At 55.5% G+C, this 69,657-nt stretch overlaps 2 protein-coding genes across 2 annotated transcripts; one reads left to right on the top strand and one right to left on the bottom strand.

Moving 5' to 3' along the window:
* The first annotated feature begins 13,046 nt into the window (after positions 1-13,046).
* RTN4RL2 (reticulon 4 receptor like 2) lies at positions 13,047-28,594 on the top strand. The gene is made up of 3 exons (XM_075548114.1): positions 13,047-13,077; positions 18,297-18,784; positions 27,845-28,594. Exons 1-3 carry the CDS (start codon positions 13,047-13,049, stop codon positions 28,592-28,594), a joined length of 1,269 nt encoding a protein of 422 aa, XP_075404229.1.
* Positions 28,595-36,750: 8,156 nt separating this feature from the next.
* SLC43A1 (solute carrier family 43 member 1) lies at positions 36,751-66,924 on the bottom strand. Its single transcript, XM_075548113.1, has 15 exons — positions 66,771-66,924; positions 65,694-65,702; positions 59,075-59,243; positions 58,928-58,983; positions 58,718-58,794; positions 55,564-55,656; positions 51,810-51,943; positions 51,098-51,276; positions 48,239-48,385; positions 48,123-48,158; positions 47,824-47,950; positions 45,875-46,016; positions 45,402-45,475; positions 40,476-40,599; positions 36,751-37,050 (listed from the first exon to the last, which is right to left on the bottom strand). Exons 1-15 carry the CDS (start codon positions 66,922-66,924, stop codon positions 36,901-36,903), a joined length of 1,671 nt encoding a protein of 556 aa, XP_075404228.1. The 3' UTR covers positions 36,751-36,900.
* Between the last annotated feature and the right edge of the window lie 2,733 nt (positions 66,925-69,657).

The following is a 69,657-nucleotide window of genomic DNA, read 5'->3' as shown; positions in this document are numbered from 1 at the left end:
ACATTGGCACAGACTGGGCAAAAATTCAAGCTGGGTTTAAAAGAGGATGTGGAATGAGGAATATTCATTCCTGACATCAGATAGATTTGGGCTAAAAACAGAATACCAGAAAGATGTGAACTTATGTTTTATAGATGATGCCAAGGCATTTGACTGTGAGGATTACAATAAACTATGGATAGTGTGGCAGTTACATAATCCCCTGTCAACTTGAGCAAAGGGGTGGAGTCTAGCCTCCCAATCAGATCATAGCCAATCATGACTCTTGTGGGCATGGCCTTCTCCTGAGGATTCTGGGAACTCCTGTCTTCCTCCCTGGAGGTGGGGGACACACTCCCTTTGCTTTGTCTTCCTGCTGACAAGCCAGATGGAGCTATGTTGATGGCAGCCAGATCCCTGAGGCTGGAGGAGACACGGGGAGACTCAAGCCAGTGCTGAGATGCTTCCACCACCACTGGATCCACAAGACTTTCCATCTACTGACCTGTGATCTTCCTGCATTCAGCATCATTGCATGTGTTGTGTGAGGCTGGAGAGGAATTTTTAGACTGGTATCAGACATATGGGCTAATATCGGACTTATGGACTTGATCTGGACTGGGCTGGGGTGTTTTCTTAATATATAATTATTCTTTGATATAAAGTTATCTCTTACATATATATGAATATAAATGAATTTGTTTCTCTTGTCTACCCAGACTAACACAGAGAGCATTATGAAAAATGGGAATTCCAAAACACTTCATTGTGCTCGTGGGGAACATACACATACATAAATTAGGCTGAGTTTTCTAGAGAAACAAAGCCAGTGAGACTCAGATATGTATAAGAAAGAATTTTATATCAAGAAATCCGCCAAGCCCAGTCCAACTCAAGTCCATGGACGAGATGCTAGTTGGAGGCTCTCAGATTCATGCAGCTGCCGGCAGATGAAGCAGGAAGGCAAAGTGGGAAGCTGGGAGATCACAGGCTGGTGAGTGCCTCGTCACTGGAACCAAGGTGAGCAGGAGCACGGCAGGGTGCCACAGCTCCCATGCAGTCTGCCAGCCCAGCCCAAGCCAGTTGTGCACCCCAGGCAAGCAGGAAGGCGAAAGGGGCAAAGGAGAGAGGAGTCCTCGGTGTTTCCCATCTAAAAAGGCCATCCTCCCAAGCTTTGACCCAACTGATAGGTTGGCCTCCACCCCTCCCTCCACACAGGTGCCTTCAAGTTGACATAAAATTTAACCATAACACTAGACCAACAGGCATTTGTTTGCCCAGAACAAGCGGGTAATGCATGGTTTCAAATGGAGAAAGTTGTGTGTCAGCGCACAACCATTTCTTTCTTACACTTATTCAATCCGTATGCGGAGCAAATGTTTGGAGACTGGACTCTATGGAGACAAGTGCAACATCAGGATTGGAAGAAGCCTCATTAACCACCTGCATATGCAGATGACACCACCTTGCGTGCTGAGAGCGAGGAGGACTTGAAACACTTGTTGAAAATCCATGCCTGCAGCCTTCGGTAGGAATTCCAACTCAATGTAAAGTAGCCCCAAATTCACACAACTGGACCAACCAGCAACCTCATGATAAACAGAGAAAACTGAAGTTGTCAAGGGTTTCATTTTACTTGAATCCACAATCAACTCTCATAGAAGCAGCAGTCAGGAAATCAAATTATTCACTGCGTTGTGCAGCGTTGTTCTGCACGAGACCTCTCCTACCCGTTAAAAGCCAAAGATGTCACTTTAAGGACCAACTGCGCCTGACTCGGCCATGGACTTTTCATCACCTCATATGCATGCAAAAGCTGGGGATGGATTTGTAAGGCTGCAGGAGAATGTATGCATTGGAATTGTGCATCCAAGTACCATGAAACGCCAGAAAAACAGCCAAATCTGTCCTGGAAGACGTGCGACCAGAACAATCCTTAGAAGTGAAGATGGCAAGACTTCATCTCCTGTACCAGGAGGACCTAGTCCCTGGGAAAGGACGTCATGCTGGGTAAACTAGAAGGTCCGTGACAAAGAGGACGCTCTCAATGAGATGAAATGACACCGTGACTGCAACCACGGGTTCGAACACAACAGCTGTGCGGATGGTGCAGGGTAAGTATGAATCAGAACCCACTCTACGGTACCTTTACGTCAACAGCAGCATCTTCAGGCTTGGTAATGGTTCTGCGATTCTCTGGACGTCCTGTGATTTGTTATCATCACTTTGGGTGCTATGTAGGCTGCATTCAAACATATGACACTACAACAGTGCTGCACCGACTATCAATCCACAGACCTCCTTGTGCACAGGCCAAGAAGTACTGCAGGAAAACTTGCTAAAACTTGAATTACTAGGCCAAAGAGTATGGATTCCTTTTCAAGTTTAATAGCTATTGCTTTTTCCCAAAAAGAGAAGTATCTACCCAAGGACAAGGTTCAGAAGATTAACAAAGAAGGAGGAATAGGAACAGGAAACACAGGAAGGGATTGAAATAAATTAGTCCAATCATTTATTGTTACATTGGTAGGGGAGCAATCGATGAGGCATGACAAAATGTATGTGAATGGTTGAATGGAAAATGGATCTACTTTGTAAACTTTCACCAATTCGGAATAAAAAACTGTCATTGTTTTTTAAAGTCAACCCAAGTGATCATAGGGATGAACTGCCACACCCACAATGAAGAGCTACTCTTTACTTCACTCCCTATAGACTATCCTGGGTCTATCTTGGAGAGCAGGAGGAGGGAGCTGTTGGCTCGTTAAAGTAACCCTCATCATTAAGAAGACCTCAGACCAGAGTGGTAAAGGTCAGACTTCGCTTTGGGCACAAACAATACTTGGACGCCAACTCTGTTCTTGGGCTGCTGTGTACTGGGAAAGACCTTAACCTCTCTGAGCCTCAGTTACCTAACAGATACAACAGAAACAAAACACTCACTCTACACAGTCATTTTGAATTGACAAAACCAAGCCCAACTCCCTGCCATCGAGTCAGTGCTGACTCGTGGCAACACCCTTATGGATTTCTGAGATGGTAACTGTTTATGACGGGGCTAGAAAGCCCAGTCTTTCTCCCAAGGAACTGCTGGTAGTGGTTTTGAACTGCCGGCCATGTGGGTCACAGCCCAACCCTTAACCACTTACGCAGCCACGAGGGGGTCCTTAAAAGTTGATTGAGGTCATTGGGCACCTAGCACAGAGAATGCTGGTGGTGTATCAATTATGAGCTGGGCTGCTAACCAAGAGGTCAGCAGTTCAAAACCCCAGCAGTTCCAAGTGAGTTTGCTTTTTAGTTTTTGTGCATAGTATAGTGCCTGGCACTCAGTAAACCCCCAAACCAAACACACTGCCATTTCAACATCTAGTGACCCAACCAAACCATTTCAACATATAGTGACCCAACAAGACAGTCCCATAGGCTGTCCATCTCTATGGAAGCGGACTACCTCATCTCTCTCCTGTGAAGCCACTGGCAAGCTCCAAATACCAATCTTTCATTTAGCAGCTGAAAGCCCTTAACCACCTTGCCCCCAGATCTACTGGCATACCAAAACCAAACCAAACCCACTGCCACGGGGTCGAATCTGACTCATGGGGCAGAGAGAGCTGCCTCTGTGGGGTCTGAGGCTGTAACTCTTTACAGGCGTGAAAAGCTTCATCTTTCTCCGGAGAAGCAGTTGGTTGTTTTCGAATTGCTCTCCTCACAGTTAGCCACCCAGCTTGTCAACACGAGGCCACCAGGGCTCCTTCTTGGCATACAGTAAGAGCTTAATAAATGCAAAGGGAGTATCCTAGTGGTCTGGCTTCTGAATCTAATTGCCGCAATATCAGCCTCTTTGTCCATTAATGGCTTTGGTCCGATTGAGGAAGACCTGGGCGGAGGGTGCCATCTGAGTGCGTCTAATCAGGCAACGATTAAAGGATGGGGATGTGGAGGAAGCGAGACAGGAGTGGGAACTTAGGGCAGATTGTATCCATTTGTCCCAAAGAGATGTGTACAGGATGACCTTAGCTTGTTCTGGGTACTGTTAACGTCTCCTTTTGGGGGGCACTGCAATATATAACCAGCACACTCCATGGATGATTCCAAGGGGACTCTTGCTGAGGATAAGGCTATGGGAAGCATTTCAATGTTTAAAACATGAGTTACTATAAAAATAATTAAGTAAATCATATCCACGATGTGTGAGCCAGTTATTTTCAACCGCCCCGATAGTAATACATTAAGGACGGAAGTGTTTGGTACATTAGCATGCAATGAAAGCGGAACATTCTGGAATCCAACTGCCCTGGGAGGGGAAGGAGAGTCGGGATGAATCCCAGCAGCTCTGTTCCTTTCTTTGTCGAGTGAGGCGTGGGTTAACACCTTGCTGAGTGTCTACTTCCGAATCTGTGAAATGGGGAAGATGATAGTTTGTTGGCGCCCCGCAGGGCTGTGGTGAACTGAATTGGCTCAGTCCTGTGACGTGTTCACCGTACTGCCTGGACCGTAGCCAACACCCAGGCAGTGTAGTCACTGCCATTAGAAGAAGAAGAAGAAGAAGAAGAAGAAGAAGAAGAAGAAGAAGAAGAAGAAGAAGAAGAAGAAGAAGAAGAAGAAGAAGAAGAAGAAGAAGAAGAAGAAGAAGAAGCTGCTCCTTCTGTTGTGAAAATATCTTAACCACAAAGAACATTCTTCCCCCAAAAGCCAGGCCTCCCACACTTCTCCTGATCTTTCACAACTTTTCATTTCACATCTCTCAGCCGTAGACTAGGTCCGTGTGAACCCTTCTTTGGCACGGTGGCAATCACATTACCCATGTACATTGGGCCTCTAGCAATTTTGCCACAAACACAATGGTATAGTCTCCAGGCTTCTGTATATCCTTTGTCGTCATCGTCCTGGCGTTTTTTGTTTGCTTGTTTTGTTTTCTGCGGCTGCAATCATATTACTTGGGTCATCAGTTTCCTTAACCGACTTACTGGAGGAGGTTCAATTGATGTATCCCTGGTGTGCCTGGGGCTGTCTGCATTTGTTGAATTCTTTCTCTCTTTGTTTATATTATTTCTTTAAGATCCATTCCCAGAAGTGAGATGAATAGGTCAGAAGGTGATGAGACTTTCAAGAATCTGGTTCCAATGGACTAGATGGTTTCCTGGCGTCCTGTGATAGTGGGGGGAAGGAAGCACCAAAGAACTAGAGGAAAGTTGTGTGTTTCATCGGTACTATACTGCACCCTGACTGGCTCATTTCTTCCCCGTGACCCCTCTGCAGGGGGACGTCCAGTGTCTACAGATGGGCACTGGGTCTCTATTCCATGACCCCCCCATCTCCATTCACCTCGGGTATGATTTTGTTCTGGGTCTTAGATGCCTGGTACCTGATCCCATCGACACCTCATGATCACACAGACTGGTGTGCTTCTTCCATGTGGGCTTTGCTGCTTCTCAGCTAGGTGGTCACTTGTTTATCTTCAAACCTTTAATAACCCAGATGCTATATCTTTCTAGAGCTGGGCACTATCAGCTTTCTTGATCACATTTACTTATGCACCCATTTTGTCTTCAGTGATCGTGTGTCAGGTAGGTGAGCATCACAGAATGCCAGATTGTTAGAACAAAGTGTTCTTTGGTTGAAGGAGTACTTGAATCAAGGCCCAATGTCCATCTGCAACATATAGATATGAGTGCATAGTTCTAGTCCCCTCTCGTAATATGTATTTACATATGTACATGTCTGTATTTTGACTTCTATAAATGTCCTTTGCCTCCTGGTCCTTTCCTCTATTTCCTTTTACTTTCCTCTTGTCCCACCATCATGTTCAGTCTTCATTTTGGTTTAGTAATTCCTCGCTGCTACATTGCCCTTGATTAAGCCCCACGAGGCATCCTACGCCCTTCTCTCCATTGATTTTAGTTCACTTGTTGTTCCCTTGTCCCTGGGTTGGTTCCCCACTCCACCCCTTCTTTTCCTTTCTTCCACCTCCTCTTCTCCCCTATCCTCCTGGAACCATTGGTTCTGTTCTTTTCATCTCTGAATTGTTTATCCTGCCTATTTTATCTAGATCGACATGCAGATACAGTAATAAGTGCAAAATCCAGCAAAGTCAAATAAAACAACAAAGGAAGTCAAGACCAACAAAAAAGCCACTGACAAAAATGGAAAAGCCTATAAATAGTTCAAGGTCTGTTTGTTGGCCTTTACCCGTGTTTTCCTGTCGAGTCTGATGGGGTGCCACACCCTGTTTCCAAAGTTTATTTTTTGTATTCCCCGGGGATTTCGCTTTACTCCCCTTGCTGCTCTGTTGCACGCCCTTAGTGTTTCGCCCCCAGTGTGATGGGGTCAGATGGTGCACAATTCCCGTACTGTGTCTCCAGTGTTGTCTCCCACGGTGCTATGGTTTAGTGAGGGACATTGTGTCTGGTGGTGGAGCGAGCCCTATGGTCCTCTCTGTGCCTTGTCTGCTCTAAGCAGGAATATCATCCTTGGAGCTTGGAGGGCCAGGATGTCCTCCCTCCCTCTCCATCCCTTTTTATTTCTCTCGTGTGCTCTAATCAGACATGCCCCTCTCCCCAAGCTGTAGTCCCAGTGCTGTCCTCTGAAGTGCCTTCTTCTGGGGTGGGGGGTGTCCACATAGTTAGGATTGGAGCTGGCCCTGAGTTCAGGGATTTACTGTGGTTACCACCCACCTTGTGACCTATGTAACTACTGAATATGCATGTCTTATGGCTACCTATAAATACCCCAAGATAGTAAAGACTCTCTCTGTGTGTGGACCTGGCTGTTAAGATCATGGTTGTCCTGGAGATGAGCATGCTACAATGAAATGTGTCGGACTCTTTTTTTTATTCTCTCTCCTATCTTCTATGACTTGACTGTGATCTTTATATATTAAAACCATACAATTGTGCCTACGAACCACTCGGTGGTTAAAGGCTGGTTTACTCTGACAGGCATCATGGTGGGAAAAGACAGGAGGCCTCTCCAGACCCACTGCCAGTGAGATGACTCTGACTCCCAGCAGTCCTATAAGACCAAGCACAACTGCTCAGTGGGGTTTCCATGACTATTAACTCTTTATAGGGAGCCCTGGTGGCGTAGTGGTTTCCCTTTGAGCTGCTAACCACAAGATCAGTAGGTCGAAACCACCAGCTACCCCCAAGGAGAAAGATGGGCTTTGAAGGGTCAAGAATCACGGGCTTGGAAACCCACCTCCACCAGGAGTCCATGTCTCCACCATGCAGCTTCTGGCCCTCCTCTTTGCCTTCCCTCTCTGATGTACAGAAACCAAAATGCCATCAAATAGACTCTGACTCACAGTGACCCTGCGTAGGGTTTCCAAGACTAAATCTTTACATCTCTCGTGGAGCAGTTGATAGGTTTGAGCCACTGACCTGTCCATTCATGGTTGAAATGTCACTGAGTTTCACATGGGGAGCGGGGGTGTGATACCAGACACACCCACTTTCCCTTGGTGTCCACAAGGAGGGGAGCGGTATGCAGCTAGGGTGAGGGAGTACTCAGTCAGTGATTAGCACATCAGTTCCCAGACTCATAAAGCTAAGGTACCCCATCTTCAGCTACCCCCAGGTGGGGCTCCCCAACACTACCCCCAGCTCCTCCATCCCAGACTTCATTCTCTCTGCTGGACACCAATATGATCCATAGCACCTTGCACCTGATCATTTGATTTAGTGTCTCCCCCATCAGACCCGTTGTCCCTGGGCCAGCACCATTTTCCCAGGGCCGACTCTGAACCAGGGCTGGGTCAGCTGCTCAGAATAAAGAAAGGCAAAAGGAAGCATGGAACCTGCACCCAGCAAGGGCCCCGGTCTATACAGCAGAGGCTCTCCCCACCCCTGACAGAGGGACATCCAACACACACGATTGGTTCTAACCAATGACATGCAAAACTCACTGCCAGCAAACCTATTCCGACTCAGAGTGACCCTACAACACAGGGTGGAACTTCCCCTGTAGGTTTCTGAGGCTAGACATGTTAACAGTAGACACTCCTCCCCTCAAGCCCACTGTCATGGAGTCCGTGCTGGTGTATAGAGTCCTATAGGACAGAGCAGTACTGTCCCCTGAAGGTTTCTGGAGTGATACACCTTTATGGGAGCATAAAGTCTTATCTTCCTCCTGAGGAGAGGCTGGTGGATTTGAACCACTGGCCCTGTGGTTGGGCATTGCACCACCAGAACACCTTGGCATCAGGCTCAGGCTCCATTTCTAGCCACTTTCAGTTTGGGGTCTACAGGGGAGCCACAAATGCAGGCAGGACGCTCATGGCCAAAAGGTCCTTTGTGATGACGTTTTTTAATGGCCTGGAGCCCTGAGAAGAGAGGGGTCTCTTCCAGTCACACAGCCGTTTGAAGGAGAGTTCAGGCTCTTGGACCTGAGCCCAGTTGGCCTCTCAACCTATAGGATGGCTCCGGAATGTTCCAGGAGGAGGCTGCCGATGATGCTGAAGCCAGCAAATCGCTTGGGTGCAGAGGGTAGGAAGTCATAAGTACAAACTGACACCTAGACCCGGGAGTCTGTCACTCAGTCCTTATGAGACCCAGGGCCGTGGCTTTGCTGCCTGCCACTAGACGGTAACACCTATTTCTCTGGATCATTGATACAGAGAACATTTTTTAACAATCGCATCATTAAAATCTATTGGAAAGACCAACCCATAAGCCCTCAATTACCCACTGCCGAGAGGTTGGTGATTCAAAACCCCCCAGCAGCACCTCAGGAGACAGGCTGCTGGTCTGTTTCTGAGAGGTCACAGCCTGGGGAACCCTGCAGAGCATGAGCTGGAATCAAACAGCAGTGTTGATTAAGCACGGGGTCAGGTTCTTGCATGTTATATCTCATTTAATCTGCAAACGCTGCATGATTTTGCTCCCATTTTCTGGATGAGAAAGCGGAGGCCAGGAAAAGTTCAAACTTGCCTGAGGTTTTAGAGCTAGTGAGTTGCCAAGCCAGGGTGTGAACAGCAAAGTCTACGCTGTCACCATTGAGCCATCTCACCTCATACACTCACCGACAAGTGTGCTTCACAGCAAAGATGCCAACGATGGGGGAAGGAAGCCAGGAGTTTCCAGGACTTGCACCAAATGGGATCTCCGCGAGAGAGCAAGCAAGGCCGTTGAGTGTCATACTGCAGGTAGAGATGCAGGTGATACCTGGGGACGCATAGAGGAAGGAGACACTTAGCTAGGTTTGCTCCACATTCGGCTGCTTCTGTGGAACTTCCTTTCCAAAGTCCACATTTCTCCAGACAACAGATCCACCCGCTTCGCTTCCCTGGAAAAACCTCATTTCCAGGGGACCTTGGTGTCTCAGAGGCCTGCAAACCTTCCTAAAGCCACCAGAGGGCAGGCCAGACCTGTGGCCAAGGTCTGCATCCCAAGTACCCCAGGATCTTGTCCGGTGTCCAGCTAGACATGGGCCTAGATGCCCTGCCACACAGTCCTTCTAGATGCCCTGCCACACACTCTTCCATCAATCTGCTCCTTCGGATCTCAAGCCTCATGGACTCCTGGCGCCTGCTTGTACTTGGAGAAAATCCTAAGAATCGCCACCCAAACAGTCTTGACAATGGCCACTGCCACAGGCATGGGCAGGGTCGTCCCTTGAAGCACTTTCTCTTGCCTAAAGTGTCTGGAGATTTACTGTGACCTCATCAGGGAGCTGTAGCTACACGTTGGGCAGCGGACTGCAAGGCCAGCAGTTCTAAACCACTAGCTGCTCCACGGGAGAAAGAGGAGGGTTTCTACTCCCATAAAAAGTTAGTCTCAGAAACCCACAGGGGCAGTTCTAACCTGTCCTGTCGGGTCGCCATCGACTTGATGGCAATGCATTTGTTGTTGGTTGGTTGGTTAGTTTTGGTGAGGAGTAAGGAAGTGGTCTCGAAACTGAGGCTCGGAGCAGAGTTCATCGTGTGGGATCACCAAAGAACAACAGCCATCAGGCTCCAAGGCCAGTTCTGTGTCCAATTCCCTGTGCTGGGCGGGGAGGGGCTGCAAGGGTGGGTGGGAAGGAAAAAAAGGCCAGAATAATCCCTAGGCGCGAGCAAATTGTGGTATTTCCTGTCAATTGAGCCCAGCCAGCCTCCATCCACTCATCCCTTCATTCACCAGTGTTCGCTGAGCACCCTCTGGGGACACAGAGAGGGCAGGAGTTCCCTGCCCTGGAAAAGGTGGCAGTCTATAGGGGATGGGGGCAGTCTACGGATAAGTATAGGAAGCAGAGCCATTCTCCTGGTGGGATGAGCAGAGAGGTGTGACCATGGGGGGTGGAGGGGGATACACAAATTAAGGGTGTCCTCTGCAGCTCCCGGGCTTTGAGGAGAGTCCTGGAGTCAGGGATTATTGGCAGGGGCACCCTTTTCCTAAAGCTCACCCCAGGATGGGGGCTCCTCTCCCAGTTGGGATGCCTGCCTGTGTTGCGGGGGGGGGGGGAACGGGGGCACCCCCACCCCCCTCTGAGGAGCGGGGCCCTGGGAGCCGATGACAGCACACCTGAGTCAGCCCGCCGCCCACCCGCCCCTCAGCGTCTGTCTCCGCATCTTGTGATATTTCACTCCCTGGGAGCCAGCCCCACTGCGCTCCGGAGGCAGCTCCGCAAACAAACCCAGCGACAGATTGTGCCGCGGCTCATTCCGGGGAAGGACGCCAAATCCCACCCTGCTACCCCCAACACTCCCTCCCCACCACCCCCTCCAGGCCCTCTCCCCAGGCGCAGCCCAGCAGGGTGGGTCTCGGAAACGCACGCAGGCGAGATGGAGGGGGGCGGGGGCAGGAGCCCCTGGAACGCCCCTGTCCGCCCCAGCCTGACCTGGAAAAGAAAACTAGGTGCCGAGAAAGAAAGGCCTGGAATCCCCAAGGTCAGAGGATAGAACCAACAGCGGGTGCCCGAGCTCGGAGGTGCCAGTGGCCCGAAACCAAAACGCACGTGCCTCATGAAATCCTAACTCGGAGAGACCCCTATAGGGCAGGGTACAGCTGTCCTTTTGGGTTTGAGTCTGTGCATCTTCATGGGAGGAGAGAGCCTGGTCTTTCTCCGGCAGAACGGTTGGTGGGTTTGAACTGCTGACCTTGTGGGGAGCAGTTCAAGGAGTAACCCACCACGGCCACCAGGGCTCCCAGCAGGAGGGCCCTGCCTGTTAATGACCTTAGGGGCAACGAGGTGGAAAACAGGGTGCCAGAGACACAGAGACAGTGACAGACAGAAGGACAGATGCATAGCAGGAGAAAGAGATTGGGAAAGAGAAAAGGAAGAGATAGAGAGATGAGAGGGAGAACAAAGGGGGTGGGGGTGGCGGGGAATGGGAGACGGGGACCATATCGTTTGAATAAGAGCGGGGGTGGGGGGGGAGAAAACGAGGGAGATGGAAGACAGACAACAAGCGCGAAGCCGAGAACTACCGAATGCGCCGAGAATGAGTGGGCAGGAAGGCGAGCATTTATAAAGTGCCGTCTGTTTGCCAGGCCCTGCGCTGGACCCGGGCACATGGGAAGGGAGGGGCAGAGGATGTGTGTGTGCTGGGGGTGGAGGGGGGGTTCCCTCGGGAGTGGTCGCGCCGGCTCGGCTACGCGCAGATGGCCCTGGCACCGGCTGTACGCGCACGCCGCTCCGGCAGCGCCCACCCCGCCCGCGCCGCTTGGCGACCATCCGTGAAGTGACTCCCCTTCGGGCTGCGCGCCTGCCCCACGTCCCGACGGCTCCAGAGAGCCAGGCGGCAGGCGCCTGGGGCCGGGGCAGGGCCAGGCGGAGCGGGATCCCGGCCTGCACGAGCGGGCACGCGGGCACTAGGGACCCCCGGGGTCCCGGTGGGACCAGTATTCACTTCCTTCTAAAGGAGTAAAGGACACCAGCGAGAAGCTTCGCCTAGCTTCTCCGGCGGGCCTCCCCCTCCCCCCTTTAGGGCTCTCCTCCGCCCCCCTCTTTCCAGCCTGCCTGCCCTCCCACCCCCCGGAGGGTGGACTGAGACACCCTCTCTCAGACACATCACGCGTCGGCGCAAAAACCCGCGCGCACGGGCGCACACACACACACGCGCGCCCAAACTTGCACCTGCTCCAAACTGCACGGAGGGGCGTCCACACCCGGGACTCACACACTCGCGCTTCCCCTGGCCCGGCTGGCGCGCCCAGGCCCCTTCTCCCGGCCCGGCCGCGCGCGACGGCGGCTGCGGGCCCCCGACACTCCCCGGTGCGCCGCTCCCGCGCCCCCGGCCCATATAAAAGGCAGCGCGCAAGCATTCCCAGTCCCACCTGCACACGCGTCCTCGAGCGCGTGCACGCCCGTCTACTCACTCGCGCGCTTGCACACACAACTCTCACATCTACGCGTATTCTAACAGTCACGCACTCTGGGCTTGGGGTCTGCGGAAGGAAGGGAAGGCGGCCTCTCGCTGGGCGGGGAGCTCCCAGAGACCCGGGAGCTGGCGCGGGGCGCCGAGGGCGGGAGCTGCGGACCCCGGTGGCCGGCTCCCACGAGGCAGTTGGGAGGTGAGAACAGGACAAGTCTACGGGATTCCCTTCCATTGCCGCTCCCCCTCGGAAAGGGATTTCTCTAGAAGCGTGGCGCCGCGCAGGCGATCGAAGACAATTCCCCAGGTCCCCCAAGGAGGAGAGGGGGCCAGGATGGAGGGGGCGAGCGAGCCGCTCCCGCCTCCTAGTGGCCAGGAAGGGGTTAAGGCGGCAGCCAGGAAGCGAGGGAGGAGCCAGCGAGTGCGAGAAGGAGGGGGTAGTTGAGAAGCGCTTCCCCGCGGTCCCCACTCTCCCTCGGCGAGCGACCGGGGCGCACGGAGCGTGCACGGACGGACCCGCGCGGGCCGAGCTGCTGGGGGGGCGCCGGGCACCCGCTATCGACGGCCGGCTCTCCCCGCCCCGTCGCGCCCGTCCCGTCTCGTCCGGGCCGATGGCTCCTCCCGAGCCCCGCAGCCCGGGGGGCGCAGGGTAGAGCGCCGCGGCCCGGCCACAGCGTCCTAGGACCCTCGGGCCGCCCGGAGTCCCCGCCGTCCGTCTGGCGGGCTCGGGGAGCGCCCTGCCCCCGCCGCCCCCTCCCCCGAGCGGCGAGACAAGATGCTGCCCGGGCTCCCGCGCCTGCTGCAAGGTAGGGACCTGGGGTGGCCGGAGGTGGGTGGACTGGGGTAGTGGAAACACCCCTCGGGGAGGGGAGCAGGGCAGCCCCTCCCCAACTCCGGCCTAGGGTGGGGCAGGCATGGGGGTTAGGGGAGCCCCACAGGGGGCCGGCTGAGCGCCCGGCCCCGCCCCCGCCCCTCCGCTGGCTGGTTGCGGCCGGGTTGGGAGCCTGCGGGAGTGCGCGGTGTGCTCGTGACCGTGACTGAGTGGGGAACACCAGGGGCCAGCGAGCCCGAGCCGGCCGGGGGTTGGGAAGCTCAGGTTCTGCCGTCCCGGCTCCACCTGCTCCCGGGAACGTGGAGGACTCGGGCCGGCTGGGGAAGCGCCGACTCAGCAACTCCTGGAGCCCCGTGCCTCAGCACTTTCTGTCACCTGGGAGGTGAAGGGTGTGGGTAGGTGACCGACTATGAGGGTCCGGGGTGTAGCCAGGGTTCCAAAGGGCCCTCCTCTGTAGAACAGATGGCAGGCTAGTTCCACCGATTGAGGGATTGAAGGACAAGTGTGGGCCCGCGACTGGGGGCAGGGTTGAGAGGAGAATGGGTCAGAGGAGGGGTGGTGGGAAGAGGGTGGTAAGGGGGGAGAAAGTGGTTGGGGCTGTGGGAGAAGCTACAAAGGAAAATGAGGTATAAAGGTGAGTGGAGGGGTGGGGGATGTACAGCCCAGGAAATGGAGCTGAAGTGGGGAGGGGAAAGGAGAGGAGATTATGGGAGGGCTGGAAAGACATCATGACAGGGATCCAGAATTGGGGGTGGGGGGGAGTTACTGAAGCAAAGATGAAGATGACGGCTGGGACCCCCACCCCGGCCCCTTACTGGATCAGAAAGCAGTGGAGATGGGCTGGGGTGGTGAATAGAAGAGATTGGACCAGGAGGAGGGGGGCCCCCCCGGGACCCACAGATGGAGATAGGCTGGTGGGGGGCGGGGAGCTGGCTGGAGATGAGGGAAGGGAAGAGAAGAAAAGGGTGGGAGAGAGGGACGGGGTGGGGGCTTCCCAGAGAGGAGACAAAGAAGCTTCTGGTAACCACTTCCACGTGTAAAGCCCTGCCTTCCCACCCTGCTCTTGCTCGTTTCTCCCACCCCTTCTCTGAGGAGGGGCTGGTGGGCCAGGCTGGGGGCTCTGGGCTCAGGGCCTTGGGGGCAGCTGCAAGGGGGAGAGGGTGGGTACTCTGGCTTCGTGCTGCCATTTATATCTCTGGGCCCCGTCGGAGCCTGCAGCCACCGCCACAGTAGCTGCTTATTTTGGGGTGTCACATTCTGGCAGAGTGAGAAGCTGTTTGCAGCAGCTCTAACCCTCGTCGCCCGCGTCAGTGCCTCCCCAGGCCCCTGCGTCACTGGCTTCACCACCTCCATCCCATCTCAACTCCCACCTCCTCAGCCCCGGCCCCCTCAGCATCTGCCCTGTAGGGCCTGGCCCTTCCTCGAAGCCTGCTGGACAAGGGCCCTGAGCTACCTCTTCCAGGACCGGAGGCCTGACCCCCATCAGCTTTCTGTCTAGGGCCCACCCTGGGCCAACCCCCCCTGTCCTGTGTGCTGGCACCCCAACTCCTGTCAGCCCTCCTCGAATGGATCCCCTTCCTTCCATGGGACTCCTGGGGTGAGAGCAGCTTCTGACCCCTGGTACTCCAGTTGGTCTAGGGTCCTTGACCATCATCCCTAGGGCAATGGATACTTTGGGGCTCTGGACCTCTCAGTTGTCCGAGTCGATACGTGTTCTGGCCTCTATTACATTTCCTGGCCAAACCTTCTGGACACTGGTCGTCTCTTCTAGGAAAGTTTCCAACAGTACCTGGGTCTCCTAACGGTGACTCCAAAAGGCCATCCTGCCACAGACTAGTGGCTGACCCAGCCCCAGGCACCTGGACTCTGTGTGTGCCCCCACTTCCTCTCTAGGCCATGCAGAGCTGGTCTCCAGAGGCCAGAGAGACCCCTCTCACCATCCCTACCTTTTAATGTGGGCTCCACTTTGAACTAGTTGATGGCCTGAGGCAGCCTACTGCCTGTTCCAGAGCCTCCCTTCCCTCTGGGGAAAAATGGGGACCATGATGGTGACCTTACAGTGGGATATGTGATGCATGCTCTAATCTCTGGATCAAGACGTTGATGTGTGAAAATAGGCTGCCTGGCACACAGTAGGTGCTTAATATGATGGGACCCTCCTTTACCCAATGTACCCAGCTGCCAAGTCAGGCCATCACCAGCAGATTTGGTGGGGAGACTGGGGAGAGGATGGGGTGGGAAGCGAGGGGGACGGATGAGATAAATGCTTCCGAGAAAGATACAGAAGGCAAGGCTGTCAGGGGTCAGGAAGGGCTGGGCTGCTCGCTCAGAAAATGGCCCTGCCCTTTTCCAGCCCCAGGGGACCCCCTGTCAGATGACATGTCACTTTAGAGGGTGCTGAGGGGTCCCCCTGCCACCTGCCATCCCTGACACCCTGTGCCTTTTTCCCCAGTCTCTACTGGGAATCACAGCCTGGGGACCGGAGTGGAGCAAGGAGGCTCTGAAGTGGTAGCCAAGAGACTAAGACATGGCTGGGTAAGGGAGCTGACTGAGGCCAGAAAGGGAAGGGCACCCAGCAGGCAGGAATGAGAGGAATGGAGGGAGGGGAAGGCACAGCTTGCCAGCCTCCGCTGCCCGCCTGCTGCCCAGGGCGCTGAAGAGCTGGGCCTGGGGGCCGAGAAGCCTGGAGCCCCCCACCTTCCCCTCCTCCTCGCCTCCAGTGAGAGCCGCAGCCTGAATTATGGATGAGGCTCCTTGGGTTACAGCTGCTTTGCGGCGAGGGCCAGAAATGGCAACAGAGTCGCTGGCTCTGGCTCGAAGCGGCTGCCATGGCAGGGGTCCCCCACTCAGGGTCCCTCCTCAGATAGCCTGCAGGGACCACTGACCTGGGCTGGGGAATGTAGGCTGCAGTGAGGTAGGGGGTTACTGGGCAAGAGAGGACGTGTCAGAGAGAGGGGAGCATTGGCCACATCAAGGACTTCGGAGGTAGGGGTTGTGGGTGAGGGATGCATGGGGGCCCTCACCAGCTCTGGGAGACCTCCAAGCTGGAGAAACTAGGGGACTGGCCCCTATCCTCGGGGCCTCTGGGCCTCCATGACCCTTTTTGCTGTCAGGTAGCAGGCAGCCTGGGAGCGTGGGGGAGCTCCTCTGTAATCCTCCAGAGGGAGGCTAGGATTAAGAGATCAGGGAAGGATTTGGCTTCCTCTGGTGTCAAGTCCTTGGGGAAGCAGATCTGAGAGGGTGACTCTGACAGGAAGGGAAGTGGCCTGGCTGGGTGTCAGAAGCCTCCTTTCTGGCCCTGGGCCCGCCACCACTTTGCTGTGTGACCTTGGGCAAGTCACTTGCCCTCTCTGGGCCCCCGTTTCCACCTCAGTGGAGCAGGAGGTTGAACCCGATGATCCTGGAGAATCTTTCCAGCTCTGCTATGACCATGTCTATGCCCCAGTCCCCAAGCATTGTGACACCCACCGGGCTGGGTTCCCCCACCATGCTCCCTCGCCCCACCCCTGCCTGGTTCGAATGAGGGGTGAGAGACAGGCTCCTCCACCCCACGTGGCTCCGAGCAACCAGGGAGGAGAAAGTAATCGTGAAACGCCGCCCGGGGGAGGGGTGAGAAGGGCCGAGAAAGGCAGAGGCGGTGTGAACGAATGGAACAGCAGTGGCTGTGTCACTGGGTATTATTACATCACACCCTGCCTACACACGCATGGGGCCCGGCGCTCACACACGCGGAGGACAGCCAGCACACGCTCTCGCACGCACACGCTCTCACGCGCACACACGCATCGTCCCCTACCCTGAGCCCACCCCTGTGGTGTGTGTTCCCACCAGAGGTGGCCACTGGAGCAGCTGGGAGAGCACGGCCACACCTGGCTCGGTGGCACTTCAGGTGGTGAGCAGCTGGCTCACAGTCCCCCAGAATCACATGCACACGAGGAGTTCTTACACTCTGACTTCGGGAGCGGGAGATGCTCGCAGCCCTGCACCCAGGAGCAGGCCGGCGGGTGCAAGGCACAGCCTCAGAATAGCCACACCAAAAAACACCCATTCAGTCCCTCCTGGGCCTAGGAGCCAGGGAGCCTGGGTCCTTGGGATCAAGGGCCAGGCTCCACCTTTCTGTCTTCTCATGTTGCCTCTAGGCAATAGAGGTGAATCCCTGCCTGGCTTTGGGGGCACAGGGCACCCTTTCCTCCAGAATTGTTATCAGCTGCAATCAGGGCGGGTGGCAAGGGTGATGAGGGGACTTGTACCCCCTGTGATGGCACAGGAACACCGGGGGTGATGGGAGACTCCTTAGCCCCCAGCCCTTTGCTCTCATAGGACCTGCCCCATCTGTATCAGGCGGGGCTTGACTGTGTCTAACCCTCAAAAGTTCCTTTGGGGGGGGCGGGGGCGGGGCGGGGCGGGGACAGTAGTAAACGAGAGTGACTGGGGGTGGCGGTGAAGGTTGCTGGGCTCACCCAGGGATGCTGACTCTGCAGTGGGGGCCTAGTAAACTGCATTCTCTCTGAGACTAGCTGGTTGCAAGTGGTGGGGAGAACCAATGAGCCCGGGACCCTCAGGACTCCCCATTTGAGGGACACGGCAGGAAGAGAAGAGAGGCAGGAGCGAGGCACCAAGCGAAGCCGGTCCATCCCCAGGCTGGCCAGGTGGCCTTACTCACAGAGGCTCTCGGGTCTGTCTGGGTGGCTCTCACCTGAGGCCATTAATATAGCCCAAGGGCCAGCTGGCAGGGTCTGGAGACAGCTGGCTTCCACCACTGTGTCTGCTGGCATCTGCTCAGACAGAGTTGCCACTGAGCCCTCTACCAACAGCAGCCCCCCCTCCCCCAGAAACAGTCGGGCCAGGTGTTCCTACTGAGGGAAAAGCCCGTCCCTAAAGCAGTCCAGGCACAGAGGGGAAAGACTGGGTGGAAAGTTCGGATGTGTGCCAGAAACGTGAAACACATCCCAGCGCCCTGAGAAATGTCCTCCTGGGACACCTCTACTTTTCCACATACCAGGACCCTCAAAAAGGAGACAGGGCCAGCACTTCTTCTTGGGACTCTGAAGTTGCACTCAGAACAGCCCCTTCCCCTCCTTGCCCCCCAACACACACAATTTAGCCCTGGCCTTTACAGAGTGGGCAGGCCCCAGGTGGCCCGCACGCCTGCCCTGGCAGCCTGCCCAGTAAAGCCCTCCCCTCTCTCCACAGGTCCTGCCTCGGCCTGCCTCCTGCTGACACTCCTGGCCCTGGCCCTGCCTCCTGCAGCCCCCAGCTGCCCTATGCTCTGTACCTGCTACTCGTCCCCGCCCACCGTCAGCTGCCAGGCCAACAACTTCTCCTCGGTGCCGCTGTCCCTGCCGCCCAGCACACAGCGACTGTTCCTGCAGAACAACCTCATCCGCACGCTGCGGCCTGGTACCTTCGGGCCCAACCTGCTCACCCTGTGGCTCTTCTCCAACAACCTCTCCACCATCTACCCGGGCACCTTCCGCCGCCTGCAGGCGCTCGAGGAGCTGGACCTGGGCGACAACCGCCACCTGCGCTCCCTGGAGCCCGACACCTTCCAGGGCCTGGACCGGCTGCAGTCCCTGCATCTGTACCGCTGCCAGCTCAGCAGCCTGCCCGGCAACATCTTCCGAGGCCTGGTCAGCCTGCAGTACCTCTACCTCCAGGAGAACAGCCTGCTCCACCTCCAGGTAAGCCTGCCCTGCCGCATCGCCCTCCTGCCTCAGTGGCTCCTTCTATTTCCCTGCTCCAATTCTAAATTTAAGGAGCGCTGGTGAACATCATGGTCAGCAGTTCAAAACCACCAGCAAGCACCTCCTTGAAGAAAGGCTGGACTTTCTACTCTTGTGAACCACTAGGAGTCAGCACTGACTCATTGGCAGTGAGTTTGGGTTTAGGCTTGGGTTTCTAAGTTTAAGGAGCCAGGCTGACATCGTGGTTACAAATTGGGCTGCTAACTGCAAGGTCAGGAGTTCGAAACCACCAGCCGCTCCATGGGAAAAAGATGAGTCTTTCTACTCCTGTAAAGAGTTACTATCTCAGAAACCCACAGGGGCAGTTCTACACTGTCTTATGGGGTGGTTGTGAGTCGGCATCGATTCGATGGCAGTTTGTTTTTTCCTCCAAAGTTTTAGAGGGTTCTAGTGGTACAGCAGGATAAGCATTGTTGGGCTGCTGACTGCATGGTCAGTGGTTCAAACCCAATGGCCACTCTTTGGGAGAAAGATGAGGCTGCCTGCTCCTGTAGAAGATTTAGTCACCGGGGTGGTGGTTTTTCTCAGTTCTATCTCCGTTTTCTTTACTCGGCTATTCTATCTGCCTTCCTTGGTCTACCCCAGGCGGTCTGCTCCCAACACATCTGTGTTTGATGAAAACAGAGATGTTGGTGGTGTCAACCCATCCAGAGCCCCACAGAAGTAAGGCCTGGCAATTCATTTCTGTAATGACCCCTGGCTTTCACTGCCGCTGAGAGCAGCTCCTATGTGTGCAGGGTACAGCTGTGTGTGCCCGACAGGGGCTCCAAGAGAGCCGCCAGGCCTGTCTTCTGAGCTGCCTCTGGGTGGCTTCCATCTGCCAACCTTTCAGCTTCCGGTTCAACTCCTGATCAGTTACACTGCCCAGAGAGCAGTAGCTGGAAGCCCCAGTTTGGGCAGTTCTGCTCTGTAACTGTGTCTCCATGAGTGAGAATCCATTTGAAGGCAATGGGTTTGGGTTCCACTTCTCTTGCGCCAACTTTCCTAGTCCCTCGCTTTCTCCCTCTGCCTGTCTGTTGGTCTACCCCTTTTGGTCCCTCTGCCGCTCTCCACTCTCCACTAACTTGCCTCCCCCGTCTGTCTGTCTCCCTTCACACACCCACTCTACACACACCCCCATGTCTGTCTGAGTGTATGTACGCATCTCTTTCTGTGGTTCCCCGCGCCCCCCCCCACCTGCCATTTGCCTTTAGGGGGCTCTGCCAAGAGGCCTGTGGCAGCTTTCTCACCCCACCCCCCACCTGGGTCCTCCCACAGCCCGGGAAAGTGGAGCGAGAGGGCAGAATCACCTGCCCCAGTGTGTTCCAGAAAGGTTCTGCCTCTCACCAGCCTCCTGGGCAATGGGGCAGAGGGAAACCCCACCTTCTAGAGCAGTGGTTCTCAACCTTCCTCATGCCGTGACCCTTTCATGAAGTTCCTCATGTGGTGATGACCCCCCCATCATAAAATTCTTTTCATTGCTCCATCATCACTGTCATTTTGCTACTGTGATGAATTGGGTGACCCCTGTGAAAGGGTCCTTCGACCCCCACAGGTTCAGAACCGCTGTTCTAGAGCCTTGTCCCTCAAACCTGTCCCCTCTGCTCGCTTGGGGGAAGACGATGACAGCAGCGATGACAGCAGCAGGGAGGCAGACTTGTCAAAGCAAGGGAACACGGATGCCCTGGAAACGGAAGGAATGGCAGTCACTTATTTATCTTGATTATTATCGATCTAATTATTGTTTATTGTTGTTGTTATGTTGACTGTTTGACAGTCAATTCCTGCCTTTTCATTTCCCCAGGAAGCAGCCACACCCCTCCAAACCACCCAAGGGGGAAAAAATTCCTCTTCTTTCTACACCACCTCTGACTTGGAGGGGGTGGGGGAATCTAAAACCTCTGCCCCACAGACCTGGGAGGCCAATCCTCATCCCCAGCTGGGGGGCGGGGGTGGGTGGTGACCCTGCTGGTCTCCAGATCTGGCAATGGTTGATAGTGCTGTTCGTGTGAGGACCCACCTCTGCTAGGCACTGAGGGACAGCCTTGCCAAACAGGCAACAGTCCCCTGCCTTCATAGAAATACCCTTACGGTGGGGACACAGAAATGGTTTGTGCTCAGTGGAACCCACCCAGCATGCCTTGGGAGGAAGGCCTGGCGAGCCACTTCTGGAAAGATCTCAGCCAAGAAAAGCCTTTGGAGCGCCTCTGCTCTGTGACCCACTGGGCGGAGAGGAGTCACCTCTGCTCTGTGACCCACTGGGCGGAGAGGAGTCGACATCCGCTTGACAGCTTTTTTGGGGGGTGGGGTGGAGGAAGGGAGGAGGCCAACTGGAAGTCAAATACATGGTAGGATGGGAAACTATGCTGTGTGTTATTATTGTATCCATCGTAATTCCATGCCCACACTGTGGGCTGTGCGAAGCACTTGGCGGGTCTCAACCCTGCCCTTTGCCAGAATGGTGACTTCCTTATAAACCTCTTGGGCCTCTGTTTTCCCATCTGGAAAAGGGGAGGTCGCAGTAGCCCCTATCTCCTAGGGATCTTACAAGGATGAAATGCATGAATAATTTATAAAGCCCTTAGAATAGTGCTTGGCATACGGTAAGCACTATGTAAATGCTTGTTAAGAGGCTATTAAGAACAACCAACCAAAGAAACGTCATCCAGCAGCTACGGGGATGGCTTGAGAACATGCTTGTCTATGAACTTAGAGATTGGAGTCAACTTCAAAGATTTCCCTGAGGTCCTGGGGGTCCCTAGAACCCTGCACCCTTAACGTGCCTTAACTTACTTACTCAGCACGTCACAGCCTCCCTGGGATCCTGCTGGTGTGGCAGGTTGAGCACTGACCTGCCAACCCAAAGGTCTTAACCAGGCACTCCTGCCCAGGAGAATGATGAGGCTGTCTGTTTCTATAGAGATTGACAGCTGTGAAAACCCCAGGGAGCCGTTCTATTCTGCCCCCACAGGGACACTATCAGTTGGAATCAACTCAACAGAGGTGGATTTGGGCCACCCTTTGCAAAATGCACCCATGCACCCCATCTCATTCGCAAATCTCGTCAGGAGATGGGGGTGCCAACGTGGTGCACGAGGTTAACATGCTCACTGCTCACCAAAAGGTTGGAAATCTGACTCCACCCAGAGGCACCTCACAAGAAAGGACAGACTTACGAAAAACAGCCTTCTAGTGGGGGGGATGGGGGATGACCAAACAGCCCTATGGCACATAGTTCTCCCCTGACATACATGGGGTCACCCTGAGGCAGGGTTGACTTGGTGGCCACTAGGTGGTGGTGATGGTGGTGGTTTGGGGTTAGGATATGGTTGTCATCCTTCTTGCCAGCCAAGAAATGGGTGTCCTAAGACTCCATAACTCAGTGGTTCTCAACCTTCCTCAGGCCGCGACCCTTTCATACAGTTCCTCACGTGGTGCCCTCACCCCAACTATAAAATTATGTTCGTTGCTACTTCATCACTGTCATTCTGCTACTGTTACAAATCAGGCGGCCCCTGTGAAAGGATCGTTCAATCCCCAAAGGGGTGGTGACCCACAGGTTGGAAATCGCTGCCCTAATTCTTGTAGGCCTCTAGCGGTCTCTCATTTGAAGTCTCATAAACCCTTGTCCCTGTGAGTGGGGGCTCTATGTTCTCAGCATCCCATTGAACTTCACAGCAGTGTGGCCATGGAGAGGGCTGTACCCATTTGACAGGGAGGAAGGTTCCCAAGGCCCAGGGGCCTGCCTGATGCCACACATGGGAGAGCCACAGGGTCTGACCTCCTCAGCCGAGGCCATTTTCATCACTAAGGGGCCCCCATAGGGTTTGTCTGGGCAAGGGATGTCCTCAGAGGCCCCGCCCGGCCTACCAGACTGAGGGTGGCATCTTGGCTCCTAGATGCCTTTGAAGGAAACATTACTTAGCCCCTTTCCCTCTCCACCTCATCTCTAAAACAGCAGCGATAATCCCAAAACCAAGCTCACTGCCACCGAGTTGATGGCAACTCAGAGCGGCCCTATAGGGCAAAGTGGAACTACCCAGGTGAGTGTCTGAGACTGTGACTCTTACGGGAGAAGAAAGGCCCGTCTTTCTCCCGAGGAGCTGCTGATGGGTTTAAACTACTGACCTTGCAGTTAACAGCCCAACTGGTAACCACAACACCACCAGGGCTCCTAGGGTGACAACAGCGCTGTGATTTTATGGCGGACCTAAGGGAAGAGTGTGAGTTTGAGAACATAAGGCATTTCAGCACACCCGAAAGGACAGAGGTTCCAATCCATCCGGCAGCACCTCAGAAGAAAGATCTGGCCATCTATCCTAAGAATTAGCCCCTAAAAGTTCTACAGAGCACAGCTCTCCTGATACCCAGGGGGCGGCCATGAGTCCGTGCCAGCCCCTAAGCAACAGGTGGTGGAGTAGGTAGTGTTAATAGTACTACTACGTCTGAGACCTCCTTACCAACACACATCGTTGAGTGGGTCGCAGGGAAGGGCCTGGGATCAGAGGGTCCGAGTTTGAATCCTCACACTGAGACGTTCTAATGATATTGTTAGGATGTTGCTTCCCCTCTCCCTGAACCTGTTTCCTCATCTGTAAAATGGGAGTGACAGTGACACCATCCTCAAAGAACAGCGACAAGGAGTGAGTTTGAGTTTGTAAAGCACATGCACTGTGTGGAATAAATCGTGTCATTGTGACCCAACAGCCCCCCAACCTCCCTTTGTCAGCTCTCCGGCCCACAGCAGTCAGGGCCTGAGGTCGGGATGAGCCTGGGCAGAGACCCACCTCTTGGGGTGTGCTTGGGCTGTCTGGCGTGGGAAGTGGTGGTTCCACACACCCTGGCATGAGCGGTCCCAGGCATCATGGGAAGGGAGTGTCTTCACACCTGGCCTTTTATAGAGGAGCAAGAAACAGTGTTCTTGCCTGTGAACTGCCTGGCGGAACTAGGCTGGGAGCTGCCACAGGCAGGTGAGGAAACACGTGGGCTGGGGTGAGAGGCACCGGGTGCAGGTGTGAGCTGGGAGGGAGCCAGGCCTGCCCAGGAGGGAGGCTGTGGAGGTCCAAGGACACCCCATCGGTGGGAGTGCCTGCTGCTGCCTGGTGGCCACTCCTGTGTTCCCGGGACTCAGTCACCCTCCCCTCACGGAGCTTAACTCCGACGTAGATGGTAAAGACCGGGACTGGTTCTCTTTGCAGTGTGCAGCGTGCGTGGTATGGGAGAACGTCTCTGCACCCAGGCAGACCTGGGTCTGAATCCAATTTGCTGTGTGGCTTTGGGCAAATGACTTAACCTCTCTGAGCCTCAACGGACCCATCTGTGAGGTGGCTGGGGTTGGTGGTGAGAATGAAAGAACGTGGCTTGGTGTCTGGCTCAGAGTAAGCTCCCACCCAATACTACTGTTCGTCGGTGCCGCCCAGTCAGTTCCGACTCACACTGACCCCCAACAAGCCACTGGCCGGTCCTGTGTCATCCTCAGTCGTGGATGGCATGAAGGCCGGTGATGCAGCCACTGTGTCCATCCTCCTCCTTTCCGATGACCCCATTTTACCAACTCATGGTAACGGTCATGTTCCTTGAGGGGCTCTGGGTGTGCCATGGGCGAGGCATTGGCTCCCCTCTGCAAGGCCCGTGGTTCAGAACCACCGGCTGGATGAAGCTGCCCGCTCCCATATAGGGATACTCTCGGAAACCCTGCATGGCGTCACCACAAATGAGAACCCCCTCAATGGCAGTGGGGTTGGTTGGGGTTTTTTTGCTGCCTTTTTAGCTCATTCCTTCCAGAGTTCCTGAGTGGTCTAACTGGGTGACGTGCTTAACTACTAACTAGAAGCTTGGAGGGTCAAGTCTACCCAGAGGTGCCTCTGAAGAAAAGCCTGGTAAACCATGTGCAAAAAATCAACTGTTGCCACCTCTATGGAGTAGTCCTACTCCGTCACACGGGGCGTCACCATGAGTTGGCGTGACACGAGTGGTGACCGGTTGATCAGCTCCCCCATTAGACAGCGAGGGTGTCGAGGCTAGTCAGGGGCTCAGTCTAGCACTCACCTCAGCCTGACGACAGGGGTCCCAGGGTGGCACAAACAGTTGGCACTCAACTGTTAACCTAGAGGTTGGCAGTTTGAAACCAGCCAGCAGCACCAAGGAAGAAAGGCTGGGTGGTAAGCTTTAGTGAAAATTGCAGCCAACGAGCCCCTGGGGGCAGTTCTACCCTGTAACTGAGGGAGTCACCCCCAGACAGAATTGACATGGCAGCTCGGATGTTGAAAGTTTTTCTTCTTCGGCTCACTCCAGAGGGAAACTGTTCAGTGCCTTGTCGGTGAAGCTCGAATCATCACCCACCACGTGTTAGCGGTTGTCTTCTCTGAGACCACACTCCCCAATCTCTGAAATGGGGCTGATGATATTACCCGGTGGTCACAGCTTGGGCTGCTCACGGTAAGGTGAGCAGTTCGAAACCACCAGCCCCTCCAAGGGAGAAAGACAGGGCTTTCTACTCTTGTAGAGTTAGGGTCTGAGCAACCCACACGGCCAGTTCTGCCTTGCCCCTACCAGGTCGCTATGAGTTGGCATCAACTCGATGGCTGCGTGTTTGGATTTGGGTTTTTGTTTTGTTTTTTTAATAGGGTGTTCACTGACCCTCGAGGGTCAGTGGGGGAAAGGAAAACCTCGGCAAGATGGATTGCTACCGCGGGGCTGAAGCAGGCCCCGGGCGGGTTTCCTTCTGTGGTACATCAACAGTAGCTAACTACAACAGTAGGGTTCCAGGAGCCCTGTGGCCCAGTGGTTAAGCTCTCCGCTGCTAAATGAAAGCTCAGCGGTTCAAACCTGCTGCATTTCCAGTAAAAGCTAAGGCAGTCTGCCCCTGTGGGACCACAGCTTTGGAAATTCAGTGGGACCATTCTATTCCGCTGGCAGTGGTACGGGCACGGTAGGGTTAGGATGGCCAATGACAGTGTGGGCTCTGGGTGGTCCCCAGTAGATCTCTCATTCAGTCAAGGCTTGATGGTGCTGATGCTGGTGCTTCCTTGGGCAGGGGCCCCTTTGGGCAGGGTGGCTGCTCAGCATTGCTTGGGTGAATGGCGGCTAGCCGACTCATAAATATCGGATGAGATGGCATCTGAAGGATCAACAACCCCAAGTGCCTCTTTCACAAGCTGGGGTCCAGAGAGGTTCTTGGCGCTGCCCAGGGTCACACCCCCAGTGGGGCTGACTGGAGTCAGAACCCGGAAGTTGGAAGGAGATGAGGCTTAAAGCAGGACACTATCCGGGAATGGGATGGGATGGATTCTTCCGTGAGCTTCCAAATGGATGCAGAAAGCTGTGAAGCAACCCAGTGCTGGGAAGGGGAGGATGTGGTCTTCCAGCGGAAGAGGATGTGCTGAGAAGGTGGGGTGGGGGAAGGGCGAGGGCAAGAGCTTATTAATGCACAGACAACGGGTTTCACAGTGGAGCGAGGAAAGCCCCGATTAGGGCGCTACATCCGGGGAAGTGGATTTGGCAACAGCTTGTGGGTCGTGGGGTAGACCCCAAGGCTGAGGCTCCGAAAAGAGGGACACACGAGGTCGGCAGAGAACTGAAGTGGGGAGAGGCACGGTGGAATTCTGGGGTCTGCATAGCGGGCCTGGGGGCTAGAAGCGCCTCAATTCCCTGGGATCTCCCATCTGTACCCGCCTCTGAAATGTCCATTATCCCTGCTTCCCCATCTCCGCCCTCCTCTCCCCACCTCCAGACCACACTGAGCGTGTCCTTCTCTTGCTGACATTTCATGAAAAGAAGAAACCCCCATCACTCACAGGGACTGGACGGTCAGGTGGAGTGGGCTGAGGTGGCGGGTGGGGGGTGAGGGGGCGGTTCAGGGAGCCAGCTGGAGACCTGAGCCAGGATTGGTGTGGTGGCAGCAAGAGGTGGGGAAGCTGGTGTCAGAGGCTGCGCACGCATGAAGGTTGAGGGGGGACGGATCTCAATGTGGCCAAGAAGAGGGTGTTTGGCAGGCTTAGTTCCTGCCTCGGAGACAGTGGATGCCAGATGGGAGGGGGCGAGCACCCGCGGGAGCACAGGAAGGTGGGGGCTGGGAGGTGGGGCATTCCCAGGCAGGAAAGGGAGGGCATGCCTGTCCCCAGACCCAGAGCTCCTGGCACCTGCTGACCCAGCAATGCCTCCGGCTGTGAGGTTCTGGCAAGCCTTTCCCCACCCCGACCCTGAAAAGAGGGCTGTGCTGGGGTCCCCATGCACTGACTCCCAGTCCTGGCCCCTAAGCTGGTGAAATGGTAAGGATGCAGTGGCCAGGCCCCCTCGCTAGAGAAGAAGCCACTCCACTGCCGTTCAAATTCTGACTCGGAGCAACCCTATGGGGCAGAGTGGAATGGTGCTGCAGCGTTTCCAAGACCCGTATCTTTACAGGATAGACTCGCCGAGATGGACTGACACTGGCTGTAACAGTGGGCCGTCCTGAGGCTGGCACTGGACCGGGCAATGTTGCGCTCTGTTGGCCATAGGGGCTGTCGGGAATGAGTTAGTACCGACCCCTAACAACGTTCACAGAAGCAGACTGCCACATCTCTCTCCCAAGGAGTGGGTTCAATTCGCCAACAGTTGGGTTCGCATCCACGTGCTTTCACCGCTGCGCTACCCGGGCTTCTTTGGCAGGATCCAATAGTCTGTACAGTTCGGTTTCCCCAGCACCAGCAGCAGCACCCAGGACCACAGGCTCTCGCCAAGGACCCACCCAGACCTGCAGCTTTGTAGCTCTGGGGGCGGTGCTGGAGAGTTCTGTTCTAAAGAACCCGCCCAGGGATTCTGCAGCTGCTGCTGTTTGAGAACCACTGGCGCCAAGTCTACTGCTTGTCCCACCGAAAGGAGAGGCGAGGCAGGATTCGAACCCACGGCCAGGAATCAAAAGGTGGCCCCAGTCTATCCTTCCTCCCCCTTCCCCTTGGTGGGGCTCCTGAGAAGCCCAGCTGGGTGAGGTCCAGGTGCGGGGGTCATTCTCATGGACGCCCCTCCCTCTCTCCACAGGATGACCTGTTCGCGGACCTGGCCAACCTGAGCCACCTCTTCCTCCACGGGAACCGCCTGCGGCTGCTCACAGAGCACGTGTTCCGCGGCCTGGGCAGCCTGGACCGGCTGCTGCTGCACGGGAACCGGCTGCAGGGCGTGCACCGCGCGGCCTTCCGCGGCCTGAGCCGCCTCACCATCCTCTACCTGTTCAACAACAGCCTGGCCTCGCTGCCTGGCGAAGCGCTGGCCGACCTGCCCGCGCTGGAGTTCCTGCGGCTCAACGCCAACCCCTGGGCCTGCGACTGCCGCGCGCGCCCGCTCTGGGCCTGGTTCCAGCGCGCGCGCGTGTCCAGCTCCGACGTGACGTGCGCCACGCCCCCCGAGCGCCAGGGCCGCGACCTGCGCACCCTCCGCGAGGCCGACTTCCTGGCCTGCCCGCCCGCGGTGCCCACGCGGCCCGGCAGCCGCGCCCGCGGCAACAGCTCCTCCAACCACCTGTACGGCGTGGCCGAGGCCGGCGCGCCGCCCGCCGACCCGTCCACCCTCTACCGAGACCTGCCCGCCGAGGACCCGCGGGGGCGCCAGGGCGGGGACGCGCCCACGGAGGACGACTACTGGGGGGGCTACGGGGGCGAGGACCAGCGGGGCGAGCAGACGTGCCCGGGCGCCGCCTGCCAGGCGCCCCCGGACTCCCGCGGGCCCGCGCTCGCCTCCGGGCTCCCCACCCCTCTCCTTTGCCTCCTGCTGCTGGCGCCCCATCACCTCTGACTGCGGTGCTGAGACGATAGGGGACCGGGGTGCCCCTGGAGCTGGGGCAGTGCCCCTAGTCTCCACCCCTGGCCTGGCTGCCTCTCGTCCCCATCCCTACCCTCTCGTCCCTGGGACCAGGCCACCCTTTCCCGGTGGATGGCTTCTCCAGGAGGGCGTGTCCGGGGCGCTCCGCCCTTTCCTCCAACTCCTGCCGTTAACTCTTCCCCTTTTTAAAGTTGGGCAGCCCCCCCCCAAAAAAAGCTGCTGATTCCCCCCACCCCTTCCCAAGGCCCGCAGTGGACTCCCAGGGCAAATCTGCCTGCAGAGCGGCTCTTGCCGCGGAGACTAGGAAACTGCGGAGAAGAGTGGAAAACTGGGAGGGACGTCTCGCCCACGCTGACCCCAGAGCCCTGCCCCCTTTGTCCCACCCCACCCCACCCCCAGCCTCCCGACACTGGAGGAATATTTTTCTCCTAAGTCTACCCTTGGACACTTTTTAAGGCACCTAGAGGGAGCATTCCTCTCCACCATTTGCCCCTGTGTGAAGAACATAAACAATTGTTTGGGGACAAAAAATTTATTAAAAAATTCTATTATTTTATCTCCTGTTAAGATTTGTTGGCGGAAGGCCTGGGAAGTGGGGCATTGGGTTTGGGGCGGTAAGGGTTTCAGGGCTGAAGAGGGTTACATCAGAGCCTCTGGTGAGCCAATGGTTAGGCTCTACACTCCCAGCTATGGAGTCAGTGCTGACTCAGCGACCCCCTGTGGATTTCCCCTGTTGATGGAGTAGAAATCCCAGCGATGCAGCTCTCAGCCCCTCATCACCTCTACCAAGGGTCCTCAAACTTTTTAAACAGGGGGCCAGTTCACTGTCCCCCAGACCCGTTGGAGGGCCAGGCTATTAAAAAAAACTACGAACAAATTCCTATGCACACTGCACATATCTTATTTTGAAGTAAAACAAACCGGGCAAAAACACCCAGAGGGCCTCATGTGGCCCGCCAGTCTTAGTTTGAGGATGCCTGCTACACCACCAGAGTAAGTAAGCTAGTGATCTGCGCCCGAAAGGTAGAGCCTTGGCAACCCTACGGGGTTATACCCCGCATCCATGGGGGTCACCATGTCAATTATGGGATCCACAAAAATTGTAATCCACTTAACATATTGCACAAAAAATCCTGCCAGCCAAGTTGTTCATGCTGGTTGGAATGGCCAGGCTGCCTCCCCATTACTCAAAGCTATGGCCTGAGGAGAAGTGGGATGCAGGAGTCCCAGCTGCTGGGAAGCCTGGAGAAACCTCATGGCCACATTGCTGGGTGGAAGCAGCTACAGCTGAGCCTTGGTCGTCTGGGAGCTGAACTGCTCAGGCTCGAAAAGGCCTCAGCCTTAAGGTCTCCCTCCCAGACTCCGTTCTGTAGGAGTAACAAGGACTGGAATAAACAGAGGGACAAGAACCCCAGGTTGGGGAGTTTCAGTGGCCTGAGATGTGGTCAGCACACACATTCTGGTGTGGGGACAAGGAGAAGCCAAACCAGTTTCCCTGGAGCCAATTCTGACTGTGGCAACCTCATGCTTCTGCTGAGTAGAACTGTATACTCCCTGTGACTTTCCAGGCTGTGGCCTGGGGGAAGCAGATGGCCAGGGTTTTCTTCTGAGGCGCTTCTGAGTGGGTGGTTTGAGCTGCCCCCTTTCAGTGGACAGCCAAGCACTTTGTGGCCCTGAGAGCAAAAGTCCAGGTTAAAAAACCTCTTCTCACTGCCCAGTTGATTCCAACTCATTGTAACGGAGGGTGGAGGGAGTTTTTTAGTAAATTGGCTAGTATAAAATCTAACTTTCTTCGGATTAAAAGAAGATGGACGTAGAGTGGAGGTTAGGGGTAGGTCTAATCAGAAGGAAGCAGTTGGGGAGAAGTCTGGTGTGAACCTGCCTAGGGAGATGGGAGTGAAAGACAGAGGACCTGGGCTCCAGGAAGAGGCACTGAGATGCAGAGGCTTGGTCAGGGGAAGTCACCATGGTAGTGAGAGAGAAGCAGACGGGAAGGAGACACCACTTAAGACTGGAGGCATGTGGCCTTTTGATAAAGGCAGGGGGAGGAGAGGAGAGAGAGTGAGACCAGCTGGCCACAACCAGGGGAGCTCTAGTTCCCCAGGGGTCTGGGTCAGGCTGGCTTTGAGGTGGCTAATGACTGGGGCTGAGGACCAACCAGGCAGGAGCTCTGGAGGAGGAGGGGCTGGCTGGGTCCTGGGCAGGGGGAGGGGGAGGGGGAGGGGGACGCTGGTAGCTCAGAAGCAGGCTGTCCAGGTCACAGAATTATCGTTGTGAAATATTCATGGGCCTTCAGTCCAGATGCTATTTCAGAACAGCGAGAGCAGGGGGAGTGTGTGAGTCTCAGGAAGGAGCTGGGAGCCTGCAGCCGGCACCAACTCGACGCTCCGGCACCCCCACCCCCACCACTAGCAGCCCAGACAGACCCACGGACGCCCATCACGTGCACACCCACGCTCTCACGCTCGCTCTCACACACTCACACAAAGTGGAGCTGCAGGGCACGTGCCGGCACGCCAGCCACCCACGGGCCCCACAAACAAGCAGATGCACCTCACATACTGGCAGGCATGCACAACCGTCCAACCAGGACCTCTGCTAGGAGACCATACATCCCTCCATCCCAAGAAACCCGCTGCACAGACACACCTCAGCCTCTCCAAACAATACAGTTTCACACCCTGAAATAGAAGGGACCAAGCCCCTCCAATGTTCCCATGGGGAAACTGAAGCCCAAAGAGGACAAGGGGCCAGTCCTGAAAGAAACTGAGCAAGCTCATTCACCTCCCACATCCTGTGGGTCTACACCATGCTGCATTCTGGATGCTCTGAGTCTAGTTGTAGTTAATGCCTCCTGTTCTGGAAATTCCTATCTCTACTCAGTCCCCCAGTCCCCCTCCCAGCCCTCCTCCACCCTTCCCTTCCCTGCCCGCCCCCCTCCCTGCTCCAGCTCATTACCTCATGCCTAGAACCAAGGAGAAAATAGCAATAACCTCCTCACTGAATTTCCTACATGCAGCCCTCCCACTCAGCCTGCCTATGGTGGCCAGATTCATCTGACAAAATTTGTGTCATTATGTCACTCAGGAGCCTACAAAGCCTCCTTTTTGCCTATAAAACCCCTTAGCGCAGCATCAAAGATCCTGCAGAGCTGGGTCCCCACTGCCTGTCTAGCTTCCCCACCCATGGCCTTGCCCCAAAACTTCCCTCCTCGAAGCTCACATCCACACTGAATGCTCCCTGGAGTTCCTCAGTCCCCCCCAAATCAGGAAACCCCTCTTTTTGGGGGCATAAACACCAGAGCCCTTCCCCAAGGCCAGGTCTCTCAGACCCGTCATGGGGGAGGTGGGGGGGCTCTTGTAACGCCCTTCACAGTCCCAGCTACTCAGAGGATCAGGCTCAGACCAAGCGGATTGTTTCCCCCTGCTGGCCACCTTGGGAAGCACAGTCAGCCTTTGGGCATCCTAACCTGAGAAGGAGCATCTATTTGCCTGAGGACAATGCCAGATGACAGGGCTTATAAACCCTTAAGCCTCTAAGGTTCTTACAACACCCTCCCCAACCCCACCCTGGGGCGGGGGAAAGATTCTCAGCTCTGCTTTCTGAACTGTTGGCTCCTGATTTTAGGCTCCTAGCTCATGAGAGACCATCTCCCCTCTGAAATACAAAGACTTTCAGAGAAGGGGGCATTCACCTACAGGCTCTGAGAGGCCAGGAGGCCAGGGACGGTCCAGGTGGCAGGCCCAAGGCCCGACAGGGGTCAGGTTTCCACATGAATTTTTAATGCCTCCAAGCCAGACCTGTCAGATGTTCCGAAACCCGAGCATGTCCCTTTATCACCGGACATGATGCCCTTTCCCCATCTTCATTGCCCCCGAGGGAGGGGCAAGGAGGGCATGCCCACTGGGATCAGGAGTGGCTCCTCATGGGGCATTGGCTTGGGGGATGGAGGAGAGTACAAAGGTGACTAGTTACTAACTGTGTGACCTTGAGCAAGTTACTGGACCTCTCTAACATCCATTTCATCTGAAAGTTAGGGACCTGCCTCAATCAAACTGCTGTGGCCAGTAGGTGCAGTAGCCCGTGGAAAGGTGACCTCGCTGTGCGTGTTTGTGATTTTCATCTCTCCCGGAGGCCTGTCTCCCTCCTCCCATTTTCTTCCAACCAGAGAGGCCTATGTCTTTTCCTAACTTTAGGTCTGCCATCCCCCTTCACACCTAAGCTGTCCTCTACAAGATCTTAGGGTCTTCCTAAGAACTTCAGGTGATGAGAGGGGAGGAAGATAAGACAAGGGGGGCTAGCTGATGAAGTGAAAGAGGAAGATGTGCTTCTTCGGCGGAAAGGACAGGAGACCAGCAGAGGAGGAGAAGGGGGAAGAATCAGGAGTAGACTGCTCATGTTCTCCCTCCTTTCTCCCCTACCCCTGTGCACCTTCTGCAGGGCAGAAATGGTTGCATTGAGCAGTGCAAAGCCAGGGTGGGGTAAGCAGAGGGGGTGCTGGCTTAATCCTTCTAGATGCACCTCTTCTGCCCAGTGCTTCTAAAACTGAAAACCCTTTGAATCTGATTTAGGTGGGAGCTGCCAGGAGCTACTGAGTAAGATCTCTGGGGGGCACCCTAGAATCTGCATCTTAACCTGCAGGCCGGCTGGGTTATAACGGACTCTCAAGTTTGAGAAACATCTCAGAGGAGCTTGGGGTGGGGGCATGGGACAGAAGCCTGGGTAGGGCCTACGAAAACAAAGAAGGTTAGACACTTCTACCCCAGGCCTCTTCCCCTCATCGCACCCCCACCCCACCCGCGCCCCACCCCTCCACACACACCCTACGCTGTAAAAGTTGGTGGAAGTTACAGACCAGCCTCTTGTGGATTCTAGGGCAGAAGCCTCAAGGGTGGAGGAGAACAAAAGAGGCAGAAGAAGAGAAGAGACTGAGGCCCAAGCCCAAATCGATACCAGTAGGTGTCCCCACCCCTCCCTCTGCTTGTGATCAGAGACCTGGAACTTCTGGGAAGGTCCTCACTCCCTGTCTGGGGCAGGCTTAAGGACCTAGGGGCACAGGGATCTAAAGCCACCACCCTCCGGGCCAGCGCCCTCTGTCTCTCCCCGGAATTCCGCTCGGACCCCAAGAGTCTGACCTTCTGGCCCCGCCCCCAGTCCCGGCTCATCTGCATAAAGCTCCAATTAACACGTTTTCCCTGGGCGCCCGGCGCTCGCTGAACTCGCTCCAGCCTTCGCCCTTCGCCGCCTCGCCCCCGGCGCGCTGGCGGCCCCGTTAACCCTTGCGACCCGTTCGCTCCCCGCGGCCTTGACCCTGCGGGCCAGTAGTGCCGCGGGGCTTTGGAGGGGGGGGGGTGACGAGGGCGCGGCTGGAGCCGGGGACCAGAGGCCAGGGCGCCCCCGCCCACGCTGCTGAGAAGAGAGGGGGGCGCTTCTCCTGGGAGACTCGGGGCTTCGAAATTCCTCGTTCCGCATCCTCCGGCCCCCGCACCCCTCCTCCCCGCCACGCACCGTCTCCCCTCCCCAGCCATCTGTTCCACTCGGCAGCGCCGCGACAAACACGGCTCCCGCTCGCTTCCGCCCCTGCCAGCCCCCTCCTCAAACTCCCGGGGGAGACGCCCCTCCCCTGGTGGCCCAGGCCCCTGTCGCCACCCACCCCACCCCGTCCCCTCCATCCGGTGTACCCAGTCCCAGGTGGTCGGGGAGACCCCTGCTTCTGTCGTGAGGATCGAAGGGACTGGGACCACGCTGGGCAGGGCGGGGTTTCGGGGTGGGGGGCACCTCTAGGGACGCCCAGGACAGGGCAAGCCATGGGCAGGAGGTCAGGAGGCTGGGACTCCAAAGAGCAGACTCCAGGGGAGCGTGTTTAGTGGGTGCAGGGGAGAAAGCAAGTCCCCTTCAGGCTCCCGGAGCCCCCGCAACCCCCAGTGCCCAGCCCCCCTCCCAAGCTGTGCCAGCCACGGCCTCGCAGCGCCGCCTGCCTGCCATGCCGCGTACCTGGCGCGCACGCCGGCTTCCCCACCGGCCTCACTGCTCATGAACCATCCACCACTACTGGGTGCCCCAGAAAGTAAGGGTCCGGGGGCAGGGAGCACAGTGACATACACCCCGCCCACCCACACCTCCGCCAAAGGTCCTCTGAGAACGTGCCAACTCACTGGTGGGTTCGGAGCGATTCTGCTCTCCCATTTTACAGCCAGGCCACTCTGAGTTGGGTGGGGAGTCCACAGGATCTGCCAAGAGAGTTTGTGGGGTCTCCAAACCCCTGGGAGGTCCCCTCATCTGGGAAATGGATGGGTGGGTCAATTTTGTTCAGTAATCGAGAAAATATAAGACAAAGGAAGGGGAAAGGACTTCTCTTGAATGCTGCCTTGCATTTGGGTTTTTAAGAAGCCCTGGTGGGAAGGTGAGCAAGCATCCAGCTGCTAAGTGCAAGGTGAGTGGCTTGACTGGGAAGCACTGCAGAAGGGAAAACTGAGTAGCCTGCTTCCGGTGACTTACTGTGTAAGAAATTCTATAGATTAAAAAACCCTATTGGGTAAGAAACCCATTGAGGTTTCTGTCCAGTAGGGTCACTGAGTAGAATTAACACAGAGCTTTTGAAGGGACCCTCAGCTCTGAGTGGCAGCTGGGGTCGGCTCCCTGATGGCTCTGGTGGCTACGGTCCTACAGGTGACCTGCCTCCGTTCAGCCAACTCCACTGCCAAACCATCGGGACCTCCTGGACAAGGCACGTGCTCAGAGGAGGGTCTCAACCCTCCGGGCTTGTTCCTCAGCCGACAGTACAGGTTTGACAATTCCAACTCCCTGCACTGTACCCACACCAACCTCACTGCCAGCGAGCCAACGCCCAGTGACCCTGTAGGACAGAGCAGGATTGCTCCCCAGGGTTTCCAAGGCTGTAAAATCTTTACGGGAGCAGACGGACATCCCATTCTCCCTCAGAGAGCTGGTGGGTTTGAACCACCGACCAACCTGGTGGTGATCATCCAATGCTTAACCCTCTGCACCTCTCAGGATTACATGAAACACGTGTGTAGAGCAGGTAGGTCCTCAAAAGCCCATCACCCCTTCCTGTCCCATCCAGCTCTGACTCCCGCTAGCCTCTGAGCCTCCGGGCCCAGGGGCACCAGCAGGTGTGCCGCCTTGGGGGACTCCAGAAGGCCCAGGATAAATAAGGCATGTCTTCCTGGAAGGTACCTTTCCTCAAAGATGTTGTTTTCCCTCCGGTGTAGGTAATTTTAAAACCTCCCTTTAATGCTAAAAGCAAATGTAAATATAGTATAAAGTGGAACTCTCAATTTGCATGAAGTTTCAAGATAAAAAACTGGGAGACTGCCCAGTTGCTCTCAGCAGCCACCCAGCCCCAGGGGTGCAGTCACTGGTGGCCATGCTGGAGTCTGCATATCCTGGCCCAGCCTCTCTGTGCCCATCTGAAAAGGGGGGAGGGGCAAGATCTGGGCTCCCTCTGGGCACTAAGAGCAGGGCATGGGTGAGGGTATGGAAGTGAGCCTGACAGCCAGAGGGGACAGGCTGGCACTCAGAGCACCCCACTTAATGCCCAGCTGAACCAGGGTGAGAAGGGAATGGGGGGGCGGGGTGTAGGAAGACAGCCACCCACCCCCGGGCATAGGCACACACCAGCCAGCCAGTCTCTCACTTCCTTTTTATTTCCTCTCAGACCTGTAAAGCAGCAGCACCGGGAAGGGAACCTGCCCTCCGGTCCCCCCCGCAAGGAGCTTCCACACCCCCTTCCAGGACACAGCACCTTCTGGCCCCTTTCCTTCTGAGAAGGTAGGTGTGTACATATGCACACGTACATGCATGCGTGTGTGCGCACGCACACACAGACACACACACACACATACTCCTGACACTGTGCAGCTGAGAGATGGATGCCCCAAGCTGTCCCCAGAGCCAGGAAACAGGAGCCCCATGAGGAAGCCCCAGAGGGCAGGTCCCCTCCAGTCCCTGGAGGGAGGGAAGACGGAGCAGAAGGCGGATTGTTCCGCACTGGGGCGGCCTTCAGTCAATGGAGCATCGCTTCGCAAGATTTTCCTTGGGTTTTTTTTTAACGTGTGTTTTTGGTTTTTCTTCTTTCCCCCCCCCCCACCCCCCCGCCTTTTTCCCTTTTTGCAAATCCCTACAAAAATAGAACTCTGGGTATTTATAAATCCGCAGCCCCAGGCTCTGTGCACACGGTAACAGGTAGAAAAGCCGCTTGGACACTCCCTCTGGTTGCTCAGACCTTGCCGCTGCCCTCGGCCCCCAGCCTGGGAGGCCTACATCGCTGTCATCTCAGAGCCAGCCAGCATCTTCTGGGGCTCCAGCAAGCTCTCGGCGTACTCCCTCTGGAGTCGAGCCCGGAAGTAGAAGAGGTAGGAGGGTAGCAGGAAGCCCAGGAGTGAGAAGAGCAGGAGGCCCAGGTTCACCTTGAGGGCAAGGGGAGAAAGAAGAAGGAATCATGGTCATGACCTTCAGAGACCTGCTTGAGGCTGTGACAGGGAAGAGGGTAGGCCCTTTGGCCCCTGAATTCTGGAGCGGCCAGCCTTTCTGGTGTGCATCAGTCCGAGTTGATTTCCATCCCTGGTGAACCCTCGGGTAGCTGATCCAAAAGGGCTTATGAGGCTGTGAGTCTTTTAAAAGCTGACCACCCGGAAAGACCTTGGGCCTCTACTCAAGCACTCCCTCAATGCATGAATACTTTCGTTTATTAAATTGGTACTCTATGATGCTCACTCTCCCGACACAACTGCTGAAGCCAAAGTGGGTGAACAAGTAAATGTGGTGAAGAAAGCTGATGGTGCCCGGCTATCAAAAGAGATAGTGACTGGGGTCTTAAAGGCTTGAAGATAAACAAGCGGCCATCTAGCTCAGAAGCAACAAAGCCCACATGGAAGAACACACCAGCCTGAGTGAGCGAGTGATCCCAAAGGGATCAGTTATCAGGCATCAAAGAACAAAAAATCATCATATCATTAGCTGCACACCTCCATGATAGGATCGCTGAAGACAAATGGGTGCATAAGCAAATGTGGCGAAGAAAGCTGATGGTGCCCGGTTATCAAAAGAGATAGTGTCTGGGGTCTTAAAGGCTTGAAGCTGAACAAGCGGCCATCTAGCTCAGAAGCAAAAAAGCCCACATGGAAGAAGCACACTAGCCAGTGCGATCATGAGGTGCCAAAGGGACCAGGTATAAGGCATCATGCAAAAAAAAAAAAAGAATGTGTGTGTGTGTGTGTGTGTGTGTGTGTGTGTGTGTGTATACCACATTGAATGAAGGGGGAAGTGCAGAGTGGAGACCCAAGGCCTAAGTGTCGGCCACTGGAGATCCCCTCATAGAGGGGTTTAGGAGAGGAGATGGGTCAGTCAGGGTGCAAGGTAGTACAGACGAACAGCACAGCTTTCCCCCAGATCCTGGATGCTTCCTCCCCCCAACTACCATGATCCGAATTCTACCTTGCAGGGCTGGATAGGGCAGAGGTTGTACACTGGTACATATGAGGGCTGGAGGCACAGGGAATCCAGGGTGGATGATACCTTCAGGACCAAGGGTGTGAGGGGCGATGCTGGGAAAGTGTAGGGTGAGTGGGTTGGAAAGGGGGAATTGATTACAGGGATCCACATGTGACCTCCTCCCTGGGAGAGGGACGGCAGAGAAGGGGGGGAAGGGAGACTCCGGATAGAACAAGATATGACAAAATAACGATGTATAAATTACAAAGGGCACATGAGGGAGGGGGGTGCGGGGAGGGAGGGGGAAAAAAAAGAGGACCTGATGCAAAGGGCTTAAGTGGAGAGCAAATGCTTTGAGAATGATTGGGGCAGGGAATGTATGGATGTGCTTTATACAATTGATGTATGTATATGTATGGACTGTGATAAGAGTTGTATGAGCCCCTAATAAAACGTTTAAAAAAAAGCTGACCACCAGGCCTCTCTTCCGAGGCACCTCTGGGTGGCTGGTAGCTGAGCGCTTCACTGTCTGTGCCACCCCAAACCAAAAACCAAGCTCACTGCCGTCAAGTCGATACAGACCCATAGGACAAATTAGCGACCCTATAGGACAAATTAGGACTGTCCCCATGGGTTTCCGAGACAGTAACTGTTAGCAGGAGCAGAGAGCCCTGTCTTTCTCCGAGTGGCTGGTGGTTTCAAATTGCTGGCCCTGCGGATTGCTACCCAACATGTAACACTGAGCTCCTGGGGCTCCAGTCTGTCCTGATCACGTGCCAATCTGTCGGTCCCTTGATTGGCACAGGGTCTTCTCTCAGGGGAACAAACGGCCTGGGCTCCTCTATGAGCCTAAAAACTGATGGAGCCTACTAACCTAAAAGCTGAAGGTTCAAGCCTACCGAGGTGTCCAGGAAGAGAGGTCTGGGCACCTGCTTCCATAGAGATTCCAGTCAAGAAAATCCTACGGAGCAGATCTACTGTCACATTCAGGGTCACTGAGAGTGGAAACGGACTGGACAAGTTTGAGTTTTTGCTTCTGATCTGCCAAGCACTGCATCAGCAGTGTCTAATTGAATGTTCCGCCACCTTGTAAGGTGTCTGCCACCCTGTGGGATCTAGTAAGGGTGGGGCCTAGCTTTGAACTCAGCAGACACCAGTGCCCACACAGCAAGGTGGCAGGAAACCATGTGGGTGGACAAGGAAAGAGACAGCATTGGAGGCTCTGGCAGGCCAAGCTGCTCCCTAAATGTAGCTGTAGGCTCAGGGGACACTGCCAGATCTGGTCCTCTGAGGAGGCTCTTGGTCAGTTAAAGGAACAGGGACTTCCATGAGGGGGGCAGTAGGCTTGGCAGACACCAGACAGGAGCCTCTACCAGTGGGCTGGCTCCACCCACATCCCGGCTCTGCCATCACTTACATTGTGACTTCACTCTGAGCAAGTGATCCCAATCCTATACGCCTTCCTTCCAGGATGGCTCAGGCCAGGATGGAGTGGGGAAAGTATGTGGCGCCCACACGGGGGTGCTTTGTGAATAGTGGCTGATCGTCCAGCAGTTCTTGTGGGAGGAAGGTTTACATAGCCTTCAAAGTATGTGTGTCTGTGTACGGGGGATGGGGGGTGTCTCCCTACAGAGGAACCCTGGTGGCCTAGTGGTTATGCATTGAACTACTAACCTCAAGGTCAGCGGTTTGAAACCATCAGCTGCTCCTCGGGAGAAAGATGGGGCTTTCTACTCCCTGTAACGTTAGTGTTGGAAGCTCACAGGGGGAGTCCTATAAGGTTGCTGTGAATTGACATTGGTTTGGAGGTTCGTTTTGCGGGGTGGGAGGGACACGGACAGGTGGGGGATCCCTTCCTGAGGGTGGCAGGGACAGTGTATGCTAGACTCTGAATGAGGGTGATGGTTTGGACCCCTTCCTGCAGAGAAAGGCCTGGTCACCAGCTTCCCTTACAGCCCAGTAACCCCGCAGAGCAGCTCGGCTGTCACCTGGGGATCACCATGGGCCTTTGGCAGTGAGTTGGCCTCATGGGGTGACCGGCACCCCTCCCTGCAGTGTTTGAGGAAGGAGAGGAGGAGTCTCCTTCCTAGAGTGCTAGAGAGGGAATCCCCACAAGGGCTGGGCAGGATGGGACTGAACCGGCAGTTCCTGAATACAGACAGGTCCAGCCCTCAGAACCAGGAGCTCCATATCAGCCAGGATCCTGGCCCTGAGGGGAGAGACTTCATTGAGATTCACTCTTGGCCAGATTGGGGGTGGGGGTGGGGGGGTGTTCTGGTATGTGAGAAGCCTTTGAGACATCTCAGAGCATCTGTCACAAACCAGCCCCCTACCCACTCACCTGGGACACCCCACAGCCTAGTTCTGGCTCCCTGCCCACCCCCACATCCCCAGTACTCACCCAGAAGGGGTCTCCTTTCAAGGGTCCCACCATGACCATGAAGAGCGGCTGCTGGAGCAGGGCGAACACAGCGCTGATGAGGGACTGCAGGCCCGTCAGGGTTCCAAAGTGGTTAGATGGGAACCTGTCAAGGAAGGGCCCAAGCATCAGGGGCGAGCCACCCTCTCCGCCCCTGCACCCCAAAGCCATGTGGCCCTCTTGATGCCCCCTCACACGCACCTCTAGCATGTCTCTGCATGTCCTTGAGTTGCTTGCGCCTCAGCTACCCGACACCCTGCCCCCCGGACTACGCACCTACTTTCTGTGAGATAATGGTGGTGGTGTGACAGGTTAGGCATCGGACTGTCCACCGCACGGTCAGCAGTTCGAAAGCACCAGCCTCCTCCACAGGAGAAAGATGAGGCTTTCTACTCTCGTCCAGATGTACAGTCTCAGAAGCCCAGAGGGGCAGTTCTGCCCTGTACAGCGGCTCTGGGCGGGAATGGACTGGGTGGCAGTAAGCATGGATGGCTCGTGTATGCGATCAGATGCTCAAACTCCACCTGCTGCTGCTCTGTAGGAGAAAGATGAGGACGCCCCTTCCCCTACGGACGTCCAGCCTCGGAAATCTTACAGAGGCGCCACAAGTCAGAATCCACTCAATGGGTATTTTGTTTGTTTGGGTTTGGAGGTAGTGGGGAGGGGGTATGGTTACCACTCAGCTGCTAACTGAAAGGGCAGCAGTCTGAAGTTCAGACCCCACTAGCTTCTGTGGCCATCTGCTTCTGTCACCCCCCTCCTCCCCCCAGGGCAATGTCCTCCCGACAGGGTCATTGGGAGTTAGAATCCACTGCAGGGCACTCAAGAGGCCCTCCCCCCACTCCCCCAGGCCTGTGCTCATGTTCTTTCCTCCCTTCCTTTAGGGGGTGGGGAAAAGACACCACAAGATGCTCACCAGCCCAACAATATACAGGCAGGCTTCTGCCACAGTGACTGCGTTCTTCAGGGTGAGCGACCCTTCCTCCCCCTTCCTTTCCTGGCTCCCTGCACTCTTGCGACACACACTTGCCGAGATGCTGCTGTGTGCCAGGCCCTGAGCAGGAGGGCCAGGGCAGACCTTGCCCAGAGGATGGTTAGGTCAAGTCCCGAAGGAAGTCTTGTCATGAGCTTGCCAGAAAAGGAGTTCTGAACTGTGGGTTAAGCTGTGACACGCCACCCCTGCCTCTCACACAATGGGTGTTATGTGCCCTACAACCCTATAATCCTTAGGAGCCCTGGTGTTCCAGCCAGTTAAGCATTGGCCAGGGGTTCCAGCCTACCAGCGCTCAAAGGGAGGAAGACGAGGCTGCTCCCGTAAAGATTTACAGTCTCAGAAACAGACTTTTACAGGCAGCTCTTACCCTGTCTTATGGGGACGCCGGTTTGGTTTGCTTTGTACCTCTAACTGCAACCAAACCAAACTCATGGCCCCCGGGTCCATTCTGGCACCACCAGGCAGGGTAGACCAACCCCTGTGGGTTCCCAGGACAGTAACCCTGTACAGGTGCCAGAAAGCTTCACCTTTCTTCCACAGAGCAGCTGGTTGATTTTGAACTGCGGACCTCGAGGTTAGTAGCCCAACGTGTAACCCACTATGCCACCAAGGCGCCTCCTATAACTGTGAGCCCAAGCCCTGTGCCCCTGAACCAAACGGGCATGGCCTTTTATAGAAGCGGGACTCTGTTAGGTGAAGGAGGGAACATCCGTGCAGGTGTGCCTTCAACCTGTCAGCCCCGAGCGATGAGGAGAGCAGAGGGCGCACCGAGAAGGACATGCCCTTAGAAGGAAGATCGCCAAGGCCCAGAGAGAGACAGAGAGAGAGAGAGAGATATCTCCAAGACCCAGAGGGAGAGATAGAGAGAGAGAGAGAGCCCTCTCCTGAATTGAGACTCTAGCCACGTAAACTGTGATAAAATAGGTTTCTGTTCATGAAAGCCCCCATTTGAGGAGTGTCTGGAACAGCAGGTTGAAAGAACAAAGATGGGGGAGAGTGGAAGGCACAGGGCTCCGAGGTGGCGGGGCCTGGTAGGGTACACTGAGGCCTCTGGCTTTGTCCGAGTGAGACAGGAAGCCAGGCGTGCTCTGTGCGAGGATTGCCAGGGTGCGGAGAAGGCGACAGGGAGGCTTTGCGGAAGGAAGGAAGGCTGGGTAGCTGTGAGCTCGGGCTGACTGATAACGATTTCCTCTGGCCACATCACATGCCGGGCCAGCCTCCCAGGAGGGCCTGGCGGGGGAAAGAACTAGAACAGGGGTTGTTGGGCAAAAGGAAAGGAAGAACTCATTTCTCTGCTCAGAGCCCCAATGGCTCCCAGTACCACTCACCGAAAAGCCACAGGCTTTGCCATGGCCTGAAAGGTCCACGGTGGAGCTCTCACCTTCCAATGAGAGACCTGGGTTCGAGTCCCAGTCAGAGCACCTCACGCGTAGCGCCCACCACCGTCTGCCTTTAGAGGCTGGCATGTTGCTGTGAGGCTGAATAGGTGTCAGTTTCCAGGCCAAGACAAGTGCAGGAAGAAAGGCCTGGAGAACTCCTTCCCCACAGAAGAATCAGCCAATGAAAGCCCTGTGGATCACGGTGGTCTGGGCCCTTTGTGTTGGTGTTGCCCCCTGTTGGGACTGGCATGATGGCAGCTGGCAACAAAGGCCATGTAAGATCTAGCCCAAGCACCACTCTGCCCACTTCCTTCTCCTCTCCCTGCCGCTCAATCACAATGGTAAAGCCATGAAGCTGGAAGGGCTGGTGCCTACAGATGTCTACAGCGCCGACAAGGGGAGTGGAGAGTAGGCCTGAGACCAAAGTGTCACTGTCTACGCCAGTGTCATGGATCGCACCGTGTCCCACAAAAACGTGCGGCATGAACAGGGAATCCAGGATGGATGATCCCTTAAGAGTGGCGATATCGGGAGGGTGGAGTGAGGGTGGGGTGGAAAGGGGGAACCAATTACAAGGATCTACATATAACCTCCTCTCTGGGGGATGGACAACAGAAAGTGAGTGAAGGGAGACGTCGGACAGTGTAAGATATGACAAAATAATAATTTATAAATGATCAAGGGTTCGTGAGGGAGGGGGAAGTGGGGAGGGAAGGAGAAAAAATGAGGAGCTGATGCCAGGAGCTTAGGTGGAGAGCAAATGTTTTGAGAATGATGAGGGCAATGAATGTACAGATGTGCTTTATACAATTGATGTCTGTATGGATTGTGATAAGAGTTGTATGATCCCCCAATAAAATGATTTAAAAAACAAACCATGTATTATGAGTGCCTCATACCTCTCAGTGGCTGGATGGACCCCTGAACTTGCTGCCTGGAGACAGTCTTTCCAACTTAAACTAGCCCGAAGTCTTCTTTCAAACCAAACAAGAGTTTTTAGGGGATCACGGGTTCACCGGATACCATTATTGATTTGAGATAGGAGATAGACATGTTTTTAAAGAAAAACACAGAATATGTGCACGTTTTTAGAGAAAAACACGGAATGTTTCTCTAAAACTCAAAATAAACAAAGTTAATTTTTTTCTTCTTAAAGAGAGAGTGAAGGTTGACAGTCTTAAAAACCCTCTCAATTCCTGACCCCTTGGATCTGAAAATTGGTCTGAGTGGCTATACATGGGGGGGAACGTCCACTGAAGTGACTGGAATTCTTTAGTGACAGACAAGTTCCTTTCAAACATACAAAGAAAAAAAAAACAAGCATTAAAAAAAAGGTCCTGAGGGGGGGAGGGGGGAAAGGAGAGAGGGAAAAGGGGGAGCTGATACCAAGGGCTCAAATAGAAAGTAAATGTTTAAGAAATAATGATGGTGATATGTGTACAAATATGCTTGATGCAATTGATATGTGGATTGTTATAAAAACTACAAGAGCCCCTAATAAAATGATCTTTTAATAATAAAAAGTAAGAGAGCTCTATTCTCCAAGTGGTCAAAAATTACTTTTACAAAGATGAGAAAGTAAGGAGGTTGGAAAACTAGAACCCTGGAAATGGCACAACCAGAATGGAATGACCGAGAAAGACGCCATATTATAAAAATGTGTAACCACTATCACTGAATAAATTCTGTAGAGATTGAAAAATAAGGTCTGCTCTGTGCATTGAGCCCCGACAAGAGCTAGCCAACTGGGGTCCAGAGTGACAACAGCGTGACAAAAGATCCCTGGGGAGCCTTGGGAGGTGGGGGGCAGTAAGTTCATAAGGCTCAGCAAAGGAGGGTGGGGATGGTCACATCAGCCCCAGAATGTCACCAGTGCCACTGAGTGGTCCATTGGAAACTGTCGGATGTAAACTGAGTCAGAGAGAGGAGCAGAGAAAAAGAGGAAGCCCCAGAGGAGACGGGTTGGCCCCGAGGCTGGGAGACCCAGCAGGGTCTTGTTCTGCCATACAGAGAGGCTGCTGTGACTCAGAACAGACTTCAGGGCATCTAAAAACAAACCTGAGAGAGTCCTGGTGGAGCACCGGTTAAGTGCTCGCCTGCTAACTGAAAGGCCAGTGTTCGAACCCACCGGCAGCCCTGAGGGGAAAGATGTGAAGGTTGGAAGGCCTAAGGAACAGCTCTGTCCTGTCCAGTTGGGCTGCGAGGAACGGACATCCGCTCGGCAGCCATGGGTCTGGCTCTCACAAGCTGTCAGGGAACAGGCTTCTGTCCATGAAAGCCACCCCACTCCTTTTTCCTGTTATGGGATCTGAGACGTCAAGAGTTTTAGTTCCTCTCGGGGGGAGGGGGGCTCTGTGACAGGGGGACATCCCATAGGGGACAGGTTGCCTTAGAGAAAGCGAGCAATCCACCCCCATCCCCATCAGCCCTACCCGCTGAGACATCAGTATTGGGGTCACGGAGACTACACAGGGGTCGAGGGAACGGGGACAGGAAGGGATAGTCAAGGCCCCTTTATCTCTTAGGGGGACTCACACGGCAGCGTAGAGGCCTCCACAGGCGGAGTGGAAGAAACCCCGGACCATGGTATGCAGGATGAAGGTCACAAACTGAAACCGAGGGAGGGAGCATGAGGCCAATACAGCGGGCAGGGTGGGGTGGGGCCTAGCTGAGAACCCCCTCCTTCCTCCAACCAACCCCATAGAAACACTTCCGGGGGAACCCAGAAAACCCCAAGACCAGAAAGACAGGTGATGGTAGGTCTTCCCTCTGGGGAGCCTCAGAGGCTGGGGTGGGGGAGGCGCCTTAGTGGCACAGGGGTCAGGCATTCTGTTGTGAACCTAAGGTGAGTGGTCTGAGCTTCCACGGGAGACGTGACGGTCAGCCTCCCTCCGCCTTCGAACCCCCATGGGGCAGTTCTACTCTGTGCTCAAAGTCACTGGAAGCTGGGAGCCTCTCAGGAGAGGCCGAGAAGGGGAAGGGGGCAGCAGGTGGGTAGGCTCCGGTACCTGGAGGTGCAAGTTGCTGATGAGACAGGTGATGCCAAAACCCACCAGCAGGAGGTTGGTCAGGGTGAAGGCGTTGATGGCATTGGTGAGCTTCTGGATCTTGCGGTCGCGGGGTTTGGTGGCCCCGGGGGTGAGCTCATCCCTGGGGAAGAAGAGTCACAGGCTGTTGCCTCAACCTCCCCAACAGCCACCGTCCCGCCCCCACCTCCCCACACACACACACACACTGGCCCGCCTTCCCCGACCTCCTGCTCAGGACTTCTCTGCACCTAGTGACCCTAACCAACCCCACCAGCACTGCCAGGGGTATGGATCGGGAGAAGGGGGCTTTCTTGAAAATGCAGGTTCCCAGGCCCCGCCCAACATGTCAGATGGCCAGGGGTGGAAGCCAGGAATCAGTATTCTGCCCTGCACCTCGGTGTTCCTGACACGAGCAAAGCAAGGGAAGATGTGTGGGGCACAGGACGCTCGCTCCCTCTGGAAGCGAGGCGTCTCCACCCCAGGGACACAGCCTGATGGCAGAGAGCAGGTGCTGTCCGTACAGTGCTCCCCTCCCCCGCCCAGCATGAGCAAGATGCTCCCAAGCCAGCCCAGGGGAGAGCTTAGGAGGCAGGAGGCAGGGCCCGCTGCCCATGTGTCCTGGCCTCAAGGGCCTGGCTAGTGGACGCCGGCTCTCAGGAACAGAGGGCCGGGCATGGTTGGCAGGGAGGGAAGCCACTAGATGGGCAGATGCCTGCCTTCTCTCCCAGCCACCTCCCTCCTCCCACCTCTCAGAACAAACAGGGGTGATTGGAACTAGCACGGAAAGAGCAAGAGTAGTTAGATGGCCTGTACTGACCAGCCCCCAAGGGTCCCTGGCATTCACGACTTTTGGCTGGCCTTTATGTATGTGATTCCCACACTGCACAGAATAGGGCCCCAGCTGGCACCTCCCACCTGGGGTTAGGTTATAAAAGACCCCGAGAGGCTCCATCATAGGGCCATCTCTCTCTGACTTGTCTCGCAGGCTGCGAGAGGTCCTAGGGAGGTGTGGAAAAGAGCCGGACTTTCTGTCAATAGCCCTGATAGGGCGCTCAGAAGATGGTTCTCCCCAGTCAGCACCCCAGGCAGCTGCAGTCCTGAGCGGATCTGAGACTGGCACCGGATCACCCCCACCCCGCCTCCATCATTCCCAGGTCCCTGCCCAGAACCCATGTGACATAATAAATGCCTGTTCTTCTAAGGTGTCAAGACACGGGAGTCATTTGTCAGAAGCAACAGCTGTCTGATGCCCTTAGTCCGAAGAAGGTTCTAGACACAGACACACCTCGTTTGCCTGTGCTTTGCCCAACTTTGAGTTGTACATGTTACAGGTTTGTGGCAAGCCTGTGTCGGGCAAGTCCACCGGCGGCATCCCTCCCCCCCCCCACTCCCCACTCTGAGGGCACAGGTGCCCTGTGTGTCCGTGACATACTGCAAAGGCTCACGGTCTCTCAAACCCCTTCCTCGTGCTAAATGCACACTTCCTGGACCACCACCTAGAATAAACATCACCTTTCTGAGTGCCAGAAAGCAACAACAACAAAAAACCGTCACAATCAAGGGACTCACTTTCTTGCCCGTCTGGCTTGACTGCGGAGGTCGGAGACAGGCTCAGCACTCAGAGGCCTGCCTGTTTACACTCAGCAGCCCGGCTGCTGGGGCTTGAATAAGCCAGTTAGTCACCTTTCTATGTCTCCGCTCCCCCGCCTGTGAAATGGGGGCAACCACGACCCTGCTACCGCCACAGAAAGCTGTTGTGAGGACCCACTGAGACTCTCGGCAAGGTGCCTCCTGCTTCCTCTCACTTTCCTCCTCTGTGAAATGAGCTCTCCCGAGACTCGAGACTCGGAACAGAGGAGCGGGAAAGCACACAGAGCCCTAAGCCCAGTCTGAGTTCCTGCTGTCCCCCACCCCTCTGGGGGGGTCACCTGTCAGTGCCCTCGGCGGAGGTGTCCACGCAGTCCTTGATCCGCCAGTCCATGATGTAGCCGATGAGGGGGCAGGTGAGAAGGCACAGAAGCTGCATGGCCCCAAAGATGGAGGAGTAGAACCCGACTGGGCAGGACGGAAAGGAGAGTGGGGTCAGGAGCTGGCCCAGTGGGTGCCAGTGGGCAGGGCCGCCCACTTCCAGCAGAGGAGCAATTCCAAGAGCCTTCCTCTGTCCTCAGGTTTCTAACTCCCCCAAGGGCTTAGGATGACAAGGGAGGGCCCCAGCCTTCACGCCTACCTGTCTCTTCTGCCCTTAGTTTCAGGTCATCGGTCTCTGTGGGGAGGGGAGAGCTGAGGTGAGAGGGGCTTAGCCAGGGTGGTCCCCTGTGCCACCCCCAGCCCCCAGCGCCTCACCATGCTTCTGGCCACCAGTCACGAAGAACTCCAGCATCTTGTTCATGGTGGCCATGTAGAAGATGACCCGCAGCTGGGTCATGCCCATGGTGAGGAGGCTCCACAGGAAAATGGGGGCACAGAGGCTCTTGCGGAAGGGGACAGATTCTGGAGAGACAGCAGGGGGGGCATTCCTGAGCTGCAAACCTTCCATGTCCTCTGCGCCTTTGACACGGACTTCCTGGGTTTGGAAGGACATCTTCCTTCCCCTACCTCTCCCCCTCCCCCTCCTGGCCAGTTCAGACTCGCCCACCTCCAAGTCCTTTGTCAGCTCCATGACCTGTGCTGGGGGGGTGAGCTGTCACTGCGCTGGCTCCTGACTCATGAAGACCCACCGGATATCAGAACAGCCCTGCCCCAGCCCCATGGCGGCTTGAGGATGACACCCTCACCATCCATAGTATTTTCAGGAACTTCTGGAACTAGATCACCAGGCCTTTCTTTCTCATCTTCATCTGGAATTTCCCAGCTGTCGAGTCAATGCCAGTGGCTTCCAGCGAGCCTACAAAAGCAGAGTAGAACTGCCCCCATGGGTTTGCCAGACTGTAACTCTTGACTGGAGGAGAGAGAGCCAGCTGGTGGTTTTGAACTGCTAACCTTGCAGTTAGCAGCTCAACATAGAACCCCTTATGCTACCAGGCTCTCTCTTAGCCTGGAAGCTCCACAGAAACCTGTTCAGCAACAGGGGAGCCTCCACTGATAAACAAGTCGTGATGGCTCACAGGTACAACAGCCAGAAACCCAAGCCAGGTCTCTGGCTTGCAACGACTCACTGAACACTTTCGTATATGTCACAGTGATGCAGGTGTCTGCGAACCAGAGGCTGGCAGGCTGAGTCTACCCAAAGTGCTGTGGAAGACAGGCCTGGTGATCTTCCAGAACACCAATCACTGGACACCGTTTGAAGCTCTCAACTTTGAGGAGCTCTGTAGAGTAGATGAACCAGGAATTGATTGCCGGGGTAACCTTTAAACCTGACTCCAAACCTATCCCCTGAAGTCAACTGAAAACCAAAAAAATAGTTTAGCTTAACTAGTGGGACAAAAGGGGTGGGTAACCTTGAGCATTACACAGAATCCCTAATAGCATAGTGGTTACATGTTGGCCTTCTAACCAAGAGGTAAAAAGGGGATGAGGTTTTCTACTCCTGTAAAGAGCTATGGGCTTGGAAACCCACAGGGGCAGTTTTACTCTGTCCTGTAGGGTCCCTGTGAGTCGGCATTGCCTCCACGGAGGTGAGTTTGGAGTGTTGAGTTCTGGAGTGCTATGTACGTGTTACACGTATGTAGAATCAGCCTGGCAACAGCCCCTGGAAAGATGGGAGAGGAACCTCAGAGGGCAGCGTGTTTATGTTAACAAGGGAGGACCCACTCAGAAAGAGGGCAAGAAGGATTGTACAACTCGCAGGTGGGACCCACGTCCCTGCACTGTACCTGGAGAAGCTGTTGGAGGGGCGCGTGTTTTTCTGTGCACATTCTCAACAAGCTAAAATCCCCAAAGAAAAAGGGTACCCCAAGAGTGCAGCCCGCTCGTGTCAGACACATACGGAGTCGTCCTGGGCTGGAAACCCCTTGGGGGGGGGGGGCAATGAGGTGGTGGGTTTTCTCTGTGCTGCATGCAGCCCCATCAGAACCACCCTGGATCTACCCACATTTCACAGCGGAAATGGTACCCCCTAGAGGTTGAATGATGGCTGGGGGTGGTCCTGGGGGTGCTGCAGGTTAAGCATTGGGCTCGAGGTTCTCACCCGCCAGCTGGGAGATGAGATCCCAGCCACAGAATCCACAGAAGCAGGTCTGTACTGTCCTACAGGGTTCACTGTGAGTGGGAACGGTTGGAATAACAGGCCAATCGGATTTGAAATCGGGGGAGAAACAGCTCCATCATCAGTGGGGGATGTCACCCCTCATAGCTTGGCAGTTCCCACAGAGGTGCCCCACAGCCATGACTCCAGGCCACCCTCACAACTCACTTCCCTGGGAAGTTATCTGGGTCCGGTAATGAGTCTGCCCGACTCGATGGCAGTGAGGTTGGTTTAAGGAATGAGAAAAAGTTGAATGGGTGATCAACCCATGTGACGCGGCCTGAAAGTAGGGAGTTGAGGCTCAGACCCCATCTTCCTGACTCTGCTTCTTCCACTCAACCAGGAATCTAGCAGTTCCTGCATCTTAGGCACCTTGGGAAATGACCCAACTGGCTCCTTGAGATGTGGGGAGAGTGCAATTCCTAGTACAACCGGCAGGGGGAAACCAACTAGCAGCTCCCTGGGCTGCTGCTCCGTTTCCTATTGGCATTGACCCCATGGAGTGAGGGTTTTATTTGGTTTGGGGGGCTGCAGCTGATGCAAGCGACTCGAAGGTTGCAAGTGTCTCTGCCTGAAGACCCTGCACGCCCCACCCCCGACCCCTCTTAGCTCCTCCCTCTCTCTTCCTGGGAATCTAAATTTCCCTGAGCTCTCTGAGCATCTGTAAGCAGGAAGACAAAAGAGTCCTGGTGGTGCAGTGGTTAAGCGCTCGAATGCTAGCCAGAAAGTCCACCCGACCCCTGCCACATCGCGTAAGGAAGGCCTGGCAGCCTGCTCCTGCACAGACTAGGAAGGCCGGGGCAGTTCGGCTGTGTCATAAGGGGGTCACTATTTCAGAATGGACTTGGTGGCACCTGACAGCAACAAGTTGGGGGCGGGCGACCACCTGCATTCTGGTGGGGGTGTCCTATGAGCACTGAAGGGGTGAGAGGGGGAGCGCCCCCACAGGAGTGCTCACTGGGTCTCAGGATATGCCCTCCCGGCCCTTCGGATGGTCACCACAGCCAGACACTCACTCTCCCGAGGTTTTTCCAAGGTGGCCTGGTCATCCTGGGATGGGAGGAAGCCGTCAGCGCCATCCTCTAGGCTGGGGGCCTTCTGGCTCAACCGCTCGCCCACAGTGGTCACATGGTTGTAGAAGCGGTCACCTGTCACCTTGTGGTCCAGGGCCAGCCCCTTGAGTTTGATCTTCTTCCTGGTGGTGGGCAGCCCAGAGCATGTGGGAACTAGGCCCCCCCGCAAGAGCCCACTCCCCAGCTTGCCCCCGGGGAGGGGTGGGTCTGAGATGCCTTTGGCCCAGCATGCAGTCCTACTTCGAGCCACTGAGAGCCAGGGCTTAGCAGAGATGCTCAGCAAGTGCTGAGCAGACAGGTCATTCATTCCCAGGGAGCAGGGAGCTTCAAGAGTCACCTTTTGCAGTGGCATGACCTTTGCTCCCTGACCCTTTCTGCTCTGCCCCTGTCTAACGGAATTCACAGCAGCCACGGCACAGGGCTGCTTGCAAACGGCAAGGGACAACTCCCAGGGAAACAATGGGCTCTCAATAAATGCCAGCTGTCACCCAGATACTCCCCCTCCCCCTGCACTGAGTTTCCAGGGAGCTGCCCTGTGGCTGAGGTTTTCCTGACTCTACGCCCGTCTCAGAAACCCCACAAGGACAGCAGCAGTCCCCACTTTCACTCCCTTCTGGGCACCTACTCCGGGCCAGCCACAGCACCCCACACTCACGTGTAATTGGCCTCCTCGGGGGCTGGGAAGGCTTCTCTAGGCCAGTTGAGGGCACAGTTCAGGAAGATGAGGCAGGCCAGGCCAGCCCAGGTGAACATGATGATGACGAAGGCCACCCCCGCATCGTAGATCAGCTGTGAAGGAAGGAGCGGCCAGGGGTGGGTGCGCCCGGCCCACGTTCACTCTCTGAAGCTCCCGTGGGGACGCTGAGCCTTTCAACCAGGGGTGGGGAACCCTTGTTCTGCCAAAGGCCCTTTGGATGTTCAGAACATCATTCGGGGGCCATACACAATGATCAACTTAAAAATTAGCCTGCTCCAACATACGTCCAAATGTGCTTGATACAATTGACGTATGCATTGGTCTAAGAGCTGTAAGAGCTCCCAATAAATTGCTTTGTTAAAATTTTTAAAAATTGCCTGCTCGATGTGGTCAAAGGTGCCCTGGGAGTGTAGCGGTTACAGATTGGCCTGCTAACTGCAAGGTCAGCAGTTCCAAACCCCCAGCTGCTCTGAGGGAGAAAGATGGGGCTTTCGACTCCCATCAAGAGCTAGTCCAGGAAACTCACGGGCAGTTCTACCCCGTCCTATAGGGTCGGGATGAGCCAGCATCAGTTCCGTAGCAGTTAGGTTTGGTTCACATGATGGCTGGAAATGCTTCTCTTTGTCAAGGCCTGTGATGCAGGCCGGATGCACCCCACCCCTTCTCTAAACTAACAAATGAACTGCCCCAAGGCTGAAGGGCAGGCACTGAAAAGATACTTTGAGTTGATGGCTATCAGTTCTTCCCACTCAGGCCTCAGAGGCCTTCAGAAAGGCCTCTTCTTCCGACTCCTTCCCCCAACTTCCGCTGAGCAAGTGTCCTCTAACCAAGGCCAGAGATTAGAGCCTCATCTAGAAGCCCTACCTTCTCCCCTCTCCCTTCCTTTGAGACTGAAGTCCCTCAAGAGAAAGATGATTCCATCCCCACAAAGTGCTGCAGCTGCTGGCTCCCCACCCCCAGCTCCCCTGGGTTTGTAGCCTCCATTCCCACCTGTGAAATGGGCACACATTTTTTTTTTGGGCCCAGACTCCCACGTCCGTTTGTCTGCACACACACTCAAATTTCATTTCATTTCAGCCACTCCTGAGAACAAGTCAAGTGGTTAAGGTCAACCCAGGAGCAGCTGTGTGTGCTGCACTCTTCTGGAGACTTCACCCAGGAAAGGTAAACCCAGCGGGGGACGTCTTATCTCGACTCTCACAGGTGCCTGCCGGAGCAGCACACCCCAGGACAAGCAGGCTCTGTGTCCACTTGGATTCCGCTCAGGTGGCATGGGAGTGAAGATCCGGGTCCTCAACCCCACCCTCTGCAGCCAACTGCTACCTGCTTATCATGCCCACCCACATGCATTCTCAACTCCTTTGGGGACTCTGAGCAACTGTCCTCCAACCTAACAGGTGAGCTGTTTTAACAAAGCTAACTAATGTAACACACGCCCAAGATCCTGGAGTCGGAGGGGCAAACCACGGCTCTGATACTGTTTAACAGAGGAAGAAGTGGGAACTTCCACCAGACAGAGTTGGCTCATCCCCAAGGCTGACTTAGCCAGGTTCTAGCCTGGCAGACCAGCTTTGGGGCCCTGGACCCGAGCCACCCAGCCTGTCTGGCAGGTGTCAGAGATGTGGTCCAAACCTTGGTTGGGGTCAGAATCTGGGGGCTTGGATGTGTGTGCAGAGGTTGGACTTTGTTCTGGAGAAGTTCTGGTGGGTGCGTGAGCCAGGCCTGGATCTAAGAAAGATCATTCTAGAAGCCTTGTCAACCACAGAATAAATCAAGCAGTGAGTCATGGCAACCCTGTGTGGCAGAGAGCTCCAGAGGGGTCTCCAGTGGCTGGTTTGAAAACCATGTCCCAATCCCTCACAGAAGGGCCACACGGAAGGGACGACATATCCAGGACGCAGTAGAGAACTGATGGAACACATACCTTTCCTCTCGTTCTTTAAAATGTCCTCCTCCCACTAGCATGCCTTTAGTTCTACCTCACTAATCTCGCTAGGCCTGCATCTGTACATTGATACCAATAAAGGTCTTTCGAGGCACAAAATCCAAGATAGATAAACCTCTCGGAAACAGTAATGGCAGTAATGATTCCTGAGGGTAGGGGAAGAGTTGGGGGGAAGGGAGAGGAAGGGGAACTGATAGCAATGGTGACTGTATAAGCCCGCTCAAGAGGAACAAGCATCAGAGTTTTGGGTGAATGGATACATTGGAAGGTGTAAGTTATAGTAAAAAAAATACAAACCCTACAATAATAAATATATTAAAGGTTCAGGGGGGGTGGCAGGATGGGGGAGGGAGGGGATAAAGGGGAGCTGGTATCAAGGAGTCAAAGAAGAAAATGTATTGAAAAGTATGATGGCAGAAATGGTATAACTATGCTTGATCTAATGGACCTATGGATTATAATTACATATGTGAGAGCTCCTAATTAAATGTTTTTTTTTAATTCCCAGGCCTTTCTTCTTTTTAAAAAAATCATTTTATTGGGACCTCCTACAACTCTTATCACAATCCACACATCTATCCATTGTATCAAGCACATTTGTACATTTGTTGCCATCATCATTCTCAAAACAGTTTCTTGATACTTGAGCCCTTGGTATCGGCTCCTTCTTCTGAGGGGCCTCTGGGTGGGCTCAAACTGCCAACCCTTTGGTTCGCAGTGATAGCACCTGCCAGGGCTTCCGTGACAAACGAGAGGGGGAAAGATCAGAGACAGGCCCACCAGCTGATACAGCCTGGCCTGGTCCAGGAGATAAGACGAAGTCTGGGCCGAGAACCCGGAGGAGGAGGCGAAGGCAGACGCCCCAGCCGGCAGCAGGGCTGAGCTTGTCCTGTGAGGACTCAGTGCTTCTCTGGAAACCAGCCTCTAACCAGACGAACCAAGTGGCCGGGAGCCCCGGCTGTCACTGTCCCAGCTGTGTGTGTGTGTGTGTGATAATTAAATATTTTTAATACGTGCACTGTAATTCCCTAGTGGCACAAATGGCTACTTGCTGATAATGGAAAGGTTTGTTGGCAGACGCTGTTCCGTTGCCCTGCAGGAAAAACACGTGGCCGTGTGTTGCCATAAAGGCCGCCGCCCACTGTCACTGAGTTGCTCTCCAGTCCTCCTGGCACTAACAAGGCAGAGGAGCACTGCTCCGGAGGCTTTCCCAGGCTGGAAACCGTGTGGGAGTAGACAGCTTCATCTCTCTCCCATGGTGTGGTTGGGGAGGTTGGGGAGCACGTTTGAACCGCCGGCTTTGCGATGGGCACTATGCCACCAGGCTCCCCGTAAAGATTACAGCCCAGAAAACCATAGCCTGCGGTTCTGCTGTCACATCGGGTGCCTTCAGTCAAAAACGAGAGACTAACAAAGCATTTGCCGATCCAACACTTTAGACCTTGACTCGGTGACATCAATGTCATTCAGAGGTTGCTCACCATACTGCGTGGTCGCCTCCACTAGCCATTTCCATACTGTGCCACCACTATGGACGTCCATGTCCCTTACATGGTTCCCTTGACCCTCCTCCCTTCCCGGGTCACCACTCATACCCTCTGATTTCCCTGTCACATCACAGGTGTCCTTTTGTGAGGACTTGTTTCCAGGTTCATCCGCATTGCAGCATGTGTCAGGACTGCAGTTCTCTTTGTGGCTAACCCTGCCCAGTGCTGTGTGAAGGTCAAAAGAAACCCCCAAGAGGACACCCCCCCCAAAGCTGCCTACCTTGATGCCAGGGAACGTGATGGCAGAAGAGGCGTAGGAGCCGATCATGAGGGCCATGAAGGTGGAGCGCAGGTTACCAAACATGTTGGGCAGCTGGGGGAGGAGAAGGGCAGCAGAGGTGAACAGGGCATACCTGGCATCAGCTGAGGGCTCACCTTTCCCAGGTCTGCCTGAGAGGACTCATAAGCACCTAGTCCAAAAGGACCAACAAGCCTGTCTTGGAAGAAGTCTGGTCAGAATGCTCTTTGTAGAGGCAAGGCTGGTGAGACTTTGTCTCATGTGCTTTGGACATGTTATCAGGAGAGACCAGTCTCTGAAGAAGCATTTCCAGTTTGGTAAAGAGGAGGGGCAGTGAAATTGAGAAAAGCCCTTGACAAGATGAATCGACACTGTGGGTACAACAGAGGGCTCAAGCCTAAGAACAATTGTGAGGATGGTGTCAGGATGGAGCGGTGCTGGGTTCTGTTAAACACCACCACCACCTAGCCTGGCCTCCCTCGGTGGAAACACCAGACACATTGCTGTAAGACACAATAAGAAAGTTCTCAGGCAACTCTGTGCTCTGAAACCCCCTGCGATAACAACTCCATCCAATGCACCTCAACACCTGAAGACTTCCAGAGGTGTCCTCAGGAAATTCTGTTCCTTGTCAGGAGGTTGTCTGGGGACACATCTCCCTAACCCACCCAGCTCCCTAACGGAGCAGGTGCTTGGGCAACACTGATGGAATCCAACTCATTTTACTGATGAGAGAACTCAAACCCAAAAGGGTGGCAGGGCCGCAGAGTCGGTAGTTGACTTTCCCCTGGTTCTGAGCATCCCAGGCCCCCAGCTATGGTGTTGGCCGACCCCGAACCTGACCATTATTGTTAGCTGTTGTCTTGAGTCAAGGGTGACTCATATAGACCCTATGTGTGTGGATGTGATAGGTTTCTTGTGCCAACCTGGCCAATAGGAACACGTGGATGAGAACTGCTCTATAGAGTTTTCAAAGTCATGGCCTTTCAGAAGCAGACGGCCAGGACTGCCTTCCGAGGGGCCTCTGGGTAGATTCGAACTCACAGCCTTTCCACTGGATGGAGAGCACTTAACCGTTTGCACCACCCAGTGACTCCTGGTGGCCCTTTGTCCTCCAGGTGGTCCCCAAGGCTCCCCTACCCATCCTTTCTGCTGATCCAGGACAAGACTCGGGAAGGACCAGGGAGGTGAGGGGTGAGCCAAAGGAACGAGCAAGCCAGGTCACGGGGGGAGGTGGCTATGACCCGGAGACCGAACGAGAACGCCCACCAGTTCGTATTGCACGTGCCACTCAGCTGACCTGAGCCAGGCCCTCAGGGGAGCACAGGAAGAGCCACAAAGTCACCGTGTCCTTTGTGAAACGCCCCCTTGTCCCTCACCCGGATCCTTCCCAGGTCACCAGATTCCATAGCGGGAATAGCCTGAGTCAGCCCCGCTCCACAGCTCGGTTCCCAGGGTGTGTGGCCAGAAACTTGACTCAGAAAGCCCTTTCGGAAGGGAAGTGGACACACACACACACACACACACACACACACACACAGCCCCTGGGTGGATTCTGACTCACAGTGACCCACACTTTTCTGGGCTGTAATCTTTACAGCAAGCAGCCCGTCAGGCGTTTCTGTGCCAGGGTTGCTGGGTGGGTTGGAGAGGCGACCCTTTCTGTCACACCCACCCACGGTTTCCGGGGTCCACTCTCACTCATAAAACTCTGAAAACCAAACTCACTGCCAGCGTGTCGATTCCGACTCAAGGCCACCGTGGAGGACAGGGTCGAACTGCCCCCCCTCCCCAAGGGCTTCCAAGGTTGTAACTCTTTACAAGGCTTGGGAAGGCAGGTGGTTTCAAACTCCCGACCTTGTGGTGAGTAGCCTAATGCATGATCACCATGACACCTGGGCGCATAGCGCCTTTATCGGGAGGGTTCCAGACTATCTCCCTTTACAGGAACAGCCCGCCTCAGCCTTTTCCCCAGGAGCCGTCGACCTTGAGGTGAGCAGTCTGCATCACCAGGGCTATAAGTGGAAAGGCCCCCCTCCACCCCACCCCCGACGTTGGTGCCACCCAGGGACCCAGGAAGGTGGGCAAACACAGAATTAAGAGTCGATCCTCCCCCACGTCTACAAGCGGCTCTGAACGTGGGGACGGAGGGCCAGTGTGGCGCTGATACCTGGAATCTGCAGGACAAGCTGCCAAGGGCGTTAGCGAAGGGGGCCAGCGCCAGGGAGGGCGGCAGGACCCTCGGGGAGGGGTCCGAGGCCAGGGTCCCCATCCAACACAGGAGGAAAGTGGGATGGGGGGGTGGAGGGGTGTCCGAATCACCCCTGGCTGACCCGGGATAACCTGGCAGGGACTCGACGTTCCCGGGCGCAGCAGCGGGGGGCGGGGCCAGCGCGGGGCCCTGCCATTGGCTGGAGATTACGGGGCGGGGAACGGCAGGGCGGGGCCGCGGGGCGGATCCTGGGGCCTTAGGGGCTGCGAGGGGGCGGGGAGGAAGGGATCTGCTTCCCCCGCCACCCCCAGTTGTGAAATGTCCCAGGCTGGAACTAAAGGCGGCTGCCGATGGGGTGTGGGGAAATTCAGCAAAAACACCCAGTCTGGCCCTCATTAGCCCAGATCAACAGCCGGAGGCTGCTGCGCCGGGGACACACACACACACACACACACACACACACACACACCACCACCACACCACCCCCCCTTAACCCTCTTCTGCTCACCCACTCACAGCCATAAACATGGACTCTTATACAAGAACACACACAATTCACATGTCAGCGTTCAGGCCACACAGAAAACCCGTTTCCTGTAGGTCAAACATGGTCAACTTCATATGGCTTGACCTCATGTCCTCCCCACAGGGGCTGGACACCCTCCCTCTCCCCCTCACCACCCCCCCCCCCCAGCCACTCCAGCAGTCTGGAACTTCCCCCTTCCTGCAGGAACCTGGCCCTGGCTTCATTTCCCTCCCAGCACTGAGACTTCTGCATCATTCATTTTGGGGCACCCACTCCCCTGGTTGTGGGCTGTCGGGGGGCACCCACACTTCAACACACCCCTTCCTTCTCCTCCACTCGCAGTTGCAGCGGGCACAGCTTCCCCCATCCTCACCCTCTTCCTGGCCAGCAATACTCACAGTGAGTGAGGTGAACGTTAAGCAGATGCCACCAAAGCCATTCAGGGACAGCGCCAGGAATATCAACGGAGAGAGGACTGGGGGGGGGGGAGAGGAGACGATAAGGGTGGCATTGGGGGATGGGGCAAGGATGGGAGATGGGCTCAATAGCATCCACCTTCACCCCACCCATTCTTTTCTCTTGGGGACACAAGAGGGCAAGCCACTCACCACTGGTGTCTCGAGAGGCCAAGGCCATGAGGGTGCAGGATGCGGCAAAACAGGCACTGCGGGGACATCAGGGACCGACCCGTCTGTATCCCCTCCACCCTGAAGCCCCGCTCCTGCCCTCCAGCTCCCATGGCAGAGCCAGCTCACCTGCCCAGCAGGCGCATTGGCCGGGGCCCAAAGCGGTCCATAAGGATGCCCAGGGGCAGGGTGGTGGCGCTGAGCACAAAAGAACCAATCGTAAAGCCCAGGTTGAGCATCTCGTCCTGCAAGTCGCAGCTCGTCCACTGCTCCTGGTTGACACCGGTGTCGTTCACAGCTGGGGAGGGGCGGGAGGGGGTGAGCAGAGCTCTTAGCACATGGGACAGATGAGGGAGGAGAGCACTGGGGTGGGGTGGGGCTGCCAGACCTCTGATGTACTGCCAACTAGATGACTTTGGGGTGGCCTGGTGGTAGGGAGAGGGGCCCTGGTAGGGTAGTGGCTATGAGTTGGGCTACTAACAGCCAGGTCAGCAGTTTGAAACCACCAGTCACTTCCAGGGGAAAAGAAGAGGCTTTCTACTCCTGTGAAGAGTTACCGTCTCAGAAACCCGCCCTTGACCCTGTCCTATAAGTGGGAAGAAGCTCAATGGCAGTGAGGTGGTTACAGTGTGGGAGCGTCTGTAGTTGGAGTCTGGGCCCAGGTGGCTGTGCCATCCCTGATTTGTTACTAGGCCACTTTGCCCAGGGCCTGTTCAGGGCACACCTAGGGAGAGAGTCAGGGTCTGCGTGCCCACCACTGTCCTAGGAAGCTGTGCCACCTTGCCCAAGGGACTTTCTTTCTGAGCCTCAGCACCCTTATCTACAAAGGGGAGTCAAGCACACCTCCTCCATTGGCTCCTTAGGTGCATTTGGTGGGAGAAAGTGGGCCCCAAGAAGGTGGTCCCGGAGCTGAGAAGGGACATTGCTGGGTCACCTGGAGGGTCACTCAGGGAGAGTCCATCCCATCCCAGGAGCCGGGGATCCCACAGTGGCTCAGACAGGAAGCGCTCTGCTCTTGTGGCGCTTGCATTAGACAATACACAAGCAAACACACAGATGCTGGTGGCAAGAGTGGCAGGTGCGCATGAGACCCAGAGGGTAACATGTGCCCCCTGATAAAGCCCAGAAGGCAGAAAAGGACAGATGGGAATGGGGGGGAACGGGGGGGGGGACCCAGAGAGGAAGTGGGAGTAAGGGAATTGCCATGAATGTTGTGAAACAAAGTGTCTCAATTGTTGGACAGGAAACTACTGTGCTCTCTACATCATTAGCCAAACCACACATCATTAGCCAAACCACAAGGAGATGTACCCACAGATGGTGACAGGTGTTGTGAAGAGAAGGATTCGGGAGGTTTTAGCATCTAGATGCTTGGGGCCTCGGGGGAGGACATTTGTACCAAGGCTCGTGCTGTCCTCGGGAAGCTCAAATATCCCAGGGGTGGGCATGGGTGAACTGAACTGTGTGCTCCCCTAAAGTGCCTGGGAAGGAACGCCTTGGGCCTGGGGACCGCACCCGAGGTACCTGCCACCAGAGGGACTGAGAGGCATGGCTGGCATGGAGAGCAAGTGGATAGGGGTTTTGATCACGCCACATAAGAGGTTCAGGCCAGCCCTGTCATTTTGTGACCTTTAAGGTCACTGCTGGGAGAGACCCTTCATTCAATTAAAACGTGTACTCTTGTATTTGAGAGCCTCCGTGGGACCAGGCAGACTGGTGCTCTTGCTCTGCTGAGCATAGGGAGGAGACACTGGGGGGAAATGCCTGTGAGCCCCCCAGAGACCCCAGCTTTCCTCGGTGAAAGCAGCTGTTATTTGCATGTGGCGCCTGCATGTCAATTAAAAGATCATGAGCATGGCTTGTATTTTTGAGCTGAGGTTCAGGTGCCCTGGTGGTGCTGTCAGCTAAGTACTATCCACCCCGGCCACCGGCCACCAGCCACGCCAGGGGAGAAAGCTGAGGCTGTCTGCTTCTATAAAGATTTACAGCCTGAAACCCCATACAGGTGGCCATGAGTTGGAAGAAGGGCACCCCAGTGGCAGAATGGTCACATGCTATAACTGCAAATGTAGCTGCAAGGTCAGCAGTTTGAAACCACCTGTCCGCTCTGTGGGAGAACGATGAGGCTTTCTATGACTGTCGAGAGTAACAGCCATGGAAACCCACTGGAGCAGTTCTACCCTCTCCTGAGTCAGAATGGACACACTGGCCGTGAGAGAGAGTGATGAGTTGGAATTGGTTCAATAGCAGGGAGTGTAGGTCTGTGTGCTTGATTATGATACACTTAACTAAAAGGTGGCTGTCAGCTCTCTGGACAAGGGGACCGTTTCAGTACTTGCTCTAGGCACTGTTTTCCACAGCTGGGCTTCTGCTCCTCCTGGCAGTGAACAATTCGGCCGCTGGACCTGGTTTCTGAGAGCCAAACCACACCCGAGGCCAGAGCCAAGGCTGACCAGCACAAGAAGAACCTTTCTGCCAAGGTGTCTCTGGTGAGCCCCAGTCAACAACTTCTCGGTTAGTGGCCAACCCCGTCAGGCATTTACAGCACCCAGGGGACTCCAAGAAAGGCCTGGAGACCAACTTCTAAAAAGTCAACCATTGAAAGCCCAACAAACCCCAGTTAAACGCTGACACTCAACAACAAAGGCTTTGCTTGGGTTCTGGTTACAAGGTACCGGGCCTGTCCACATTGTAGCTCTTTGAATGCGCACACCCTAAGGAAGCTGAGAATCCTGATCCCCATGTTAAAGATGACAAGGGCTCTAAGAATCAATGCAATTCACGCTCACACGGCTCTATTTCAAACTCAAGACCGTATCCAAAAGTGTCCGCCCCATTGCACTATGGGCCACTTTGTTCTGAAGCAACCAGCTTTGTAAGTTTCCCAAGGATCCACCAGCGCTGGCCAGGAAATGTGCTTCTTCCACCAGCAGAGTGGCCAGCTAAAGACTTGTAGTCACACAGAGAGAGAGAGAGAGAGAGACTGGAGTCATTGAATACTCTGGTTTCTCAGGTTTATTGATCAGCTGCCAATGATTCCAGCTAATGTGAGTTAGTTATTAAAGTTTGGTGAAGCATCCTGAGGGGTTGGATAAAGTCTGACTTTTGAACCTCTTAGGCTGATGTCTGTGTTCATTGCAACAGAAGGAGTCTTTGAAATTGAACTTTCCCAATTTGACAGATGAGTAAAGAGAGGCCTGGAGTGAAACAAGGAGAAATTATTCAGAAGTTAAGGAGACCGAGCATCCCAAAGTGGTGTGTGTGTGTGTGTGTGTGTGTGTGTGTGTGTGTGTGTGTAGATGGCATGCTGGATCTGAGTGGTGCTTGGAATGCTTTCTCGTGTGCCCTGTTGTTGATAACTGCTGTCCAATCAACCCAACTCATGGAGACACCATGCACAAGGAAGCCTGGCAGGATGTAAAGGTTGAGTTGGGGGGAGGGGGAGTAGATCACCAGACCTTTCTTCCTGGTCTGTTTTAATCTGAAAACTCCACTGAAATCAGTCCAGCATCATGGACAACAAATCAAGCGGCCCCTGCCAGATGAGTGGTGGCTACACCTGTGGTTCACTGCCCAGAAATCAAACCTGAGCCTCCCACATGGAAGGCAAGAGCTCTACCTCCGACCTACCTGTGCTTTATACCCACCAAACCCAAGCCCACCCACTGCCATCGAGAGGATTCCAACCCATGATGACCCTATGGGACAATGTATAACTGCCCTTTTGGGTTTCTAAAACTGTACATCTTGGCGGGAGCTGACGGCCTCGTTTTTCTCTGGCACAGTGGCTAGTGGGTTCAAACAGATGACCTTGCAGTTAGCAACTCAATGCATAGCCCGCTACACCACCAAGGCTCCTTTCTCATAGCTGGGCATTATTTGAATATGTATTAGAAATGTAGACATCCCCCATAAAGAGGCCCTGGTGGTGCAGTGCTTAAGTGCTTTACTGTTAACGGAAAGAGCTGCAGTTGGTAGCGAGGCAGGAGCTCTATGGGAATTCAGATTTGGCCCGCTCTGATCAAGATGATAGCCAAGAAACCGGATGGGCAGCTCCACCTGTTCTCTCAATCACTCACTCTGAGTTGGAACTGACAAGTCGGGGCCCCAACAGCAACATAGGTATGATACATACATGTGTGGATGTCACATCAAACTCAGGATTCCAAGATATTAGACTTTAGAACAGGGCTCCTTTTTGTTATTTATTATTCTTTTTAATCATTACAAGGCTACTTTAAAAAACACTGAAGAAGAATTGGTGCATTTGAATTGTGGTCCTGGAGAAGAATATTGGAAGTGTCCCACACTGCTAAAAGGACAGACAAATCTCTCCAGGAAGAAGTACAGTCAGAGTGCTCCTTAGCGGCAAGGGATGGGAAGGCTTGGTCTTATATACTTTGGACATGTTGTCAGCAGAGAACTGTCCCTTCCCTGAAAGGAGGGCATCATGCTTGGCAACAGGGAGGGGTGGGGCGCTAAAAAGAGGCAGGTCCTCAACAATATGGATTGGCACAGTGGCTGCAGCGATGGGTTAAGGCATGGGGACGGCCATGAGGATGGCACAGGGCCGGGCAGTGTTTTGTTCTGTCATTCGTAGGGTCACCAGGTGTCAGAACCGACTCAATGTTATCTAACAACAGAGAAGTGGACCGCAGACGACTGGCTCTGGCAGTACTTCACCAGTCTTTCGCCATAGTCTGCAAACTCTGCTGAAACCCGCTCAACATCACGGCAACACACAAGCCTCACTGACAGACACTGTCACACAGGCCACACCTGAGACCAGTTGTCCAGGAACTGATCCCGCATCTCCGGCACACAAGACAAGAATTCTGCCACTCAACTACACCATCTCTTCACTAGCAAATACAAGGGGGCTTCCAAAAGTCCATTGGGGAGATGGTATGCTAAGCTCATGGGAGTTTTCCGTGTACTTCCTGAAGCACCCTCATCAGATCTTCTCAAGAAAATCGTTCCATTTTTCCAAAAAGCACAGGTGAAGAGGTGGGCCCTCCAAAGAGGGCGGGAGGGGGGGCGTTGCCCTGAAGTGATGGACATGTCCTACATACTGACTGAGGTGACAGTGGCCGGGGGTGCACACATTTGTCAACACGTAGATAAGTCTTCCTTGTTAGTTACTCTCCAGGTAACACTCATGAACGCAGAGCAGGGTTTGCAAGGCCTGTCTCGGAGTGGGATGAAACCACCAACCTTCCAGCTAGTGGTTGCCAGCTGATCCCTTTGCCCCACTCGGGAGTCCCGGAATATAAATTAATCATCAGCAGAGTTGATTAGAGGAAAACCAACACCACCAGAGGGAAGGGGAAGGAGAGCGCTACCAAGGAGGCATCAAGGCCTGGCCAGGGTTAGAGGGTGGGGCCTCACCAGTCTCCAGGGTAAACCACTTTGATCACTGCAGGTCCCCTAGGAGTCCTTGACTGGGTCCTCTCAGCCACCCTGGAACCCTTATCATTTGATGTCAGCTCGAATCCTCCCACCTAACTGCTCCCAAGGCCATCTTCGGTGCCACCTGCTGTGTCCTCCCAGATAACCGTCACAGCACTTGGGGTGGAGGGGCTGTCCAGGGAAGAATCAAAGCCTCCCCTCACCCACCCATCCTCTGCTGCACGCTCAGCACGGTGGTTTCCCCCACAGCCAGGCAAGTCCCCACAGGGAGCTGAGATAATGATCCAGCAGAAACCAGGAGGGACACTGACATCTATTAAGTACTGTGACACCCACAACAGTCCCGCCTCCCTTCTGGGAGGGAGTGATGGCTCCCGTTCTGCAAACTCAATGCGGAAGGGCCTTGTGGACATCCCCTAGTTGGTAAAAGCTGTGGAATTTTCCACCACGTGGAGGTTGGAGGGTCAAGGACAGGCAGGAAGGCACAGGACAGGACTCTGCATCCCTCCAGCTCCCCAGGCTGAGCCTGTCAGCGCTACCCTCCAGCTCCCCAGGCTGGGAAGACACCCATCAGAACAGCCAAGACACCAGAGAGGTGACTCCCTGCCTCCACAGTGCCTGGTAGTAATCACTCCCCAAGGAATTCAGGATTTCCCACCACCTGGAAGTGGGTCAAAGGAGCTTTGATGATGCTATCCACTAACCACTAGTCTGCTAACCACGAGGTCAGTAGTTCAAACCCTCAGCTGCTCCAAAGGAGAAATTGAAGCTGGCTATCCCCATCAAGATTTAGTCTTAGAAACCCTCTGCAGGGTCACTGTGAATCAGAATCGACTAGATGGCAGTGGGCTTGGGCTTGGGGAGTTCTGAGCGAAGGCGCTCTGGTGGCTCCGTGGTTAAAACACATGGGGGGCTGCTAACAAAGAAGTCCACGGCAAAAAGATGCAGCAGTCTATACAGTTCTAGCCTTGGAACTTCTCTGGGACAGTTCTGCGTGGACCTGTCAGGTCACCATGAGCTGGAACCAATCCAACAGCTGTGGATTCCGTTTTGGGTTCGCAGCCAACTCACACAAGTCAAGCGGTGCAAATGGTTAAGCATTCGACTACTAGCCAAAAGGTTGGTGGTTTGAATCTACCCAGAGACACCTCAGAAGACGGGCCTGGCAATCGACTTCTCAAAGGTCACAGCCATTCAAACTCTATGGAGCAGTTCTATGTCTACAGGGTTGCTGTGAGGTGGAATCAACCCGGAGACAACTAACCCCAAATGACAGGCCTAAAGACATTGAGGCTATCTGCTTTGGGCATTCTACACCCTAAAAAGTCCCGTTTTATACAGCTTTCCTCTAGGGGCGTAGGGGATTACAGGAAGTCAGAGTCAGCAGTTCAAAACTACCATGCAGGAAAGGAGGATTTCTCCTCCCATAAAGAGTTACAGTCTCAGAATCCTACAGGTGCAGTCCTACCCTGTCCTCCAGGGTGTCCATCTGGGTTGGAATCGGCCCAATGGCAGTGGTTTGGGTTTGGTTTTAGCCTGAAAGAGAAGACTCTGGCTCTGGATCACCCCCCAGTGCGGCGATCAGACCTGCGCTTCAGATGGTTTTCACAATCAGCTGGCCCTTTCATCTGTCGGGGAGCAGAGCAGAGTTTCTGCTCAAACTAAGCAGAGTTTCCCTAAAGAACTCACAACCATCTGCATTCCTCATGAGGATGCACGGAAACACGCTCAGCAAAAGGACGTTTTCAGGGAGCTTAAGTACAGAAAATCCAGACATTTCCAAGGAAAACCCTACTGTGGCAGAAGCGAGACAGGTAGGACCATTGTACAAGATCCCTGGAACAGCCGTTTGCTCATCCTAGAGTTAGCTTTCACAGGACGGTTTTGTGAGTGGTAGCTATTGGGGAAGGAGACAGCGCCCTGGGTGACAAGGGCTTGGAAGACATTCTGCAGGCTTGCAGAAGTGTGCTGACCTGCTGACTTTTAAGAGTCATCACAGGGGCAGTAAAGCATCAAAAACTGACAGAAACCTCTCCCCATGCCGAGCACCTAAATTGTGGGGTCTCAGTCACACTTAGGAGGAACTCCGGCCTGGCCTGAGCTCAGGAACCATTCGTGACCCCCAGTTTCTCCCATGCAGCTTTACCACACGCCTGCTTCTCCTCCCAGTGGGTGCATTCGGCACCAGATGGAAGTTCCCAGAGGCTTAGGGCTCTCTGCCTATTGCCCCAGCCCCCAACGCTGACTGGATTGGAGGACAGGGGTGGACTGGGCAGAAGGCCTCCCTAAGGTGATGAGAGGCCATCCAATGACTTGGAAACTCTGACCTGAGCTGCCCTGCTTTCTGTGCCCTGAGCCACCCACCCTTTGCCCAGGCTCCCGCGGAGGGTGGCGGCGGGCCCCCTCTGGGACATACCTGGGCACAGGCTGGAATAGAAGCCCTCCTTCTTGAGCATGATGAGCAGGGAGCCCCAGCCGAGGAGCACCGCGGAGAAGAAGAGGTTCTCCAGCACCGCGGTGCAGGCCATCCACCAGCGCCGCCGGTACGCCTGCTGCAGCGTGGGGGCCATGCTGGCCGAGAGCCTGCACAGGAACAGGGCGCTGAGCGAAGGGCCCCCCAGCGGCCCCTGGGAGGGGTCCTGCATCACGGTGGTGCCAGGGACCGCTCGGGCCAAGCCTCCCTCATGGAGGTCCCATGGAGTCTCAGGCTAGCCAGCCGGCGCTGCCCAGCCAGCTCTGGGCGCACTGGCAGTGCCAGGGGCGCACGCGGCGCTGGGCTCCCGCCGGGCCACTATCGCAAACAAGGAAGGTCTTGTCTACGCGCCGCAGCTTCCTGGCGCGCTGCCGGCCTCTCCCACCCGGGCGGGAGCGCGAGCAGCCGGGGTCCCGCAGGCCAGGCCCGCACCTGCCCCAATCCCTAGAGGTCAGCAGGGGGCAGGGAGCGCGCTGAAGTGACCGCTGGCACATGTCCTGTCCTGCGCGTCCAGAAAAGACCCCCGGAGCAGGCGGGAGGAGGACGTTAGCCACGCCGCCCCCCCTACCTGTTACCCCTCGGAGACCCACTCCACGTTGGGACGAGAGAAAGCAAGTCCTCCCCAGCCCGCTGCACAACAGGAGACTCAAGTCCACACAGTCACTCGGGCCAAGGCAGCAGCTGCCACGTGGAAGGAGGCCCGGGACTGTCCCTCCCGCGGCCTGGCCGCCCCCCGCGTGCCCCACTCACTCGGCGGGACGCGGGGCAGTGCGCGGGGCGCCTGGGCCCGCCCGCAGCGGTGGCCCGGGGAGGGGGCTGCGGCCCGAAGTCCGGTGGCCGCTGACTTAGTCAGAGCGGTCGGGAGGGTGGCTCTGTTGACCGGCAGGGGCAGGCTAGGAGCCGGGTGCCCCCGCCGTCACCGGGGAGGGGACCGGGAGGGCGGGGACCCGCGAGGCGGCGGGGAGAGGACGCAGAAGGACAGCGGGGCGCGCCCCGGGCGGAGGGAGGGCGGCCGTGCCGGGGCCCCTGGCCCTGGGGGCCTCCCTGCGCTCCCCATCTGTGAGATGGGGTTGGGGTTGGCGCGCTCGCGGAGGTCGGTTCCGAGGCGAGGCGAGCGGAGGAAGGGGAAGTGCAGCCAGCGCCGGGGACTGCGAGAGGAAGAGCGGGTCGGCGGGGCGGGGGACAGAGCGGGGGCGGACGCGCTGGCCCAAGTGACGAGCCGGGACCAGGCGCCGCGAGACCGCGGGTTCAGGTACCGGGCTTTCCCCGGGGTGCCGAGCCCGCCGGGACCGCCCGGCGCACGGACGCACGGACACGCGGCTCCGGGTCCCGACGCCCACCCGCTGCTCACCTCCGGGCGGCCCCTCGGGGAGCGCGGCGCCCGGTCGGCGGGTCCACACGCCGGGCGGCCGGGGTCCTGCGAGCCGGGCCCTGGCCGCAGGCGCGCGGGCGACTTCTGGGCGCTGCAGCCGCACAGCCGGGCGCTCTCGCCTCCCCGGCCCCCTGGGCCGAAGTCGCGGGCAGGCACTGCTCAGCACAGAGGAGCGTGGGGCGAGCCCATGTTTTTATTGACAGCACTCTGGGGCTGCGCCCCGAGGTGGGGGCGGGGGCTCCCTTCTCTGCCCCTCCCCACCCACGTGACTCGCCCGCGGTGCCGCCCCGCGCACCCCCACCCGCCCCCGGACCACACACCCAGAGCTTAGCAGTCGCCCTTCACCCCCAGCAGCCAGGCAGCGCCGTGGCCTGGGTCAACACCAGCGAGGACTGAGATGCTGGGTCCGCGTGCCTGCGGCTGGGAGCTGTGGAGTCTGGAGATAGGTTTTCCAAGAAGTAAGATGACCCGCGTTTCTTTGGAGTTCGTCGAAGCACCTAGGTCGTCGCTGGATTGCTGACTTAGTTGGGGCAAGTGGTGTTAACGTGAGCGCCACTTTCAGGGTCGTAACTGTAGCGCCTGCCTCCGGAGGGGTGGGAAGCAGATGGCCCGCCGGAGGTCTTCTCCAAGTTACTGATCTCCGTTGAAAGTTGCCTGGCTCCTTTGCCTATGCGTGACTTTGTCTTAGCCTGGCCTTGTTTTATGGAAGTGTTGTCTTTAAATAGCGTTGTGTTTATTTGATTTATGTCCATTGTCAGGCGCGGGGGCACACACACACACACACACACACACACACACACGAGGCTCAAGTCCAGGACTGCTACCAGAGCCTAGAAACCTTAAATAAACACAAAGACCAGATGTGTTTCTATGCTTCAGAAGGCTCCTCTCTAACCCCTCCTCTCTTACCCCTCTCTGAAGGACTCTGCCCTCTATTGAAGGGCAATTTTGGTCACCACTGGGGGCTCAACGTGGGACCCTTTCCCAGGTTCTTTGAGTTTCAAAAAGAAGTCAAGATCAGCGCTGGAGGGTGACAGGGAAGGTTTCCCAGTGAAATTCTCAGAGGGCAATCCAGGCTGCCCTCAAAGTCTGAGCGGGTCCCTCTTTGTGATGGAAAAAGAAATTCCTCAGGGCACCTCTCCCGGCCTTTTCAATTTTCTTAAAACGTCTTCATAACAGGGCCCCATGATCCTCCTGTGGCCTCTGAGCAACTCTGTCCTGACAGCCCTTTGTGATTCCAGCAGTCGCCCTAACTTCCAGCTGACCTCTCCGCCTTGAACCCAGCTGGTCCCCTGAGAAGCCACAGTCTTGACTGGACATTATTACTATTACTATTATTCAGAAGCACCCTCCTGAGACCAAGGCCAGAGTATTTCTGAGAGAGCTTGTCTGCAGCCCTACACTGATCAGACAGACACGTCCCAACATTGTGTTTGGAGTGAGCCTGCGTATGTATGA

The sequence above is a fragment of the Tenrec ecaudatus genome, chromosome 4, assembly GCF_050624435.1.
Source record: "Tenrec ecaudatus isolate mTenEca1 chromosome 4, mTenEca1.hap1, whole genome shotgun sequence".
Lineage (NCBI taxonomy): Eukaryota > Metazoa > Chordata > Mammalia > Afrosoricida > Tenrecidae > Tenrec > Tenrec ecaudatus.
This window is presented reverse-complemented; position numbering and strand designations above follow the sequence as displayed.

What these genes read in the sequence shown, in the direction of transcription:
- RTN4RL2 (XM_075548114.1), top strand. Translation starts at nt 13,047, where the DNA reads ATGCTGCCCGGGCTCCCGCGCCTGCTGCAAG. An exon ending in GCTCCCGCGCCTGCTGCAAG is followed by an intron (nt 13,078 to 18,296) that starts GTAGGGACCTGG and finishes CTCTCTCCACAG; the next exon opens with GTCCTGCCTCGGCCTGCCTC. An exon ending in ACAGCCTGCTCCACCTCCAG is followed by an intron (nt 18,785 to 27,844) that starts GTAAGCCTGCCC and finishes CTCTCTCCACAG; the next exon opens with GATGACCTGTTCGCGGACCT.
- SLC43A1 (XM_075548113.1), bottom strand. Translation starts at nt 66,924, where the DNA reads ATGGCCCCCACGCTGCAGCAGGCGTACCGGCGGCGCTGGTGGATGGCC. An exon ending in GGCCTCTCGAGACACCAGTG is followed by an intron (nt 58,795 to 58,927) that starts GTGAGTGGCTTG and finishes CCCCCCCCCCAG; the next exon opens with TCCTCTCTCCGTTGATATTC. An exon ending in CTTGGAAAAACCTCGGGAGA is followed by an intron (nt 48,386 to 51,097) that starts GTGAGTGTCTGG and finishes CTGTCTCTCCAG; the next exon opens with AATCTGTCCCCTTCCGCAAG.